The sequence below is a fragment of the Akebia trifoliata genome, chromosome 11 (assembly GCF_017979445.1).
Source record: "Akebia trifoliata isolate Shusen 1 chromosome 11, ASM1797944v1, whole genome shotgun sequence".
In the NCBI taxonomy this organism is placed as follows: Eukaryota; Viridiplantae; Streptophyta; class Magnoliopsida; order Ranunculales; family Lardizabalaceae; genus Akebia; species Akebia trifoliata.
The window spans coordinates 9409669-9481757 of record NC_141385.1 but is presented as its reverse complement, the minus strand read 5'-3'; the positions used below and the strand labels follow the sequence as shown (position 1 = coordinate 9481757).

Sequence of the window (72089 nt, the reverse complement as noted above, 5' to 3'; positions counted from 1 at the left end):
CCATTAGCAAAACCAAATGCACTTAAGATGATCAAAAAGAAACATTGGGTTTATTACCTGTCCACAATTGATGAAAAGGGCAGCAAGTTGTTCTTCAGTAACCTAAAAATAACAACAACAAAAAAAAAGAAACATTAAGTCATGTTTTTCAGTATTATTGGACAAGCAAACAAAACCAAAACACAGAGAAAAATAGAAACTGAGGAAAAAAGTTGTAAATTTTTTACCAAATGATCAATGTCAGAGACATATACAGTTCTCCTAATTATCTCTTCCCTTTGTGCCATACTTGTTCGGCTGTTCATTCTCCTCTTCCCTTGACTATAGTTATTCTTCTTCTAAAAAAAACGAAACCCATAATAAAACTTAAGAATCAAAAAATGTAAAACCCATCAATGGAAATTAAACATAAATGGAAAAAAAATATTAGAAAAATCTGAACGATCGTACCCTTCTACCAGTATTTCCATCAGAAATGCCATTAGCGAAGCTGTTCTGAATCATGAAGTTGTTAGTATAAAATCCACCACTCGATCCATGGTTAGCAAGTGAGGGCGGAACGAATTCTTCGGCCATAGGATTCAACTTCGAGAGAAGTTCTTCCAAATCCCTCATATCTCGTTTGAAACCCTCACTAACATCTCCATTTCTCTGAAAATCGCCACCGTTCGTAAGCTGATGTTGCGGATGTCCGAATCCAGACTTCACAGAAGTAGTAATCTCTCCAGTTTGTATCTTATGAACACCGTTGTTCTTCGATCCTTGATCGAGGTTGAGCTGAAGCTGAGAATGAGTATTGTGGTTCATCGATTGTTGATGTTGTTGATGAAATTGATGAATCTTCATCTGAAATGTCTGATCATGATGAGGATCGATCATCCGAACCCCTAAATGATTCGACTGTGTTTGATCGAGATCGTTTGGAGGATTTGAATCTGGTTCTGCTGTGTGGAAATTTCTAGTTGAAGAACTAACATTAATCCCTAAATCAACACCTGAGTTCTCAACAACCGCCATGAATCGAAATTCAAAAGAAACCACAACAGTTCTCAACGATTCCTCTCTAAAAAAAACTATCTGTAATCGTAAAATTTTCTGTTAAATCGATCAATCGATCATGATCTTCGAATCATCTATATTCGATCGACCTGCAAAATTAGAGAGAGAGAGAGAGAAAGAAAGAAAGAAACGTTCTTTCTTTTATGTATCTGATTTTAGAGAGAGAAAGAGGACGACACACTCTCTTCTTCGTTTCTTCTTGTCCTCCATTTATCACTTATGTAACTTGTTGGACCATCTTCCAAATTACGACTCGCAACCGTTGCCGTCAGCCTTAGAGCGTATGTCATTCTAATTTTTAGACCATTGACTATATTTGTGTTGTAAATATCGAGAATTATAAGATGGTCTTTTAACATAAAGACACTGTACGTAGCTGACAGTATTATCTTCTCAATCCCAAAAATACCCCCCAAAGACACGCCAACGTATGTCATATCATGTCATGTCATCATCCATACCATTATAATGGATCATGTATCATGTCAAACATACATACGTGGCGAATAATGAGTAGGTCCAAAGTACAAACACGGCATGCAAATGTGTGATGATGCACAATATGACACGTGGAACAACTACTAGGCCCCACAGCCCATGAATTTTCGTTCATTTCACGATGAGATTAGATAGATATAAGTGGGGCCAATATAGGGTGACGTGTCATTTTGGGAAATGAGATGGGCTCATTGACAATCAATGACCCGGAAACATGACATCATTGCCCCCACAAAAAAAATGAACAAAAGATAAGATGAACATGGAGATGAGGAGTTTCTCTCTCTCTACCTCTCTGTTCTCCGCATGGAAGGAAAATAGCATAATCTTCTGCCACGTGTACTAAAGTTGCTGTCCTGATCTGTGCAGGACGGACAGTGGATTTTTCATTGAGATGCGTATCATACGATGTAAACGGTAGGTAGGTAGTTAATTAAGTACTTAATTTATAATTTATTTGGTTCTCCTAATACATTTGAACCCACTTCTTTACCAACCATACTATTATATTAACGTGTGCCCTCGGTGCAATAAATACACTTTGGAAATCAGAATTTGAGGGTATTTTGGTATAAAAAAAAAATTAAGAATTTTTTTAATACAAAATCCAATTTTCAAACTGTATTTATTGTACTTTAACGTGTGCCCTTAGGACACTAATTAAGAAGACCCTATGTATGGAAGGTATTTTATTTACTTTACTAATGTTTTATAATGTTTTATTTTTTTAAATTTGAAGGTTAACTACTGAACATGATTGGTTTATATATATGGAATGTATTTTCCTACTTTACTAATGTTTTATAATGTTGTATTTTTCTAAATTTGAAGATTAACTACTAAACATGATTAGTTATTTGTTTTATCCTTTAATCATTTTTCAAAACTATTGATGCCTAAATGGGCCCTACGCAACAACCCCATGTGATCCATCAACTACAAGATCAGAACCATATAAGATTTCTATGGGTGGAATGATTTTTCCTTTTATGGTGAGGAGAGTTATATGAGAATTTCTATTGATACACCATTTTTTTCTAAAATATTGATCATCAAAATCAAATAAGATGTCAAAGATGTAGATGGCAACAATCCAAACCATATTCCCATTTCTTCTATAAGCACACACTCTTAGTATTTTTTTTTTTCCTTTTTCTTTACTTTTCTAGAATAGGCTAGGATGATGAACTTAATTTTATATCACTTAAAAGTAAATAAAATCCCATCTTTTTACATTTGAATTCTCAGTTCTTTTAGTCGAAAATTGAACATTTTTGTTTTGGATATTCCTTCAACTTCTTTTTTCAAATAATATAAGAATTTTTTTTTTTTATCAACTTTAGTCTTTTAAGCCAACTTGGATTTGATTATTTTGGGATGAAAATATTTTTAATGTTCTTTCACATGAAAAACTTTCAAAAATATTTTATTTATATAAAATACAAATCATTTATTGTGACCCTTTTCCAGTTATTCATCGATGTTTCTCAAGCTCGAGGAAAAGAGGAGGGTAAAACGAAGAGAGGAGATAGTGGATCATGTTTTTCTCTTAATTTAAATTTAACCCTAAAATAAAGAGAAATTGGGTGATTTAGTACATTTGTATCAATAATTGATATCTTTTATTTTATTTATTTTTTTTTTTTTTATTATCAACTTTAGTCTTTTAAGCCAACTTGGATTTGATTATTTTGGGATGAAAATATTTTTAATGTTCTTTCACATGAAAAACTTTCAAAAATATTTTATTTATATAAAATACAAATCCTTTATTGTGACCCTTTTCCAGTAATTCATTGATGTTTCTCAAGCTCGAGGAAAAGAGGAGGGTAAAACGAAGAGAGGAGATAGTGGATCATGTTTTTCTCTTAATTTAAATTTAACCCTAAAATAAAGAGAAATTGGGTGATTTAGTACATTTGTATTAATAATTGATATCTTTTATTTTATTTATTTATTTTTTTTTTTTTATTAATTAGGGTTTTTATCTTTACTATTATAACAAGAGAAGTCGGAGTAGAAGTCGTTTGACACTAGAATTTTTATCTCGCAAGTTCCCTCACTTTTGCATTATATAATCAAGTTATTCTGATAAACACCAAGAAAATTGCACTCCCACGAGTCTATGAGCTTGAAATTATATTATTAATTTTTGAAATTACAAAAAAATCTTTTTTTTTTAAACTATGTATTATTCAAAAATCTTTTAATTATTATATTAAATTCAAATAAACCCTCTTGATACATGTGTTTTTGCACATGACACCTTGTAGTGCTATAAAATAAAGCTAGAAGTTCTCTCTAATTACAATAGATAAAATAGGACAATTAAGAAATTTTTACGAGCTTACTTGTTACACCTTTGAATTACAATATGGATAATTATAAAAGCACCCCACGAATTAATAAAGGCAACCCACATCATAATCGATTTTTTTTGTCTTATATGGATTAAAAGTTTCAGAATGAGCGAATTTTCATTGAGGATGATCTCTATGATAAGAAAATTATTCTCACCAAAAATCAGCCCATTCCAAAATTTCTAACCCCATCAAAATTAGTTTACAAAAAAAAAAAAAAATAGACGATTTACGATTCTTAAACTTATTTCGATAGGATTTGAAGTTTTGAAATGGACTGATTTTTTTTATGAGGATAATATCCTCGTCATAGAGATCATCCTTACCAAAAATCAATTCATTCTGAAACTTTTAACTCATATAAGACAAAATAATTTGACTATGATGTGGGTTACCCTTATTAATTAGAGGTGTGCTCTTATAATTAACCTTACAAAATACATAGAAGCATTATTTGCCGTCAGCTCAGGTAGACTAAAAGATGTGGACCTTAGGACCACAGCCCCCCATGCGACTGCGAGTATAATTTCCTTTGCACGTTTTTGGTTGGTTTAACTGAGATAAAGGTTTGAAAATAATAAAAAAACAATGATCCAGTGCTACACGTTTAGAGCAATAATTAACCAACCACTTTCATTTAACGGCTGTGATGATGAAACTGACGCCCCTTGACCCTACAAAAGGAAATGGTGGACCCTAGCAACCACTAAGAACAACTGTGGTTGGACAGTAATGAAAAGGACAACAGTTGACCAATCTATTTGCCGACGAACAATGATAATTCCATAATTAATAGAACATTTAATATGGTCCATTTCATTAATTATATACTTTTATTAATTAAATACAATCTATTTGATACAATATGGTAATTTATTAAGTAAATGAGCCATTTGCACTCACCTAATGCTTGTATTATCCATTTTACTACTTTCACCCACAATCCCCTCTCGATTCTATTCGGCATCCTCCTTCTTCTTCTTCGATTCATTTATACATTTTTCTCGTTTTTATTTGATTATGTTTTGAATTACCGTAAGTTTCAATTAAGGTTTCATGGCACAAGAAGCAATATTCTTAGAGCTTGCAAAATAGATTATCATTGATCATGGAAATCCCAACTCTTAATCTAGTGGTTGTTAAAAAATATCGATAGAAAAAAAAATTAAAATGAAACTCCATTCAGTGGGGCAGGGGTGGACCCAGTATTTTTGGTCAACAGAGGTTGAATGCTAATAATGATTAATCCTAATTTTCTTCAATACCAACATGGACTCGCCAATACAAATGATAAGTAACAAAAGAAGATAAAGTTGTTTTCAAGAGCATTTCATAGAAAAAAAAAAGAAATTAAAGACCCCCAAAACATAAAAGATATACAACAAAAAATTAGTATAGACGTTTCTATGCAACATTTGACTTTTATCATTTACGAAAAAAATATTATAAAAAAAAAAGTCATTCATCAACTCTAATAAAGAAGTTTTTACAGTTGTCGTCGACAAATTTTTATATTTTGGAAGCATTGTATAATTGTCTCATTGTCGATACTATTAAAAATATATTTCTCGATGTATGTAATCAGACAATCATTCATCCATTCATCTCCCATTCGATTGCACAATCGATTATTTCATAAATATATCATTAGATATTAACTAGTATGTGTAATGATATAGGTCTTATTAATTTATACTACAAATAATATTGGGGCACCGTACCATAAAAAACACAAGAAAATTGTCCACTTACAAAATAAAACCTCCTTGTATATTATATATCCTAAAATATTTTAGTTTATATGTATGTGTAATTAATAGATGATCTATTGTATTTATAACATAATGAAATAAATATATCAGATATCATGTTAATTAATATTAAAAGTTGAAAATAAATAACATAATTTACTTGTGGAGTGGAGACAATGTAATAAGAAAACACCACCACGGCGACATGTTGTATTTAAGATATTCTTTCAATCTCGCTAGAGTTAATTTCTAAAACAAAATAAAAAATAAAACTATATTAATCTAAATATAAGCTTTGATAATCTAAGCAGCTATACATCTATGCATACATCTAATAGCATTGCAGTGGAACCATAATATTTGATTAAATCAAACCAAGAGATTACACATTTGCTAAAACAAATATGTAATAAAATATCAGAGCCATCATTCATGGTTGTAATAGTAATTTAGACCATCATTTGGTTTGATAAAAATAGCAAGAATTTCAAATGTTTCACTAACTAATAAAATATTTGCAACATAAGAATTAGACAAGCTACCAGCAAGGACTTTGACTTGCTTAAAGACCATCTTAATGGAAGAAAAACTGAAAAGAGACAAACAAATGGTAGACCAAAAGTGAAAAGTGGAAAGTAAATAGAATTTATGAAAGGTTTGGGATCCGTTGACTCCTAAGATTTATGAGATCCGTTAAACCTCAACCATTGGATTTTGTATTTAAAGGGTTAGGAGTATGTGTTTTCTTTTCACAAGCCATTCTTAGGAATCGAGGGATCCTAACCCTTTATAAAATGCAAATCAAAACAACATTAACCAATATTTTTAAAGAAAAAATTAGATTAAGATTTCAACCCCTAAAAACCTAAAGTTTATTACGACATCAAAAAAATAAAAAAATATAACTAATCATTTAATTAATATTAAGTGATGGGTAACTATAAAAGCAACCCACGAATTAATAAGGGCAACCTACACCATAGTTGTTTTTTTTTTTTTTTCGTCTTATACAGGTTAAAATTTTCGGAATTAGATGATTTCTCTTTGATGAGAAGATTATCCTCACCAAAAATCAATCCATTTTGAAATTTCTACTCCCATCAAAATAAATTTAAGAATTGTAAATCGTCCATTTTTTTGTAAATCAAATTTGATGGAGTTAGAATTTTTAGATTTTTGGTGAAGATGATTTCCTCACCATAGAGATCAACCTCACAAAAAGTCAACTCATTCTACAACTTTTAACTCATATAAGATAAAACAATTCGGCTATGGTGTGGGTTGCCCTTATTAATTCATGGGGTACTTTTATAACGATCCTTAGGCAATTTTTCAAACAACATGTGTTATGTGTGTGCATTTCATGTTTCATGTATAAATCCCTAAAAGAATACAAATTCATTGGAAAAATCACCTTACAATTGTCTAAGGCTTCAATAGAGTTCAAATAGAAAGCTTCAAATCCAAAAAAGGGACGATGGATTGGTTTGAGATAGTGAAGAGAAGAAGATAAGCAAAGATTTGAGATAAAGAGATGGTAATTTCAAGTGTGAATGAGACTTTGAGAGAGAGAATTTGAGTGAGTTAATGGGAATATATATAAGAGCAGGGGTGGAGCCAGGATTTTCTTGTATTGGGGGCAAACTATGGTTAGTTGTATAGTTGAAGAACGTGAAGATGAATGGTTTTAGGAAGAAATTAAGAGGTTTTTTTGTTAGAAGTTGAAAATAATGATATTTAGGTCATTTCCAATTAGTATATGAGAAAGCTCGGTCAAGAGACAATGTCATCAACAAAAAATTGAGTGGGGGAAGGGTGCAAAAAATTGGAGGGAGGGGAGGGTGTGAGGGCAAACGGGGAGAGAGGTGAAGGAGTGGGGATAAATGGGACATATAATTAGTTGAAAATATAGGGGTGTCTTAAAGTTCTAGTGGGGGCAATTGCCCCCACCAAACTCTTACAAGCTTTGCCCCTAGATTAGAGGATTTGAGAGGGAGAGATAGGAATTTGGAGTTGAGAGAGTGGGAGAGAAGATGAAGAGCATAAAGGAGAGTCGTAGCTTCTTTTGAGCCGACTGAAGTATAGAGGACTGCCTCAATGGTCAAAACCATGTCAATCAAAAAGCCCAAGTCTGCTCTCTATCAAATTATTTTTTTTTAAAGTTCAATGGGAGCTATAGCCCCCACTTGACCCAACGTAGGTCCGCCCTCTAGATCAGTAAAGAATTCGTCAACATAGATTCAATAGAAGCCTATTGAATATACTTAAAAGGATCCAATATGTTCCTACAACGTTCTAATCAATAGGTTCCTATTGAGTCATTTCAGATGGATTTGATAAGATCATATCGAGATGTAACATAAACTTTCAATAGCTTCCTACTGAATAAAAAGATTAGCCTTTTTTCAAGTGGGTGTGGCGAGTAACTTCACTATTTATTAGAAAATAACGTTTAGTGGGAAAGACAAGTAAAAAAGTGGGTGCAAAATCCCAGATCATATGAATTTTAGGTTAACTCTTAATTAGACATTATTTGATAATAATCATAGTTATGTCTCATTAACATAATTTAGAACTTAATTCATGTTTCTGGGTTAACAAACAATAAGGATCAATACAGATATCTTAGGGATCAAAATAGATTTTCCAAGGATTTGTTTTTTAACGAAATCCCTAAGAATATCTTTCCATTGTCGCTATTCACTTGATGCTCTACCTCAAACCTCATTTGAGGTGGATATTTTCCTAATTTTAATGGGGGCACTACAAATATAGTAGATTGTTATCTTTAGTTCACTAGGCACTAAATTTTTGTGTTTTAAAATATCAATGTTTTGGGGACAAATTTTCTTCAATTTAAGATTAAATTTTAATGGTTTTATTTTAAAATTATTATTTTTTTGCTTTTATAGTTTGACGAAAAAGTAATTATACATATATATCTTTTTCTCCTTTTTCGTCATTTTCTTTGGGCAATTTTTTATTTTACGACGTGCTAAGTGCTAAACTAGTTTCAGGACCAAAAATCGTACAAGTGAGGTCCAAATATGTGGTCCTCCCAAGATTACAGATAACGTTTAGAATATTCATATCAATTTCAAATTTGATTGGTCCCAAATTTCAAAATCCCCGAGAAGGACAATTTTAACTTTATGCATCAATCAAGGCGAAGGTAAGTATAAGTCCTAATTTTAACTTTGAATTCTTCAAATTTGAACTCTCAAGTTATACGGCAAAGTTTTTCCTTAAATTTCAATGATTATATAATGAAACTCTGATGATTATGTTAATAATTATTTCATGGGAATAATAAAATTAAAATTCTGTGCCCATAATTGACAGGTGACTCCTAAGCATCTTTGCACTTAGGATGACATAAGACATGAGAGCTCCTGAACTCTAGCCTATCAAGGATGGGTGTCACGAGGCCACAGGTAGCTTGATTCATATCTCAAGCATCCATAAAATTTGGATTTGATCAATAGATGTTATGGTGTTTTAATCTTAAATAAAAATTGGGTTCGCCTCGAGCATTCATTTAGATTTTCAATGGATTTGATCCAATGGTTAGGTATATCCCAATAATATAAACACATGCAGCCATAAGAAATTATGTGAGTTCGAAGTACATTGGAAACATTAAAAAAATTCATAAAAAGGTAATCTCATTGTTAGCAAATCGTCATTTGAAACGTGATTTTCCAAAAGACTATTACGATCTTTTCCCCGAAACTGGTACACCAAATTATTTAACTTTTTTGTATAACAACAAATCAAAAATCAGGAAATATGACGACAAATCATGAGAAATATATTTAAAATTAATCATGATAGTTTCAAAACATCTTAAAAAAACATCAAATATTAAAATCATCCGAAGATAGCTTGTGATTTTATATTTCTATTAAAAAAGGAACTTAAATAATTAAATCTCTTTTGTCTTTAGAGATTAAAAAAATGCATATTTCTATAATTACTTTGTTTTTTAAATGTATTTATGTTTGATGACCAACCTTTCACGCTTGAGTGTAGTTTCAGGAAGTCTTTGGTCTGCTAATAAAGCTCTTCTCTTTCTAATTTAAGTTACTAAAGCCACGCTTGTCAGAATCCACACTGTGAGGTTTTATTTGGTACTTTGAGAGCTACAAACTCTCATGCACTGCAAGGCAAAATAGCCTTTAAAAGCAGGTTTTTTTTTCCCCTCTCTTTTTTACTTCTTTATTTGTGTTTCAATCATAAGTAAGCATTAGGAGTACTTGAGAAGTAATTAAGTTGTAGGTTTTAGAACTCATTTTCACGTCTCGTCTGTGAACGAGATCGAGTCGTTTATTTCAATAATAACAAAATAGACTAACTTTTGAGAAACACATCAGGTTTGAGATGACTTGTCAATCCGTCTTGATGGTGGATGATACTGAGATAAATTGGACTAGTCATATGAGTCTTGGACAAGATTTAAAACCATGGTTTGCACAACACCATATCTTGTAAAGTAAATCAAGACCCTGTTTGGATGCAAGGTGGGGGGGAGGGGGGAGTTGAAAGTTGGCCTACTAAAGAAAGAAAGAAAAAAAAAAAAGTGGGCATTGCCACACCAACTTTTATTAGTGTCACACCAATTCCTATATAAATCACTTAAGAATTGCACACAGATGATGTGGCATTAGTAAAAGTTGGTGTGTCAATAGTAACCCTAATTTTGTTTTTGACATATAAATGTAATGGTGAGAAAGAGATGGAATACACATGAGAAGTATGTAAATAGTACTTGAGTCCGGGGTCTACCCACGAAAAGACATTTTTTAATTTATCTATTATTTTTCGGAACACGTTTATCATGCTTGTGGAGCACCTTTTCTGCTAGGGCCACCTGTACAAATCGCTATTAATGAAAAAAATAAAAGAGAAAGTTATTTCATTATAAATCTATTTTTCTATTTCCCAACCCCACATTTCCGGATCATATTTTTCATGTCTCCTTTATTTTTACCAAATGTAAGTTGCCCCCTGAAAATTTGATCAATTAAATGAAAGTAATTCAATCTTGTACCCCCCACCCAAAGAGTTGGATAATTACTTAGAGTTGTGCAGGAATAACATTAAAATGTACGTCATGGGAGACATTTTTGACGGGAATGTGTGTCATAACCATAAATATTTTTATCGAGATACGATGTTACTTCAATATTATCCAATTACTTTACTTGCAGTTCTTTTAAATGTTACATCGAACATTTTTATTGGCTACTGATCTTCAAAGAAATTATCATCATCTTGATTCATTTAACACCTAAAAATATTTATTTATTGGTAGTTTCTAGAATTAGATTTGAGTTTTCTATTTAAAAATTAAAATATATAGATTGACTTTATAAGATAGACATTATGAATATGCCTATGAGGGCATATATGATTTGAGTCGGGCTAAATTGCCCACGACACTAGATTCAACACTGAACTGATTTGATAGTGCACAAATAACCATAGATTTATTTCCTTGAGATACAAGTTAGAAAATTAATGATTTTATATGCATTATCAGACAAGAAAATGCTTGATTCCTACGTTGGACACTGGATTCAATACTGAGCTGACCTGACAGTGCATAGAGAACCGTTGATTTTCTACTTGTATCTCAATCCAATAAATCTATGGTTATGTGTGCACCACCTAGTCAATTCAGTGTTGAACCCAATGTCCAATGTAGGCCGTGTAGCATGACACTATGATCTAAGGGTTTTGTCAACGTGTGAAAATACCTTAAATACGCCTTGGAAATAAGCATTTTAGGTAGAAAAAAATTGAGGGCATTCTTTAAAGGAAATTAAGTTTGGAGGTGTATTTAATCCATCTTAATATGTGCCCTTAGGGCACATGTTCACAAAACCCATGATATAATGATGATAAAAAAAAATTTGACAAGCAAGATGGATTTTATAAATGAGAATAATAGTATAAAAAGGAAAATCCCTCAGTTTACTTATGGAACCTAAAATTAAAATGTTGGTGATCCATCGAATTTTTTGAAATAGTTCTTAGGATCGATGTATAGATGTAAAAATATTGAAAATCTTGTTTCTCCTTTGATTGGATGTAAAGTATATCGCACTATTGTAATAACACATCACCTAAAGATTTAAATACCAAAAAAAAATTGGTTCAAAAAAAGAAAAGAAAAAGAAAGATAAAAGTTGTTAAAAAAAAAAAAAGTAAAACTAATTATAAGGTTGTTTGCTTGATTATTTTCATAATATGTCTCTTTAAAGTTTATTTAGTTTTTCTCATATGAAAGGAACCTAAATCTAGGACATAAACATATACCAATTTAAAAAAAAAAAAAAAAAAAAAATTAGATTCTCCTCTTGAGAATTTTATGCACATTGAGTTTGGCCTCAAAAACTTTTGCCAAATTCCCCCACCCCACTCAAGTTTTTGAATTTATTAGAACCTTTCTACTTAGTTAATATTTGGTAATTGCCCCCACTCTCACTGTTGAGTTTATTCTTTGACTTGAGTCATTTTTTTATAGACTAATTAAAAATGATCTAAATGCCATTTTCTAACCTCTACCTCAAAACCACTCATTTTTATGTTCTTCAATCTTATTTGAAAACTATAGTTTGCCCCTACTACAAAAACAAAATCTTGGCTCCGCCCCTGCCTATGATGAGAGAGAGTTATAATTTCTTATTAAATGAGAGTTAATAATTCGCTCTAAAATTCGATGTCAGAAAATGACCTCTATTAAACAACAAATAATTATATAATAGAAAAATCATACTACATGCCATGGATCTACGTCACTCGATTTTGATGTAAATTGATAATAATAGAGTTGGAATTTTCTAGAACTCAAAATTGAATTCTCATAGACAATAAACATTGGAATCGTAATTCATTCTCAACTTCAACAGTCAAAATGTTGAATTTTAAAAGTGGAGTAAAATTATGTAAATAGTGTGCAAGTTGGGGTGTATTTATCATTTTCGGGACATGTTTATCACACTTTGAGAACAGCTTTCCTTGTAAGGGCTCCTGTACCAAAAAACACCATTAATGAAAATACCACAATTTATTGAAAATAGGAAGGTATCAAATGCATTTTATTAGATTTCATTAAAACCTTTTAGTTTTTATTTTACTTTCAAGACTAGAAATCATAATTTAAATAGTACTTCATTTATTTTGAACAAATTTAAATTTCCTATTTTATAGTTATAGGTCCATTAATGAAAATAATTCAATCTTGTACTCCCAAGAGTTGGATGATACTTTGCACCTGTTTTTAAATTTTAGGAGTAAGATTTAAGCCAATTTTTACATAATAAAAGAATAATGCTGAAGTAACATTGTGGGGGATATCGGCTGATGTGGATGTGTGATAGAACCATAGATGCTTTCATCGAGATCTCACTTGTATCTCAATCAAAGCATCTATGGTTCTATCACACATCCACATCAGCCGATGTCCCCCACAGTATTACTCCAGCACGACTCTAAGAATCAAGTTGCAAAAAAACAAACTAATTGAGAAATAGAGCTAATAAAAATTGACAGGATTCAAGAAAACAAAAATTTTTAAGAAGAATTCTTTTTATGACTCCATTTTTTATTCACTATTTTGAAAATTGGAACTAATAAAATCTACCGGTTTTACATAAGGAACCTAACCATTGACACCCTCAGTGCAAACCATTCTTATAAAAAAAAATGAATAATGATTTTCTAACATACTCCTCTTTTACTTTTCTGACGTAGAATGTGACAGTACCATGGATTTCATTCCTTGAGATACATAATTGTACATGTTTATGAGGATGTACACTTGTGCATCCCAAGGAAAGAAAATCTACGATTCTCTCACATGCCACATCGGGAAAGTAGAGGAGGAGTATGTCATAGGGGGTGAGTCAGGAAATCACAACTCTAAAAGAATAAGTGATTCTAAAATCCAAAAGGAAAATATGAAAAATATTTATAAAAAAATATTGAAAAGCCTTTTTATGATGAGATCATCACCCTTGAACTTTACCAACTAATTTTTCACATGCGAGGAAACTTAAATCCCTAATCTTCTAGGGAGAGGTCAGAGGAGTACATTTATTGAAAACTGCCATTGTTATCTACACCCCAAATGATATATTCAATTTCATTACTTAGCGACTATTTAGTGTGTTGTTCCACCAAACATTAATGATAAGGTGTACTAAATGTTGAGAAGGGACAATTAGCTAACCAGCTCTTAATGTGTACAAGGTCACAAAATTTGTTCTCTTTATGAGTCTTAAGTTTAAAGGTCAAGATGTCGGCAAATAAGAGGAGGAATGATAAAAACATGCTACATGGCACTATTTCAGCCCACTAATGCATTAATTTTATTATCTCCTTTCATTTATGGGCCCAAATTCCTTAGCCTCATTACTAGCCATAGAATTTTAGTACAATGGGTATAAAATTCAAAATTAGAAAAAAATGATGGAATCCAACTCTAACGATCTTAGAACATCTCCATCAGACTCTTTAAAATTTGTTGACTCTTTACTTTAAAAAGTAAAACGTGCAAAAATCGTCTCTAAGAGATTCTTCAAAAGTAAATGTTAAAGGGGACTTCCAGTTTTTACATGTAGAGAGTTCCAAGACTAATTATTTTAATATGAAAAAAAAATGAAAAACACTTCCCTATCTAACATAGTAAGATTTTAAATCTTACCAAGGGCCGTTGGGCCCATATGATTTCTTATATTGGCAATCCAGCATAACATTCTTATAGATTTCATGGAAAAACTCATATCCAAAACAATAATAATAGTAATAATAATAATATTTTGAGCTTGATCCAAGATGTTGAAAATGGACGGCTACCGAACTCCCAAAATTTAAAATTAAAATTTAACGGTGAAAAATTATTTGTTTTTAATTTTTTTTCTCAAAATGCTTAGAATTTCATTATCTATAAGATTATGACATCGGATCATGTTTTTGGAGGCCAAGATATGAGCTCACGACTCTTAATAGAATTTAAGTAGATTTTAACAAATATTTATTTGTAAAATAAAATAATATTAAATATTAAGAATAAAGAAAGAAGTAGCTAAAATAACTTTTATTACTTTTTTTATATTATAAATATTATAAAAGTTGCTCTTTTAAAGAACATTGTTGGAAATGCTTACATATGACACGAAGGATTGAGTCATGCTAGAATAACATTGAAATGTACATCAATTCTCACATTCGGATGTAGTGGTGCACACATAACCATAAATGCTTTTCACTCATATCTTGTTGAAAATCATTTATGGTTACGTGTGCACCACCACATCAGAATGTTCAATCGATGTACATTTTGATGTCACTTCAGTATTATCTAAAGGATTTTGCACCAAGGAAATAAGAATCTTCAAGGGAGATTACATTCAAGAAACTCAATTGATATTAATAGGAGATAATCATAGGCCAACAACACCATTGTAATCGAAAACGAAAGCTCCTTCAAGGGTGGAAATAATCACTATCAATTCATAAAGTAACCAGTAGAAGACTTGTAACTTAACTAAATTATACAATATTTAATGCTCTAACAAGAAAGATAATAATGTATAATAATATCATAGTGACATAATGTATTCTTTTTTGGGCTTGGGCTTCAAGAAGCAGTATCAAAGGAGGCTTTTTCGAAGCGGAGTGGGCTCGGCCCATGCAGGGGTTCGAGGGCGGTGCCCTTTAGGCAATTTTTTGTGTGCATTCTTTGGGAAAGTCATCTAGGGTTTCTAATTGGGATAGAGAAACACGTTTTTCTCTATTCTCGTTTTTGCTAAAGATATCTAGGGTTGGTTACTTGAAATAATATAGTGATTGGATTTTTTTTTATTTGATTCGTGGACGTAGGCACACTGTCCAATCATGTAAATCTTTGTTTTTGTATGCAATTTTTATTTTTGTTGCTTCATTTATTTAATGTGAAATTATATTTGATATAAACTAATACGGTGATTATATATATTTTTATTTTATTTTAAATTTGATCTGTGGAATACGCACATTGCCGAATCACGTAAATCCTTCTGTTTTTGTACGCAAATTTTATTCTCTTCGTTAGTTCATTTTTTCAACATGAAATTGCATTTGAAACAAACCCTAAACACATGGTCGACAAGAAATGTGTACGCTTTAACGACTGAGGTAAGCTAATGATGTTTTATGATGCATGGCACGAACTACATGACACCGTTCTTGGCTAACCTAATACATAATACGTAATATCGTATTAAGATTTGATTATAAATAAAATTCATTTATATTAATGTTAATTTAAAAATATCTGTGGACTCAAAATAGTTAATATTTACAACTAAACCTATATCCTAATTGCTCTAATGTTGAGTTAGAAAAGCGATTTCAAAGAACACAAACTGTTCTCCGCTAAAAAGCAAAATTGCGATCTTGCAAACCAAAAAAGTGCCACGTGGAAGTCTTTTGAACACACTTAACCCTATGAAGGCTTGGCAAAGCAGTTAGGGCTTGTTTATTACAGATTTTTACGACCACTTTTTTATGGATTTTTATGATCACTTTTTTTGGCTTTGAGCTAAAAAAAGGTGGAGAAACATGTTTGTTAGTAATGATTTCTGTTTCACTAACTTTTGCGGGAAGTGTAAAATTGCATTTTTAAGAAGTATAGTTGAGGCTGCTTTTGCGCGTGAGCCACTATTAAAACCTAATACCCAAGAATGTATGAGGATGAAATGACAATTTTACCCCTCGTTCTTTCTTAACTTATCAATTAAACAATAAAATTAATTTGACCTATCTCTACTACTTTTTCATCAGTTTTCTTTTTTTTTTTTTTTTTGAACAAACAAGATTTTCCTGAATACAGCTTCCCCGATTTTGAGTTTCTACTTCTCCTAGACACAGGATCCTAACGTAGAAGTAGAAATCTGTAATAAACGGACCATTAGTGAACCCAAAAAGGAAATCCGCATTGATCATTAGGAGCCATTGGATTCAAACATTTTTAATCTTGAGGCTGCAAGATCAAAGTTTTCTACTTTAAAGTCGCAATAAACATTTGTCACTTGACTTTGGAGGTTAATGGTGTACTTGTTTGGTCAAATCCTTATTTGTTGGCCAACTCTCACACACTTACAAAATTGGAAGGACACATTCTATTCATTTTATCCCCCCGTGGACCAACATATTTTCAACCTTCAAACAATCCTTATTGGTGGCTTTGACTTACAAGAAAAGGGTCAAAATTCAAAGGTCAAAGGTAATACTGAAAAGGAAGAACACAATTCTCTGAGAATCTTTCTCTCTCCTCCCATATCCCATCTTCTGCAAGCCAAACATCAAATTGTGCATCTGTCTTACTCTTCAGAAAGACAAAAATCCCAAATCAGCCAAACACACTTTAAGGAAGATGGGAATGATGACATGCATAAGATTGATCAATGGTCATTGTTGTCTTAAGGTATTTAAATTTAATTAGAATAGGGTATTAAAATTCTATCATTATCCTTAATCATATTTGTTATTATACCTAGTTCGCTCTGTTTGAAATTTGGGTTTGAGGATTGCCACTCTGGGATGAACCCAATTCGTATGTCATTTATTAAGTTAATCTTAGAAAAGATGACCTAGGTCGAGGGGCATGTCACCAGTTTGAAAAACCAAGGATACCTCTTATATAAACCGAAATGGAGAGGGGTTTCTTATTTTCCAAATACCCTGATTGTGTAAGAGAAATAGAGAGAAGAAAAGAGAACATAAAGCTACTTTCTCTCCACCCTGTTTCGATAGATAAGAGAGAAAAGAAGCGAATAATATAATAAGAAGTAATTTGTTCCATTTTCTCATTCTCTCCAAATCTCTACAATTTTCTTTCCTACTTTCTCTTCTCTCATCACTTAACTTCTCAAACATGAGAAATGGAGAGAAAACTAGTTCCTTTCTCTTCGCTCCATTTCTCTCAATCCAAACAGAGTGTAAGTGGTTCATTGTTTTTACGAACCAAACCACGAACCAGCTTATTTTGTATTGTTTGTGGCTCGGAATGGTAGGAACGAATAATGTAACACTGGCAGTAACCAAAGATCGATAAACTTTTATAATTAATAAAATTGGCTCAATGAACTTTGAAGATCTGATCATCTCTCAAATTGTCTCATACCTTCCCTTAATCCTTTATATATATAATACAATCCATTGGAATAATCTCAAATGAAGATAAAAATTCACTAACAATTATGCATGTGTAATCCTTTTGTAACCATAGTTAAAGCTTAAGGGTGCTTTTAATACATTTTCTTCTACTTCAATCCACATCACTTTTGAATTTTGATCTCCATCACCTTAGCTGGTTAAGAGACTAAAGAACATCTCATGAGGGCCTAAACCCTAATGCAATTTCGAGGTAGTGGGCTCAAGTCCAGATCACCCAAAAAAGACAACTTTGTCATGAGTAATTATGCCGATTAACCCAACTCTGCATATTTTTGTGATCTAATAAAACCAGGTCTCAGATGCAACATTTCACTCAGATGCAGTATAAAATTCATGTCAACTCACCAGCTCTCCAGCCCCGCATCAATAATATACAAGAAGATATGAACAATTAAATTGATGAGGCAAATGGATTGGATAAATATGATCATTTTTATTTAATATAAAAATGAATATAAAAAAAGAAGGTTTAGTACATAATTTATACTGGTGTTGGAGAGAGTAGAAACTCTGGTTGCAATCTTTGTAGTAGTATCCCACAAAAGGGACACAATGGTCTTGAGGATTCTTGTAGAGAAGACTCAGTTAAAGACTTGAGTTCTAAAGAAGAATTGGACATTGTAAACAGTCTCTGAGGTGTCAGTTTAGAAGCCCACCTCTTGCAGCAGACACAATACCAAAGAGGAGTGATAGGGCATACCTGCATAGTAACGGCACAGCGTGCTAGCTTATGGCTTTGGCCAACCCTATTGTTGAACGTTACACCATGGCAGAAAGCAACTTCAGGAGATTCAAATGGAACCGAAGCAGAACAAAATCTACATTGCTCTTCCGCAACATATTCACATATTGAGTGGAGCCTGTTGTTTATGGAAAGAGGATTAGTAATTTGAAAGATAAAAACTAGAGTTTGCTTTCCACTTTTAACAAATATTAAAACACACCATTTAAACATTACGAAGGTTTGGCTCAAATTATTATCTCAACATTACAAAACATTATAACACTTGTACTTCAAACAATTTCAATAGTTGTTTACAATTAGATTAGGCTCATAAAATCTTAAACCCAAAAAATAGAAATGTAGCAAAAAACACACACAACACACAAAACAAAACAAAATGAGAACATTTATTATTCTCAACCATTTACTTATTTTCTTTATTTTTAATTGCGGTGTAATAAGTAAAATTTGGGTGCCAATAGTAGCTCTTATTTTCAATGTCTTGAACCACTATACTCCATCCAAACGATCTGGTTTCTAAGACTGGGAAAAAGGGTAACATTCCAGTGTTCTGACTTAGAAGAGGGTCAATAATGTGAATCATGAACAACATCGAGTCAAAGAAATAAATGTAAGATTGTGGCAAGAAGTACCTCATGCCAAGCTTTTTAACTTCTGAGTCGAGGAGTTTAAGTTGATCCGGTACACGTTCATGGTTGATTGCAACCCACTGTTCCATCTGTGCAACTCCAACTGGCAACCAAGTTCTACTTGAAGTATTTGTTGCAGAACAAGATACTTCACTCAAAACAGCTGCAAAACTAATAGCAACAAGCCTCACTCGCAGTTCTCTTGCACTACTAACAAGTAGCTCAATCCATAGATTCAGTTGTTTATCTTCAACACCATCAACTGTTCCCACTTTAAGCTGTTCAATGTCAAGTATATCAGGCTTTACGTCAGGTAGTACTAAACGCCTACAGATAATGTTGATAAGGTGCATCCGACGGGTATGAATCTCAGATAGAAAACGAGAGGCATGGAACAAGATATTTTCGGTGGAAAAGTCTATATTGCGGCCAACAAACCAACTCGAGATCCATTTGTCCAGTATACGTTCTACGAAGTTTGGTATAGAATGCTTGAAAGCTGACAATGCTGCTATGACATCCCAAATAACCAACGGCTTATTTATATGGTCATACTGCCTTAGAGACCACAAAATGTTAGACTCCCAACACACCAATTCTGTCTCGGAGAAACCATGAGAAGTGTCTTTATTGAATTCTAGGTGTCTGACAGATGATTCTAGTTGCTGTCCGCCAATCCAAAAGAACTCAACAGCTGCCTTTTGAGCCCTGAATGTGTTGCATGGATGCAACCACAGTTAAGAAAAATCTAAATGGAAGACTTTCAAATCTTAAATGTGATACACACAAGAAAAATCTAAATGGATTTTGAAAGTGATTCAAACCTGAGAAAATCATGGAAGAATATTATGATGCAACCATAGAAAATAAGACTAAGAAAAAAGCTTCACTAAAGCCACTCAATGATGCAAAATTGGAAAAATTATGTTCTTGCAGGAAAAACTCACCTTGCCTGATACATTGGATTCAGAAGATCAGCATCAAAGCTACGAGTCTGGAAGATAAAATACATATTCGTTAGTTACTGGAATAATGTCTTACAGCGCACTAGTCCACAGAAACTTGTAACAGTACAAGTCCACAGCGAGAGAAGGTAATGGGCATGCTCTCTTAGCATATTCTATGAAAAGAAAAAGAAGAATTTGGTTATCAAGAGAGAGAGAGAGAAGAATTGCTCCAAAATGTTTTGTCGAATTGATATGAAGGAAAGAAATTCAAACTTTTGTATTGAGCTATAAAGATGAAAATATAATGGGCACAAACAGTCATAATACCATGTGATCTGTAGGAGTAGAACTTGACTTTTTCACTATGAACTGTGGTATATATAAAAAACTAGAAAATAAATTAAATTACACATATGCCCTTATGACACATAAAATACCAATATATCTAACATTCCTTAAGCTAGAGAATATATATCATATAATCCCATCTTGTTACACAAAAAAGTAATCCTATCACTTCCCAAAAATTTAGTAAAGAGATCAGCAAGTTGATCTTCAGACTTGACATACGTTGTGCCAATTTCACCACTCAGAAGTTGCTCACGAACAAAGTGACAACCCACTTTGATATGCTTCGTGCGCTCGTGAAAGACAGAATTAGAAGCTATATGCATGACTGCCTAGTTATCACATAAAAGACTCATAAGAGTCTCTACTGTGAAACCAATCTCCTGGAGAAAATGTATCAACCAAATAAATTCACAACAAGTATGAGGCATGGTTCTATATTCAACTTTTGCACTTGACCTGGCCACTACTGTTTGCTTCTTGCTTTTCTATAATACAAGATTATCTCCTATGAAGGTACAATAACCTGTGGTAGACCTCTTGTCTGAGGGAGAACCAGCTTAATCTGCGTCTATATATCCCTCAATCCAAGTATGACCATTAGGCTTGTATAACAAACCACGTCCTAAAGATACCTTTAGGTACCTCATAATACGTTGAACAACTACCTAGTGTGGCATCTTAGGTGCTTCCATAAACTGACTCACAATGCTAGCATGTGAGATGTTTGGTCTTGTGATGGTGAGGTAATTCAACTCTCCAACTAACCTCCTGTATCTGTTAGGATCATCAAACACCTCCCTGTTCAACAATAAGTTTTAACTTCTAGTCCATAGGGGTACTCACTGGTTGGGACCCAAGTAATCGTGTCACTTCTAATAAATCTAGTACATACTTCCTCTGAGAGAGACTAATACCACGACTTAAACGACCTACCTTAATACCAAGAAAATACCTCAATTTTTCCAAGTCCTTGGTATGAAATTGTTGTTGAAGAATTGTTGTTGAAGATAAGACTTCAACCTATGTATCCCATCAACAACACTACTAGTCAAAACAATGTCATCAACATAAATTATTAAGAACACATACCCTTTTTCAATTTTCTGTTGAAAAACTGAACAAAATGTCTGACACCGCATCATCCCAAATGAAAGAACCACATCACTGAACTTACCAAACCATGTCCGTGGAGATCGTTTTAAACCATAAAGTGTTTTCGAAACTTACACACTTTCCCAATCTCCCCTTGAGCAACGAATCCAGGTGGTTGCTCCATACACACTTCCTCATGTAAATCACCATGTAGGAAGGCATTTTAACATCTAACTGATACAAAGGCCAATCAAACATAGCATCTAATACAATCAACACTCGAACCGAAGTAATTTTCGCAACTAAAGAGAGAGTCTCAACATAGTCAACTCCGTAAGTCTGTGTGTATCCCTTACACACTAATCGAGCTTTCAATTTATCAATTGTGCCATTATGATGAAATTTAACAACGTAGACCCACCTAAAACTAACAACATGCTTCCCAAGAGGAAGAGAAACTAGAAACCAAATATCATTATGATGTAAAGCATTCTTTTTATTAACCATAGCTGTCCTCCATCCCGGGTGAGATAAGGCATTTCGGAGATTCTTAGGAATAGAAACATAAGAGACAGTGGAGATAAAAGAAGACATTGAAGAAAACAACGAAGCATAAGAAACAAAATTAGAGATAGGATGTCTAGTAACACAAGAACGGGTACCTTTGCGAATAGTGATAGGTAATTCACTAGAAGATGAAGCAACATCCATTACCTGAACGGAAGGAGGTACTGGTACAGGAGGTTGAGATGGATCTCCAGATGACAAAAAAGTTGGTGTTGGCAGTGCAATAGTGGTCCTCCTATGATAAACTAGAAGTTGTGAAGAAGAGTTGGGTTCAGAAATAGGTAAAGGAATACTCTCTAATGTAGCATCAACAGATGAACCAGTAGAGAAGTATGGTGTAGACTCGAAAAATGTAACACAACACAAAGTATTTGCGAAATGTGGACTATAGCACCAGCAACCCTTTTGGGTACGAGAGTACCCAGGAAACACATTCCAAACTTTTGGGATCTGACTTGTCATGACCAGGACCCAAATAATGAACAAAACAGACACTCAAAAACACGAGGAAGATGAAAAATAGGATGATCAGGAAATAAGATTTGATGTGGAGAAGTACCATCAAGGACAACAGTAGGCATACGATTGATGAGATGACAAGCAGTAAGCACAACCTCACTCTAATAATATTTGGGAACCTTCATCTGAAGCATTAAGGCACAAGCAACTTTAAGAAGATGGTGGTTTTTAGGTTCAACTACCCCATTTTGTTGAGGAGTATAAACACAAGATGATTGATGAATAATACCGTGAGAGATGGCAGTTTTTAGGTTCAACTACCCCATTTTGTTGAGGAGTATAAACACAAGATGATTGATGAATAATACCGTGAGAGATGGCAGTTTTTAGGTTCAACTACCCCATTTTGTTGAGGAGTATAAACACAAGATGATTGATGAATAATATCGTGAGACTACAAATAAGTAGTATAACGACCAAAAAAAATTCTTTTGCATTATCAGAATGTAAAATGCATAAAAAAATACCAAATTGGGTTCAAATTTCCATATGAAACTGTTGAAATATATTAAACAACTCAGAACAATCCTACATTAAAAATCACCGAGTCATCCTTGAATGGTCACCCACAAAAATAACAAAATATTTAAAATTTAAATAAGAAGTAGTGGGGGAAGGACCATATGTTAGAATACACTAAATGAAAATGACTGGACTTTCTACGACTCACACTAAGTGGAAAAGACATTCGATGGTGTTTGCTAAACTAGCGCACTTCACAATTAAGTGTGAAATTTTTATTTAAAGCAGGAACTAGACTCCGTAAAACACAAGAAAAAGGATGACCAAGTTGGCAATGTCACTGAAAGGCATTAGAAGATGAATGAAGACCTGCTGGAATTAGAGCACTGTCGAGAAGATACAGACCATTTACTTCACATCCGCTACCAATCATTTTCTTTGTCTTTAAATCCTGAAATACACAATGAGAAGGAAAAAATGTCATTGAACAATCAAATTTCTTTGTAAGTTGGCTCGTAGAAAGAAGACTAAATGGAAATTTAAGACCATAAAATCCTGAAGATAAGGAAAGACTAGGATTGGGTGGTGTAGTTCCTAACCCAACAACTTTAAAAAATGACCCATCGACTAATTTAATGTTTTGACAAGAAGATAGAGAAATAGATGATAACAGGTGAGAATTACTTTTCATATGATTCGACGTACCATAATCAATGATCTAGAGTCTCGTAAATGATAATAAACAAGTGGATACCTAACCTGTATGGGCTAAAGAAGTAGTAGTAGATGAGTTGGAAACTAATTTGTCATACTCTTCTCTAGAAAGGATAATGGATTCTTTCTCTATACTCCGGTTTGATGAAATAGTAGGCTGAACAACATCCTGAGTTGAAGATAATGAGGTCTGATGGACAATTGGTCTCCTATGAAGATCCCAAAAAAATTCAATGGTGTGCCCATCCTTACTACAATGGGTACACTTTTGAGTTCCACGACCTCCACGATCTCCCCCTAAATCACCTCTACCTCCACGACTACCTTTGTGACCACGACTACCATGATATCCAATAGTAGCTAAAACAAATATATCACTCGTAGGTTGACCATTGTCTAGTAGAGTGGCCCTCTTTAGCCTTGAGAAAACATCTGTCAAGGAAGGAAGATCATGACTTCCTAAAATTTGAAATTTGACTGCATCACACTCTGATCGGAGGGATGAAAGAAGACAAATAACATTTATATCTTCTATTTGCTTCCGCATTTGAATGATATCACTAGAAATGGGTTGGTATTGATTCAGCTCTTCAAGCATACGCATCAATGAAGCGAAGGTCTGATCCAAAGTTTTATCATCCAGCTGTAAAGAGAAATAATGTTGAGTGATCTCATAAATTCGGGTAATATTATTAGATCCCGAATACATATGCCTCCCTCATTCCCAAATCTCCTTCGCAGTATCCAAAAACATAAAGTTAGCACTGATCTGCGGCTCCATACTGTTCCATAACCAAGTAATAATTTGAACATCTTCTTATTCCCATTCCTCAATGGCTTTTCATCAAGAGAATTAGACTTTGCTTTGGTTAGATGAGATTTCTGACCCTTGGCCTTCAAAAAGATCTCCACAACTTTCGACCATTGTATGTAGTTACTTTCATTTAAGCGAATAGAAGTTATTTGAGGTCCAATCAAATCAATAGATAGTTTTCTGCTCCATGATGAAACAACTGATTGTCCAAAAACCAACAAAATTACTCTACAATTTTTGGCGCTTCTCCCTACAAAATTAATTTTTTGGATATTTTCGTGAACGATTTTCTATTGGTAGAAAATCTCCTCCACATGAATTCTTTATAGTCAAGATCTGCGAAAAACGTAAGGAAAAAAAAAAAAAAAAAAAAAAATAGAAAAATATATTCCAGTGAAGTCACAGAGGTCTAAAACTCCTCCAGATAAAATCGTGAGGCTCCAAAATCCTTTCAAGATGAAGTCGTAGGGTACCTTGAAGACCAGAAACTCAATCTAAAACCTAACCACCACACCACAACCAACCACTAATAACTAACGAAAATCCCTTGATCTATGATCACATTAAGGATATTTTCCAACTACAAAGACAAAATCCTCCAAACAAAGGATTTTAACCATCATGAGGATATAATAGGTACAAATCAGATCGAAAAAAAAAAATTGATTTATACCAAGAGAAAAAATAAGTAGAAGAAAAATGCGGAAGAAGAGAACCAAAATCTGATCATTAGAGATTCTCTTATACCATGTAGAAGATCAAATTAGGGTTTAGAGTAGAAAAAATGGAGAAAGTGGAAGGAGTCGAACTTGACTCTCTTACTATGAATTGTGGTATATATATAAAACTAGAAAACAAATAAAATTACACATATGCCCTTCTGACACATATATAAAACATCGATATATCTAACATAACACAAATACATGGGTAGTACAGAAGATAGATTTATACGAGGCATTTTGATAAATAAATGTACCATTCCCAAGTACAATTCCAGATAATGTACAAGCATGTCCATAAATTGTTCTATAAACTAAGAAAGTGTGGAGAAGCAAAAAAAGATGTTAGATGTTTGAATTACCAAAACAACTAGGCATGTTAGGCTCATAGTTGCCTGGCTCTACTAAATTGCCCGAAGCAAAATTATCTAACAATTTGCGACAAAAATAGAATCTTTCAATTTCACATTTGCAAGGGAAAATATCGAGAAATTCCATTTCTTATACAATATCTATATATATTAAATCAATCAATTTCAAAGTAAATTTCAAAGTAAAATGCCTCATTGAAATGGCTTCAGAAGGTTCTTAAAGAACTGCTACCAACCCAATAAATGAAAACCTTTCAACTAGTTTGTTCCCCTAAATATAAGGACATAGCCTTCCACACAGATGTTGAATTTAGTAGACAAGAAAATGCTATCACATTCTGAAATGTGTTCTGTTGGCTTCAATCAACTAAAATATCTCTAGGAGTACCGAATTGTAGTTCAAAAAGGAACAAGAGTGAGGAAGATGGAAAATAGCAATGTTTAGCTATTGGTAGGTTATAATAGTGTCTTTGGCTTTGATCACTTAAGTAGGGCTATGTTGGTCATTATGCCTCAATTTATAGTTGCTAAATAAGGCAGTAGTAGAAGCAGCTGTGCGATACCACCAAGAACCCTATGTCTCCTTTTACTTCTTTTTTTCCCATCTCCTCTTTTCTATCCTCATTTTTTTAGTCATATTTTCTATAAAACCAGAGATCCATAGCAAAACATAGGAACTTGGAAAAAATCAGGATGTTAATTGTGTGCATCAAACATGTCAATGTACACATTCTTTTTTCAATAAATAGGTCAATTATTTCGAACAAAATCTGGTTTGAGAATCACAAATGTATGAGGTGATCAAATAATACCGTAACCACAAAAGGACTGCTTCTCAGTAGTAAACTTATCCATGATCACCACGTGTGAGATATTTATTAGGTAAAAGAACAAAGATAGCACATCAAATTATCAACAATTCACAAAAAGTTTAAGAAACATTTCAGGATATAAGATTTCTTACCACTGCAACCACCAAGTTTCCAGGGGATATTGCTAGACCAAAGCATGAATCAAATACATGTGGAAGCTGAAAATAAAAAATAAAAACTCATTTTACCAAAGAAGAGAAAGAAGTGTTTGAGAAACAGGAGACAAAGAAGCATTAAATCATACATCAGTGGAATTCCAAAGGCCAAGAGGATTTGAAGGGACAGGGACTTCTTTGAGGGAGTACCCTTGTAAAATCCAGCTACGCATGGAATTGTCCTGTCATCATCAAATATTCAATTGAAACAGACTGCTAATTATTCATGATGATAAAAAAATAATATATTTTGGAAGATTCAAATAAGGCAATTTAGGTGCTAAGCATAATAAAAGATACTATGGATATCCAGATACGGAAAGGACACAAAACCAATTGCATTTATATAAGACAATGGAAAATTTAACAGACTGCCTATTACTCATGTAAAAGAACTTTTCTATCATTTCCAGTTCTCTGTTTGCCAAAGTTACCCAGATACAGAAAAGACAAGACCAATGTGTGGATATGATAATCATTTTGAAGCATCTGAGAAACATAACTGTTTGATGATCTATGAAAAAAGACAGATTTGATGATTTATGATAAAAGACACATCGCATTTTCCACAAAGGAATTTATAGAAGAACAACCAAGTACTTTTTTTTTTTGGGGGGGTGGGGGGGGATGATGTAGCTCCAGATGACATATATCCCTAAATCCCCCATCACACCGAAAAAAGGTTAAGAAGAAAATTGGAAAATAAGGAGAGCAGGGGGTCGTAGCAGCAGTTGCCAGCTCTGGATGACATCATCACAAAGTTATGGTTCAAGTTACTAAAAATTAGAATTGCAAGTACAGCTCCATAATTTGCTATTTTTCACTCTTTATTTAGGCATAGACCAAGGCCCTTTGTTGTTCATAGTGAAGTGATGATGATTTTCATTTTTCTTTTTTTGATAATTGAAATGATGATTTTACGATTTAACTGTACTGGCCACATGATGCTTATTTTTAAATATGATATTTTTTTCTTTATAAATAATTGCATAAAATGCAGCAGTATCAGTTATTGCATATTCTTACCATGTTCCAAAATTTTCCTGTTATTTTGTTACATAACTTAAAGGGAATTTTAGCTAATAATTCCACAACTATTAAAGTTTATAAATAATGACACTTTTAAACTTAATAGCAAATAGGTCCATTTCTTACTATTCCTATTTCTTTTGGACAAAAATGCCCCTCTTATATCTTCCATATTTTCTAGACTAAATAATCGAATCTCTCCTAGTCGAATGAGTTTTCTGAACTTCATCTCTTTCTCTCTCACCTCTTCTCAATCGATGAACCATCTCACTTGCGACGGAAATCAACCTTCACCTACGAACTGAACTAAATCGCGGCATCTCCATCATCGTTCTATCGTCTTCTTCATCACACAAGACGTTAGCTTAATTCCTTTGGGTAGTACAAAAGCATCATCTGGATGTTAGCTTAATTCATTTGGGTAGTATAAACCCTTTAACTCTTTTTATTAACAACATGGCTTCCCATTTAATCCTTTTAGTTCAAATCGATTTGAAGTACAAATTTTTGACTTTAGTGTTAGACATTTAAACTTGAAAAATGACGAGCACTTTTAGGCTTTGCTAGCAATCTATATTATCAACATCCTCCTCATATAGCAGCTTCATTGTAAAATCCACCTTTCTGACCTTGTTACATGGGTTAGGGCATGTGGTTGGGATATTTGAATACCTTGTACATCCAATATATTTGTTCTGATTTGGGTCCAACATTAGGCTTGAGTTAGTAATAAGGTTGGCTGATTAAGAGTGTGTCATTAAGCAACAAACAACCATTGGAGACTTAATCCGACTCTTTTTCATGGATTGCCGCTTGAAGGGTTTGGGTGTTGGTGTTTGTTGTTTATGTCTTTGCATCCACTCAAGCTGAATCAGTTATTGGATTCCAAATTCTCCTCCTTTAGAGCTTCATTCAAGTTGGCTTTTCCATCAGCAGTAGTTTGATAAAAGAAAAAAAAAATCTGATTTTGTTTGCTACAACTTTCAGCTTCTATTGTTCTTTTTTAGCCCCGAAGACCCATAGAAAAATTTGAAATTTGGAAACGCTACAGTTTGTTCTAAGATGTACCCTCCACAATGTGGCTCTTAAATGATTTTTTTGGAGGAATCAACCCATGCACATTTGTGGTCCATGTTCCGGGTCTTAAATGAGGTTATGTTGGCTTCAATAGCTTTGGGTAGTTTGGGGTCTTAGCTGCAGCTAAAGTCTGGGGAAATGACCTTTTGGGCCTGAATAACAACCTATAACAAGCCAAAAGTATTAGTGTTTTGAATTAACCACTTGTGACGAGGAAGACAATAGAACAATGATGGAGATGCCACGATTTAGTTTGGTCATAGGTGAAGTTCAATTTCCGTCGCAAGTGAGATGGTTTGTCGATTGAGAAGAGGTGAGAACAAAGAATAGGTGACAGAGAAAGAGGTGAAGTTCAGAAACTGAACTGAACTCAAGTAAGAGAGGTGTGATTTGTAATTGTAAAGGAGATGGGCATTTTTGTCCAAATAGTAAGAAATGAACCTATTTGGTATTAAGTTTAAAAGTGTCATTGTTTTATAAACTTTAATAATTGTGGAATTATTAGCTAAAATTCCCTTACTTAAATTATCCATATTACTTCATGAGATAAGAGAAGAATTTAAGGATGAAGTCAAGTCTAAATCTGAGCTCTTGGCAGGAATTTATAATAATAAAAAGAGTAAAAAAACAAAACTGCACTTACATAGAGGAAATAAATAAAAAAGCTCTTACTAGAAAACAACTAGAACTAAAATAACAACTAGATTATTTCCAATACTCCCCCTAAAGCTGGAGCAAATATATCAACTAAACCCAACTTGACAATGTGAGAATTAGTGATAGAAGGACTAACAGACTTCGTAAGCATGTCAGCAAGCTGATCTGAAGAAGATACGAAGATTGTCCGAAGATCACCAGATCGAACTTTTTCCTTGAGAAAGTGAATATCAACCTCAATATGCTTGATTTTTTTGTGAAGAACTGAATCAAAAGCAAACATGATAGCAGACTTGTTGTCACAGAATAGAGTAGAAGAGTCAGAAACAAGAAACCCCAACTTTGTCGGCAAAGATCGAAGCCAAAGTAGCTCATATGTGTTAAGGGCCATAGCACGATACTCAACTTATGTAGAAAAACGAGAAACCACATTCTATTTTTTACTCTTTCATGAGATAAGGTTATCATCAGAAAAAATATAGAAACCAAAGTCTGTTTTTTACTCTTTCATGAGATAAGGTTATCATCAGAAAAAGTATAGAAACCAGAGGTAGATCTCCTATCTGTGAGAACCATCATAATCGGCATTTATAAAACAAGACAAATGCGTCTGAGCAGTGGAAGAATAGAAAAGCCCAAGACCAGGACGCGACTTTAAGTAGCGAAGAATATAATAAACGACATCAAGATGAAAAGTAAGCGGAGTATGCATGAACTGACTGATCACATTAACTGCAAAGGGCAAGTCCGGCCTGGTGTTAGTCAAAAAAATCAGATGACCTACAAGTCTCTAATAAAAAGAACGATCCGATAAAAGATCACCAGAGTTAGCCTAAAGAAGATGATTTTGATCCACAGGGGATGAAGCAGGACGACAACCAAGCATCCCAATGTCCTAAAGAAGATCCAATGTGTATTTACGCTGAGATAGTGAAATACCATGGCGAGAGTAGGCCACTTCTATCCCCAATAAGTATTTGAGTGGACCCAACTCCTTAACTTAAAAAACACGACCCAACAACATCTTAACTCTGCCAATCCACTGTGCATCATCACCAGTCACAATAATATCATCCACATAAACCAAGACAATGGTACAATGACCATCCACTCCTCGACGAATAAAGCAAGTATGATCTGAGTGGCATTTAGAAAACTCTATAGATAAAATAACCTCAGAAAAACGTTGAAACCAAGATCGCGGGGAATGCTTTAGGCCATACAGAGAGTTAAGAAGACGGCATACCTTCCCAGAATACTCTCCCTAAAGACGAAACCTAGGAGGGGAGGTCCATATAAATAACTTTAGTCAAATCACCATTCAGAAAGGCATTCTTCACATCAAGTTGGTGAAGTGGCCAGGAGTGACAACAAGACGTGTCTTATACCGAACAACAGTCCCATCGGCAAGATATCTCACAATGAAGACTCATTTACAACCAATAGTCCACTTCCCAGATGGAAGGGTGACAAGCTCCCAAGTATTATTTTTTTGCAAAGCATTCATCTCAACAGTCATAACTCCAGTCTACTGAGGGTTTCGCAAAGCCCCTGATATGAATCGAAGAACACAGATAGAATCAATGGTTGCAAGATAGGCTTGATAAGTGGAAGAAAGACCCTAATAGGAAACAAACTAGGCAATAGGGTGATTAGTCACACAATTCCGTTTACCTTTGTGAATGGCAATAGACAAGTAAGAGTCAGAAATAGAAGGGGTAAGGACAAGTATATGTGTAGAAGTAGGAGAGGATATACTTGATTCCAAAGAGGACGTTGGCAAAGGTGGAAGAGCGCGAATGCAACGGATGTAGACCTTGAGCATCGGCAATGATGGAGAAAAGACTGGAGAGGACAACACTTCAGGACACGGGTCCTGCAAGGTAAAAGAGTCCTGCAAAGTTTATGTGGCACGAAAATATGGAGCATTTTCAAAGAAAGTAACATCAAGAAAGTGTATAACATAGTGAGAAATTGGATCATAACATCGATACCCTTTTGACATAAAGGAGTAACCCAAGAAAACACACCGAATAACTTTGTCATCCAATTTCATGCAATTAGGGGGTTTGTACTGAACAAAACACGTGCACCCAAAAACTCGAAGTGTAATGGGGAAAAGTATACCATCAGTTTGAAAGACATAGAGAGGCACTTGTCCCTCTAAGGTGCGACTTGGGACGTGGTTAATAAGAAAAGTCGCAGTGAGGATTGTCACATTCCAATATGCCTTAGGAAGATGCATCTCTCGAAGAAGACATTCAACAATATTCATGAGATGGCAGTTCTTACGTTCTGCCATCTCGTCCTGCTCAGGAGTATAAGGACAAGTCAACTGATGAAGCATACCATGCTCATGAAGATGGGAGCAAATACCATCAGATATATATTCCTTCCCATTATCAGACCTAAGAGATTTAACGGTAATATTGTACCGAGTTTGTATCATTTTAAGAAAATTGACAAAGATATGAAGCACCTCAGAGCGAAAATGCATCAAATAAACCCAAGTACAGCGAGAATAGTCATCAATAAACGTAATATAATATTTATGACCATTAAAAGCAGTAACGGAGGAAGGCCCCCAAACATCAGAATGAACTAAATCAAACATTACATTAAATCGATGCATACGAGGAATATAGTACATGTATGTTTAGAAAGTTCACACACAGCACTGAAATTTATGACCACTACAAGCAAAAAACAAAGAAGTCCTAAGTGAGCATGCCATAAGTCTAGAGTCTGAGATGAATACGTGCGACTCTTAGAGGAAGGAAGCACAGAAGCCGGAGTAGCAGTAGATTGAAATCCAAACAAGTACAACACATCCCTCTCACACCCCTTGCCAAAAATCCTCTTCGAAGTCAGATCGTGAAAAATACAATGAGTAGGTAAAAAAGTAACTGAGTAATTTAGAGATTTAGTAATACCACTTACAGACAAAAGATTGAGAAATAGGTGAGGGACATGAAGTACAAAATCTAGTGAAATCTCAGAGGATAAGGGAATGATACCCTTGTTATGGATATGTGTAAAGGATCTATTAGCAAAGCGAACTTCCTTATGAGTGGTAGGAAAAATAGAAAAAGTACAATAGCTAGACTCACCGATTATGTGATCAGAGGCACCATAATTAATAACTCATGTCAAAGAAGCAGAACCAGATTGAGTGACATGGAAAGTAGAGGATGTACCTGGAGGCGTAGTAACAGAGGCCACAATCGAAGAGGAGTGAGTGTGAGCATGAATATGATCCAAAATAATAGTGGCAATCTGAGTCTGTAGTTGTTGTAAGTCAATCGTTCCAAATGAAGAAAGAGGATAAGTGAGAGGAATAAATGATGACTCCATTATAGCGGCACGAGGAGCAGTCTGTCCCAAAGACAAAATGGAGGAAGATTGTGGCATCAGAAGAGGATAAAACTGAAAGCAGTGGGCCTTTTCATGGCCAGTCTTCCCACAATGACTGCAAGTAAGGCTACTCATTTTACCACAACCACGATTCCTTGATCCAGGGGTACGAGAGTTAGAAAAATTCAAGTTGGTAGTTAAGGCCATCTGATCTGTAGTTGGAGCAGAAAGAATGTCAGGGACCTAAGTCTAAGAAGAATCAATATGGTAACGACGCTCATCACTATCAATGGTCACAAATATCTCAAATAAAGAAGGTAAAGGAGTGGTGTTGAGGATCTATGTTCAAAGTGCCTCAAACTCTGTATGTAGACCCATAAGAAACTGGTAGGTCTGATGTCGAGCAATCCTCTTAACCACATATAACCGACTACCTCTGAAGACAACTCATCCATAGACTCATTATGAGGAAGTTCCTCCTAACGTGACTAAAGGAATCCAAAGTAATCCGTTACACTCTGAGTCCTTTGGGTAGCTTGGGCAATGTCTAGATAAAGCTCATAAATCCTCGAGTCATTCCTGGCATATGCGTATGTCTGAGTAAGTACTGACCAAAAAGATGGGACAGTCTCATGGTATAGATGCGCTACTCCATGGAATTAAATAGCCACCCAAGGATAGTGCATTTGTCGATCTCCCATGATTCAAATTTAGGATCAGTAAGTGGTGGTTTAGTAACAGTCCCAGAGAGCCATCCAGATTTCGCTCTATTATATAGATAGAGTCGCACAGATCGGGACCATGACTGAAAGTTCTGACTATCGAGAAGAGCAGTGGTGATACGTTGGGCTGAAGAGTTGGACCCAAGGATTATAGCGGAAGTCGTAATTCCTTATTCCAAAGACATTGCTTTGGTTTGAAGGGAGGTCTGAAGAAGGAATTTGGAGGGCCGAAGAAGAAAAAAACTTAACGGGCACCCTAGGTGCAATAGCAAGTCTCCCAAGGCTGTGAAGATGTTGTCATAGGTCTTCCCAACACTTCAAATAACTGTAGCAGGCTAGGGCTGTCGCAGGGCTGCTGATCATCCCAACAACACTCCGAGTGCTGCCGCAAGGCAAAAAACTGCTAGGCGTGGTTTTTGCAGGGCTGTAAAGCTCCCAATACATCTGTTGCAAGGCCACTGATATTCCCAACAGCACTCCCAGTGCTGCCTCAGGGCTGTAAAGTTCCTAGTAGGGGCTGTAGTAGGTAACAAATCTCCCCAACAGCACTCCTAGTGTTGTCGCAAGGCAGGATTGAAGGAGAGGTTGTTATCACAGCACTGAAAAAACAGTTACTGTTGTGGCCTAGTTGCAGTGCTGTCGCAAGGCAGTATTCAAGAAGATTGTTGTCGCAGCACCAAAAAATAGCCACTGTTGTGGCCTAGTTGCTATCGCACACCTCAAAAATAACAACTGTTGTTATTATCCTAGAAAGAAAAATTAAGTCGAATGAACAAACCCTAACATAGGGTAGAAACACAGCGCAGAAAGGTTATGACAGCATGTGATAAAAGAAAAAGAAGATTAAAAGACCCCCGAAGAGAAGAAGATCGAATGAGGCTGCTCCAAGCTAGGGTTAGAAAATAAAGAGAAGAAAAGGAACCAAGGAGGGTGGGGAAGAAATTCCTTGGTTCTGATACCAAGAAGAATTTGGGAAGAATGAAGTCAAGTCTCAATCTGAGATCTTGGCATGAATTTATAATTTATAATAATAAAAGGAGTAAAAAGACAAAACTACCCTTACATATAAGAAATAAATAAAAAAGCTATTACTAGAAAGCAACTAGAACTAAAATAACAACTAGATTATTTCCAATAATAAGAATGATCCCAATTCAATTAGTTTGAATTGGCAGATTAACCACAATAATCTAGAAATACAAGTACTAAAGTTCCAACTCCTAAGTCCAGCCTACTTGCTAATTGTTAAAATAAGTCTATATGTGTCCTTTTCTGGTCTTTTCCCCTTCTTAGATTATGTAATACATTTAAAGTCTAATTATGGCTAATTAATAAGATTAATATTATTCTCTCAATTTCTAACTTGGTATTAGAGCTTTTCTCTCAACCTCCATCGAACTCCTGCTTCTGCGACAAACTCCATCGATTTACTTCGTTAAAAACAACCCTAAACTTCTCGTCTTCCATTCATATCACCCCTACGGGGGTTCTCCATCAGGGTACACCCTAATCGCATCATGCGATAGGGAGTTAACATCGATTCAGAGCTTGCGATTAGATTGTATTCACAGCAGTGATGCTGTTTAGGAATTGCGACACCCAAAGTGGCTTTGTATGAGCCCTGTGACACCCAAAAATTGTTGTTTCAACTCCTGCTATCACAGTAGACGACAGGGTCTTAGCAGGCAACACTAGTAGGTGGTTGCTCTGCCTCGTACGAAGCTAATAAGTAGTTGTTAGATCCCTGCAATCACAGCAGGTGCTTGATTTTGAGCAGGCGACACCTTTAGGTGGTTGAACTGCCTTGTGCGACACTAGTGGGTGGCTTTCTGGGTTGTTTTTTATCACAGCAAGTGATTCTCTGCCCTCTGCTACAGTAGTGGGTGACTGTCTGTTAACTTTTAGTAGGGAACACCAGTAAATGACTACCATACCCTGTACAACACAGCAGATTGCTATTAGAAGTCTTGGAAATCACAGCAGGGTGCTGCGGTCACTTTATCCTCGGGAGCCGTGTCCTCATCTTAATTGAACTCTCTTCCAACCAAAGTACTCGGATTATTTGATGACCTCTGAGATATCTTCCTCCTCGATCACTGGTAATAGTAATGGATCGTCCTATTGCCACTCGTAAGGGTAAGCACACTTGTACTTATCCTATTTCTAATTATGTTTCTGATTCTGCACTCTCACCCTCCTATCGGAGTTTTCTTGCCATTGTTTCCGTTGTTTCTCTTCCTACTACTGTTGCAGATGTTATTGCCCATCCTGAGTGGCGAGCAGCTATGATTGATGAGTTGAATGAACTTGAAAAGATTTAGACTTGGGAACTTGTTCATCTCCTGCCTGGAAGGAAAACTGTGGGATGTCGCTGGATTTTCACACTTAAGCATAATCCGGATGGTTCTATTGCTCGTTATAAGGCCCGTCTGGTGGCCAAAAGGTATGCTCAGACTTATGGGATTGATTATCAGGAGACATTCGCTCCGGTTGTCAAAATGACCACCATTCGCGTTCTTCTTTCTGTTGCCGTTATAAGAGGCTGGCCTCTCTATCAGTTAGATGTCAAGAATGCGTTTCTCAATGGTGATCTCCAGGAAGAGGTTTTAAATGGTCCCACCTCCTGGATTTCTTACATCTGCTTCTCCTACACATGTTTGTTGACTTCGCCGTTCTCTTTATGGCTTGAAGTAGTCTCCTCGCACATGGTCTGAGCGCTTTACTAAGGTGCTATTTGTTAAACTGAAAAAAATAAGTGCTGAATAGTATTAAGCGCTGAAACTTATAAGCGCTGAATTTAAGTGCTGAAAAAGTTGTTTGTTTAGATGCTGAATCATGTTTGTTACACATTGCTGAAACTGGTAAATTGTCTTTGTTACCCTTACAATCATATTATACATTGTTTGCATGTTTCAAATGCTTATTTATTATCAAACACAATAAAATATATTATTTCTTATAAAATTAAAATACAATTTATTTTTAAATAATAAATAATACTCAAATCTTCAATTTATAAATAATGATTTCTATTTATAAAAGCCCACAAATTTCAAATTAAAAATAATAATGTCATACAAGTCACCAAAATTTGAAATCAACTTTAAAAGAACTTAATTTTGGATGAATAATTTTTGATGGAAATGAAGGATGTGTAATTATAAAAGCACCCTATGAATTAATAAGGGCAACCCACATTATTGCCATTTTTTGTTTTGTTTTATATGGGTTAAAGTTTTTGGAATGAGCAAATTTTTAGTGAGGATGGTTTATATGGTCTAGAGATCATCCTCATCAAAAATCAGTCTATTTTGAAACTTCTAACTCGTCAAAAATAGTTTTCAAAAAAAAAAAAAGGGACAATTTACGGTTCTTGAACTTGTTTTGATAGGGTTAGAAGTTTCAAGATGTGCTGATTTTTTTGTGAGGATGATCTCCTCATTGTAGAGATCATCCTCACCAAAAATCAACTCATTCCAAAACTTTTAACCCATATAAGACAAAATAATTTAGCTATGGTGTGGATTTATTAATTTGTGGGGTGTTTATATACTTATCCATGGGATATAAGAGGTAATATCCTTTTAAAAATAAGGGCATACTTGTCCGTGTTGAAAAAAATGAAGTGCTTACCGCTTCAGCACTTTTTTTCAGCATCAACATAGTGCTGAATTTTTTTCACTTATTTTCAGTAATAAGCGCTGAAAATATAGAGTAAACAAACGCGCTATTTTGACAAAAGTGCTGAATTTAATTTTTTTCAGCAATAAGCGTTGAAAAATAGCGCAAACAAACACCGCCTAAGGCTATGCATCAGTTTGACTTCCATCAGAGCTCTGCTAATCACATCATTTTCTTGCGTCACTCCCAGGGTAAAATTGTTGCTTTAATTGTTTATGTTGGTGATATTGTTCTTACTGAAGATGATGTTGATGGTATTTCTGAGGTAAAAACTTACTTAGGCCGTCAATTTGAGATTAAGGACCTTGGGCATCTTCACTATTTTCTGGGTATTGAGGTTGCGCGGTCCCAGTCTGGTATATTTATTTCTCAGCGAAAGTATGTCCTTGATTTACTTAGTGACTCAGGTCAGCTTGGTTCTCATCCCGCTGATACTCCTATTGAGCAGAATCACAGGTTGGCTGATTCTGAGGGGGAGTGTGTGTCAGATATTGGTCAGTATCAGCGACTTGTGGGGAAATTGATCTATTTGTCTATGACTTGTCCAGACATTGCTTATACAGTTAGCATTATAAGTCAGTTTATGCACTCACCTCGAACATCTCATCTTATTGCAGTCTATCGTATTCTTAGATATCTTAAGGGATGTCCTGGTCGAAGTATTTTGTTCAGTAATCATGGTCATTTTCGGGTTAAGGCATGGACAGATGCAGATTATGCTGGTTCAGTGACTGATAGACGTTCTACTTCTGAGTACTGTACTAAAGTTAGTGGTAACTTGGTAACTTGGCGCAGTAAGAAGCAAGATGTGGTTTCTCGTCGAGTGCTGAATCAGAATACAGAGCTATGGCACTTGGAGTATGTGAGTTGTTATGGCTCAAGATTTTATTAGCTGACCTGTGTCTTCCTGTGCCAGTCCCATTCTTACTATATTGGGATAATAAATCAGCTATTAACATAGCGGCAAATCCGGTTCAGCATGACAGAACTAAGCATATCGAAGTTGATTGTCATTTTATTAGAGAAAAGACTTTTTCTGGACAGATTTGTACTCCCTTTATTCTTACATCTCAACAACTTGCTGATGTTCTTACTAAAAGAGTTAGTAAAATCACCTTTGAAGGTGTCCTGTCCAAGTTGGGTGTTGTTGATATCCACGCACCAACTTGAGGGGGAGTGTTAAAATAAGTCTATATGTGTCCTTTTCTAGTCTTTTCCCCTTCTTAGATTATGTAATACATTTAAAGCCTAATTAGAGCTAATTAATAAGATTAATATTATTCTCTCAATTTCTAACTCTAATATTTCTTCACCAAAAGAAAAATGTTAATTATTTCACATCTTATCATCATCAAATCCTTATCCCAAAGATTTGGGGTAGGGTTGGCTTATTTCACATCAAGTTTTTGCTCACCAACTCTACCTTTATCCATCCACTTGTGTAATTTAAGTAGGAACATATAAGTCCTCACAAACAGATCCCTATGCTACAATAGAACAAGAAGCATTTGTGATACCTAAATGCTATCATGAAAATTCGGATGATGAAGTTGCCTGGAATACCAGTTGTAGCAGACCATTGGGGATCATTGTTGTTAAAATCAAGACCCTCTTGGCTTTGATTATTTATTTCTACATTTTTTTTAATAAATGTTGTAAATGGATAACATGATAAGATGAACTCTTATCAATTGGTACTAGATTTCCAATGTACAGAAGCCAGAAGGAAGTCAGGACTGCGCCAACTTCTAAATTAAACGTGCAGAATCAGATTCATTCGGGTTCGTGGTTCGCCACTCAAGAATGAACCCGATTCGTAAGGGTAGACAGAGATGAGGGCATTTGAAGGTTGAAGTAATGTGTAGGATAAAAAAGAGATTGAAGATAGCAGATTTTGGGAAGAAAAAATCAAGCTTTTTTTATTTATATGTTGAACATGAGGGCATTTGGTCTTTTTTCATTAGTCTATTAATAAAGACCAAGTTCAAAAGGGCATGTTTATTAGTTTGAAACTTTAGGATCGATATCTCAAATATTATCAACATGTGGTGAGGGATTTAAAAAAATTAAAGTAAAATGGAGTTCGTTAGGTTCACTACATTTCATGAACCCACTGTGAACCGTACCACGAACCAGTTCGGTACCTTTCTAACGAATTGGGTAACCCTGCTCCAGACAAAGTGGTAGAAGATAATGAAAAATTAGAGCACAAAAACAGCATCACACAAGCACAATGTATATAAAAGATATTGAGAAAGAAGAAAGAGGGAAATAAAACTAAAATGGTGATAAATAAACTTCAGAATAGCAATTGAAATGTGTATTTTTATACCTGGCTGCAGCTGAACAAACAACGTCCATCAAAAGCCCAAGCAAGACCAGTAACCTAATATAAGTTCATGAGCATGTCAAATATCATCAATGTGTGTCCGAGGATAGTTCCACACTACTGAGAACTTACAACTTGGTCATGTGCATCATATGAGCCAGCAGTTTTGAATTCACAACTAGATATGGCACCGATCCATACTTCTAATGATCCAGATCCCTTCCCAATAGCTAAGAGCATTTTGTCAAGAGATTCTTCAGGTACAGACAAAGTAAGTACCGAGACTGGGACAGAAGTAACGGTTATCACCTATTCAGAAATTAAAAAGGACATGTAGATGTATCAATTAGCTTATAATATTATTTTAATGAAACTGATACATATACATTGAGAATTACCCTACCTCCTTCAGTAAGGAAAAGGAAGCATTATTAACTTCTGATGAATTTACCAAACCTTCAGTATCTCCCAGCCAGATCTTAACACTGAAAATTGATAGAGAAAAAGAAGTCATGCACACTCCAGAAGATCATATTGCATTTTATTTCTACTTTTATTTGCATTATAGAGTTCTATCTTATCCTCTTGGGCCAGTAGAGGAATTGAATTTTTATTTCATATCAAGACAAAGGGGGAACTTGGTTTACAAAATCAGCACAGCACTCAGTACTTGAGAGTTGGCAATCTCACAAGGCATCGTGGGGATGTTAGCATCCTCCACAACCTTGGGTTTTCTAAAATGCCCCATCAAAAGTGCTCTAATTGTCTTTTACTTAGAAAAAAAAACAAGGATTTTGTTGTAACTAAAAATTGGTAATTTTGTAAATATCACAAATTATTTAGTACCAATCTTGCCTTTTCGAAAATGCCCCTACAAAGTATTCATTGTTTAGTATTTTAGTCCAAAATGAAAGGATTTATCAATTTTATAAATATATACATAGGGGGAGCGTTCGGAGGCCTCTAAAAAGAGCCAAACACTGTGCCAAACATTTTTCAACATATGGGTTAGAAGTTTCGGAATGGGCTGATTTTTTGTGAGGATGATCTCTATAGTGAGGAGATCATCCTCACTAAAAATCAGCCCATTCTGAAACTTCTAGCCCCAGTTTACAAGCTGAAGAATCATGGACCGTCAATTATTTGTAAACCACTTTTGATGGGGTCAGAAGTTTCAAAATATGTTAGGAGTTTAGGGGAGTGTTCTTTGAGGACTTCTTAGGAAACTAGGATAGGGTTTGTTGTATTAATTTCAGTTAATGTCTTTGTAATGGTTGCGCTCGGTTGGTCACCTCGCCTGACCTTGATTTTTTAATAAACTGTTCTGCTTATCAAAAAAATATATATGTATTGCTAGATACGCCAAAAATCTCAACCGCAAGATTTGGTGTTCACACAATCAAGCTCTTGTGTCATTCCTTGAGTCAACAGAACCTGACCCATATATCTCTATACATATATAGGATCAGGATCCGTGTACACACATATCTACTCATATATCTACAATGTGTTATGTCCTATGTGGGCTAAAAGTTTTGGATTGAACTGATTTTTGGTGAGGATGATCTCTATGACAAGAATATCATCTTCACCAAAAATTAGCTTACCAAAAATCAGCTAATTCTAAAACTTCTAACCCCATATTTATGAGTTGAAGAATCGTGGACCGTCCATTTTTTGTAAATTACTTTTGACGTGGTTAAATTTTTTGGATTGAGCTGATTTTTGGTGAGGATGATCTCCTCATCATAGAGATCATCCTCACCACAAATCAGCTCAATCCAAAACTTTTAGCCACATAGGACAAAACATGTTGTAGATATATGAGTAGATATAGTGTACATGGAACCCGACCCATATATATATAGATATATATATATATATATATATATATATATATATAGAAGCCTAATGGACGGCAAGGCGTTGATTCTATAAAAAATTAAATCTACTGACCACATTCATTTAGGAAAGAAGAGAAACACTCTTTTAGAACAGACTAAAGGACAATATAGTATAACACTGATAGGGGGGGGAGAAGAAGAAGAAGTTAATGAGAATTATGTCACATTAAACAGTATGTATGCGAGCTAATTTTCCACTCTTGATCACCACACATCACTACCTTGAGATCCATGGCCAAGAGTTGCCTCAGGATTCATGATTAAGAAATGTCTTGAGACTTGTGCAATTACATTTAATCTAGAACTAGAATTCCCCCATTGAGTCCCCTAGCCCCCAAAAGTAGAGGGCTCGGCCAAGCCGTCCAAGTCGCCTAGCCCAAGGATAGAGGGTTCATCCAAGCCCAGCAAAATCCCTTGTCCACAAGTGTAGATGGCTCAACCAAGATGCACCCAACCAAGCACTCTACAACCCAAATGTAGAGAACTTGGCCAAGATCCAATTAAAAACTCTACCCCCAAAGGAAAAGACCTTGACCAGAAAATTAAACTGAGCATTCCAAAGGCAGACCACTAGATCAAGTTTCTACTTCTTTAAGTGAACTCAGCAGAAATTATGGAACCACGCTGACATGTAGCGCAAGACCTGAGAAGTGAGTAAAAAGTTGAAGGCATGATTTGGGCAGCTACAAAATTAAGGGTGATATGGAGACAGTTACAAAATAATAAGGAAAATTTGGGGGGAGGGGGTGTAGTTACGAATCAAGGCATAATGGCCCAGAATCATAACTGCAACAATGGTGCTATAAAATGAGACAACACTCTCTCAAGGGGACTGAACACTGATGACTCACCTTTCAAAACCCTCTCTTATTCTCTACAACTTGGACCCTCACTAACTTGACCATTGGAGTCCCTTTGGCAGGCACCACAATGATTTCCCAACAGATATCATAAACTGAAGAAGTAAACTAGACCTTGAAGACTTCGACAAAGAAGACCAAAGCTTGAAAACTTCGTCGGATAAGAAGACTAAAGCTTGACGATTTTACGGAAGAAGACACTGGACAGGAAAAAGGATAAATATATAGCACATAACAGTAGTAGTAGCATGCTTGAATGAGAGATAGGGTGAGAGGGAACGTATGAAAAAATTGTTTCTTTGCAATGGTGTTGGAGATCTTGCTGGAGAAAAGCGATCTCCTGACAAACCGTAACTCGAGGAGCATGTGACCCCTTTACCAGATCCCTAAAAAAACAATACAAGCCAAACTCCAGGCTCAATAGACTTCTCAGGTACTCAAACAATAAAGTTGCAGTTTTATGTATATATTCTTTCTTTTATGCCCTAGAAAATCATGTCAGTATCGGTTCCACAAACCCAATGATAAAGCACAATAAATTGACTTAATAATTAATCCATTGGCTTGAACTTGGCATACACTAATGGGTGTAGACGGACCTTCTTTCCAACCAAGAAGGCTCCATAACAGCAGGAAGGTAGGTGCTGCTACCCAAATCTTGAATTCTTCTAGCTGGGATGGGAACTTCTCTACTGTACATAGATAGGATTGACAGGACTAGAATGACATTTTATGTTGAATCCACCAAGGACATAGACACGGAAATAATTAAAAATCTTGATCTCATTCAATGTCTACATAATCTGATATTACACCAGACTATTTTAATACGCAATTCATCAACATGAAGTAAGACTATTTTAGGTCGTTGTCAATGTTTAATTAATTAAACTAATTTTCTTGTATAGAATGATAATATCCATATGTATTTTATATCGACAGATGTCTATGTCAAAATAATAAGATGGGATAATACAATATCAAAAGAACCATTTCACTCAATATTATTGATGATTTTTAGATTTTCAAATTTTCAATTACTCATTGCATGATTAAGCAACCCGAGTGATTAATAGATATTAAGTATACAAAATCTTTGTAGTATAGTATCCCCTAACAAATTTATCAAAAAACATCCATTCAGTGGAGAAATGAGAACTTCCAGTTGGACTAACCACCAAAGCATACAATAATCATGCACTATAAACACTATTGAAACTAGAAAGAGGAAACTTCCAGAATAAATGAGCTTCAATATTGAATAAAGGTCACAGCATGGATTACTATATGCCATCATACGTAACTCACCTCCCATCAGAACTTCCAGTAGCTAGTATAACCTGAGACTTTGAAGCATCAGAAGCAAATATTCCCCAGCTGATTGCGGTGATCCATGTATTATGAGCCTGAAGGAGTCCAACGAGCGACACATCAACAGAAACCCTTCCGCGCTCAACGGAGTAATAGTGTGGTTCGTGGATTCTCCATAAAGAAACTTTACCAGACTTTCCTCCAACAGCCAGTAGAGAACAATTTTCGGACGAGCTATTTAGAGAACTGGAATCACCTTTAGATGACAACTGCAACACTGGTGACCAAACAACAACAAGAGATGACAACATTGCACTCCGAGACGCATATTGCCCTGCAGTTATCAGTGGGCAACGGGCACCTTCCCTCATTTTCTTCAGAGGCTTACTTTGAGCCAGATTGTTTTCTGTGAACTTTTTAGATTTTAGTTCAACTACCTGTAGAGTAAAAATGATTAGAAACAAAATTTTCCGTGGAACTAAAGAAACATAGATAAAAAACTTAATATAATCCCACCCATGCAATTAGAAATGACATAAGATTTTCTTGAGAAGGGAAGACATACCTCAGGCAACTCCTTATCATCTAATTCAATCTTGAGAAGAGTAACCTGCCATGATTTTAGCTCACTATTCCATAAGGGTGCCAATCTAACAGACTTAGCATCCAATGAGACACAGTTATTGTCACCTGTGATTCATAAGTAACCAATCAACATAAAGTAACATCATGGATCTCATAATAAAGCACCATCATGGATCTGATGGCATAGTGAGAAGCATGCACTGAAATTTGATCAACAATCAGGAGGTATTTACAGCTAAAATCGATGACAAGACACTCCAAGAAAATGCAATAAACAAGATAAAAGCATAGACACAAGACAAAAGATAGTTAAAAGTGCCAGGCACACTAGGCGATGAGAGGATTCAGGAAAAAATGGTGTTTAAAAAAAAAACAATCGACGCATATTCAAATATTTTTGGGTGTTTTGATCTTCAAAATGGGTTGTATTAGATTTTATTTGATGTATTTAGGTAAATTAAGTAACCCTAGGGGTTTCACCTTTAAAATAATAATAAAAAGTAAGACCAAGACGCCCTCTATAAGGGCATTTAGGTTTCGTTTTGAGGCCTCGCCTAAGGGGTTGCCCAGGGTAAGCAAGGCGGAGGCAAGATGGCATCGCATAGCCTAGCACCTAGGAGAGTGCCTTTCTCACCTTCAATAACACAGATGAGATATTCAGTCTAGCGTATAGCCCAAAGACAGACGAGATATTCACTCTAGCATATAGCAAAAGAATGATAAAGGATGCACTCCCTGTAACTAGCACTACTATAATGTTGTAATTTTGTAATTTTGTAATTTTGTAATTTTGTAATTTTGTAATGTTGCACTGTTGTATTGGAGATTTTACTCGATGCACATTTTTTTTCTGAACCATTGTTTCTTTAACTGCATTAGTGTTCAATGCATAAGAAGGGTACATTGGAAATGTTGTCAGTGTTAATAGTAACTTCATTTTCATTCACCCCACTTGCATGCAAGGGTCAGAGACTCACTCCTCTTGGCCAAGACGTCTCATTCCAGAAAGCTACCTAGACAATGAATTACGGATAAGTTTGGTCTCACACTAGAACCTAACATAAGTAATTTAAACCTTGTTTTCAAAGAATATGTAACATTCAGTCAAGACATCTGAGACCATCGGCTTACCAAGATGGATTGTAAACCTTGCTTCTTTTGTACACCCATGGCTAGTTGATATAAATATTTGATTGTGCAGAACAATCAAATAGTAGGGAAAGACTCCATGGATCAGTAGGATCCAAGAGTGTGCCATGTGGTGCACCAAGAAGGCACATAGAAGTATAGATGAGCCACAATAATGACCTACCAACTCCTAAAGGAGCGTTGGAGTCATAAATATGATGCACCAAGCACATGAACCAAGATAACCCGATGGGACATGCAATTAAGCCTCTTCTTGGAGCTTCTACACAGGCATTGCAGCCCCATACATAAATGTGCAAGACCTGAAAGAAGGCTTTATCCAAAGCTAAACACCTAACCCAAATACTTTTGCCCCTGGCCAGGCTTTTAGCCATGTTAATTCAGCAAAGCTGCACTCGAGCTTTTGCTTGATGCTCTTTAGTTGTAAAAAAGGGCCTAGCCCATGTGACCTCCATAATGTTACTAATAAATAGTTCTTAAATGACAAACTCAAAAGACATCTAAAAGAACTGAGAAATGCATGCAATAAATGAACAATGTGCAGAAAATCACATCCAAGGTCAGTAACTTAGTTGTTGTGAAACAGTGCTGAATGCTATCTAGTTACAGGCTGTGCATGTCCTATACAAAGTCACAAAAATTCATCGAATTTTCATGAAAATTCGGAAAAGATCACCAAAAGGGGGTCCGCCGAATAAATCGAAGATTAATCAGCATATTCCAAAAAGATCAGCCTTTTCTGGAGACGGAAAAAAGGCTGATTATTCAGAAAAAGTGGGATTTAATCAGTGATTTTTTTTTCAAAAACTTGGCCATTAATAACACTATCCCGTCCACTTGATATATATATATATATATATTTGACCTATCCCTCCACCTAAAATTTTCCCCATTTTGCCCAAAACAATCCTGAAGTTATCCAAACTGACTCCTCGCCAAGTCAGACCTTCACTACTATGGTCCCCTAACGTCTTTCATGCATCTTTTTTTTCTTAAGTTTTTCTCTTTGCATATCAAAGCTAAAAATAATCTAGAGGGAAAATATAGAGCACTTGTTAATTCTACAAATAACCACAACAGAACAATTAGGATCAAAACTTACCAGAAAGTTTCACAAACAAATTATGTCCATCGAAACCCATATATAAGCCTTCCACCCATCTGCACATTCATGTATCATCAATATCTTGTAAATGAATAAAGTCGCTCAGAAGAAAACATCAAAATGAGAAACGCATTGCAAAAGCTAATAACCAAAAAAATACAAAATAATCCACTAAAAACTCAAAGCAAATAGAAACAATGGCCAACATCAAGCAACAAAACCTCTGTCATTAAATATTCTGAAAAGATAGACAGGATGCAACTAACATTGAAAAGTATATGGAAATTTTTTACCTATAAAGGATAGAAAATGAACATCCAAAATAATTTGAGATAGCATTTGAGAAGATCAAATAAATGTCAGAAAAATGACAAGACTAAGAATTTGTACATGACCTAATTCATCCAAGGATTAACACCCACCAAGCTGCCACCCACCTATATTCTGAAAATTTGTAACTCAACCTGTTTCAGTATACAAGTTCTCTTCAATGTAATCTTTAGTCCTTATATATATATATATATATGGGTAGAGTTCAGAGGCCCTAAAGAGAGCCAAACATTTTTCAAAATAGGGGTTACAAGTTTCGGAATGGGCTGATTTTTTGTGAGGATGATCTCTATGGTGAGGAGATCATCCTCCCCAAAAGTCAGCTCATTTCGAAACTTCTAACCTTAGTTTACATGTTGAAGAATCGTGGACCGTCCGATTTTTGTAAACCACTTTTGATGGGGTTAAAAGTTTCGGAATGGGCTGATTTTTGGTGAGGATGATCTCCTCATCATAGAGATCATCATCCTCACCAAAAATCAGCCCATTCTGAAACTTCTAACCCATACATTGAAAAAATGTTTGGCACAATGTTTGGCTATCTTTAGGGCCTCTGAACCCGATATATAAGGTCAGGTATGCCTGCCAAATTCCCGCACAAAGATCCATACAAACTGTTATAACTGTTGGATCTCCACAGATCCAACGGCGAAGCTTTAAAAAGAACACATGGTCAATTGTTTCACTTAATACTTTTCAAATATTGCAAGTACCTCCCCTCATATATCCAACCCCAAATCAAAAACACAAAAACAGATTGTGTCTTCTTCACTCTCCACCCCAACCCTAAGTAGAACCCGTCATCAGCCTCAAGCGATTTCACTGGTTCAGGTGACAACAACGACGACGCATATACCAAACCCCAAAAATAGAACTCGTATTCCTCTCCACCTTAACCATAAATAGAACTCATAATCTCCGGCGAACAATACACTTTCTGGCGATCAAAACACCTTCGTCTAAGTCGTCATGCATTAAAGGGAGTGGCTGCGATGGAGAGGGTTAGGGGAAGAATACGACGAAGATAGATGTGGGGTTTTAGGTTGCCACAACTGTCATCGTAGCTTGAGTTCTTGTCATTACTGGGACGGAGACTCCGGTGAGTGGAGCTACAAATCGCAGGTTAGGGTTAGTGAGGAAGACGAGTTCTGTTAAGAGAAGAGTGAAGAAGATGAGCTGGGTTGTACGCTTATGATTTGGGATATTTAAGACGTGGGGAGGTAATTGCAAATATCGAAAAGTTATTAGTGAAATAATTCCTCATGTGTTTTTTAACAGATCTCTACTGTTGGATATGTGGAGATCCGACGGACACAATCATTTATCTGGATCTTTGTCCCTCGAACCCGACCCATATATATACACTTTTTCTTTCTTGTTGGGTGGGGAGGGAGTTCAAAGGCCAAATTACTATTTTTCTTTGCTAAGAAATTTCAACATGCTTATTTTTAAGGAGTCCTAAAAAATAAACAAAGCGAACGAAAGACAAAAAATTACTCCCTAATTACATTTTCCCATCTAAACATAAAATCTTCAAAGAAAAAAACTTTAAACTCCTTGAGCTGTTTACACCAAAAGAATAACAAACCCACGATATTGAACTATTTACACCAAAAGAATAACAATCTTGTAAGTTACTTTCCTTGCCATCGAACGTACACGAATTCCTTTTTGTCCATAAACCCCAACAAATTGCAAAGGGCGTTAACCTCCAAAGAATCTTCAACCTACCAGAAAAGGAAATAAATTTCCAACCGAAAAGAAGAGAAACAAGATTGGGTTAACACCACGGAACCTAGAATAAAGAAAGGAAATGGGACCAAACATGAGAAGCCACCTGACAATGAATTAAACGATGCTCCACCGACTCACCACTAACTTTACACATGAACCAATAATCAACCAAGATGAGACCTTACGTTTTAGAAGATCGATCATTAGAACTTTTTTCAAGGTTGTCAACCATAAAAAGAAAGATACCTTGGAGGGAACCATTGACCCCAAATAAAAGAATAAGGAAAACTCGAGTCTTGAGTACCTTCGATTAAGGAATGGAAAGATTTGACTGAAAAACGACCACCACCACTTCCATCCCAAATCCAACGATCCACCCTATCCAGTGACATACCAATTGTGGCTCGCAAGTCGACTAGAGAAATTGCATCTTCAACCTCCCAATCATTCAGTCTTCTCTTTAGACCAAGATCCTAAGACACGCCCCTCTCATTAGGAACCAAGAAGGCAGAGACCGGCATTCCTTTTATCATGGAAAGCAAATACAAACCGAAAAACAGAATCTGCAGAGGAGTATCGCTACACCAACAGTCCTCCCAAAAACCCACACTATCACCCCTTCCCACTTCATAAAGAATATGCTAACTCATAGAGGCTCCCAACTTATAAATATTTTTCCAAACTTCACACCCGAAAGGAAACCTACTATGTGACTACAATCCCAACCGAAATGATCCTCTCCAAACTTAGCCGCCATCAAGATTCTCCAAAGTTCGTCTTTTTCATTACCAAAGTGCCACAACCACTTCCCTAGCAACACTTTATTCATATCCCTAAACCTCCTAAACCCAAGACCACTTAGTTTCCTAGGACGACAAATTAGCTTCCAATTAACCAAATGAAACTTCTAATTGCCACTTCTATCATTCCAAAGAAAATCCCTCACCAACTTTTCCAAATGCAACTCAACAATGCTAGGCATGATAACCAACAAGACAAAATGAGTTGGAATGCTAGAAAATGTACTCCTAATCAACGTCTTCTCCCCCCTCCCCCCCTTTGAAAGATACTTAGCTTTCCATGAACCAAGTCTCTTTCTAGCCCTCTCCAAATCCTTAAGCCATTCTCAAAGGGGAGGGGGGCAAGTAAAACGTGGGTAAGAATCAACCTAACAACCCAAGAAATCTGCCCAAGACTCAATATCAGGGACATCTCCAATTCCATAGATCTTGTTTTCCTTAAATTTATCAGGAAATCGGAGCCCACTTCAAACTAATAAACAAGACACCTGAGGAAACACATCTGACTAGGGCCTACATCCAGAAAAACTAGTGTGTCATCAGCAAATTGAAGATGAGTTACTTTAGGCCCAGACTTTGAGACTCCAAAACCAGTCAAAGCACCTGCTGAAGTGGCTCATAAAAACATCCTCCTCAAGGCTTCAACCACAATATCAAAAAGGAAAGGGGATAACGGATCGTCTTATCTTAAACCTCTTAAGCTATTAAAAAAACAGGTCGGGCTACCATTCACCAACATAGAAAAAGAGGCAAAAGAAACACATTTACTCATCCAATTAATCCACTTCACACCAAACCCCATACGATGCAAAAGATAGAAAAAAAAGTTCCAATTGACATGTCATAAGCCTTTTCAGTATCTACCCTGCACACTAAGCCCGTCTTCCCCGATTTTCTCCTAGAATCGATACACTCATTAGCCTCTAAAACACCATCCAGCATTTGCCTCCCTTTAATGAAGGCCCCTTGCTCCTTACCAATGATCTTGAGAATTACCAATTTAAGTCTTTCTATCTTTGGGATTAATGTTATAAACGTAGCATTTGACTTGGACCTTAATGTCATGACCTTCACAATAAGTTAATAAAACACAACATGAACACAGACTTTTGGCTATGGGAATACATGGTAGACTACGCAAAAGCAAGAGAAACAAAGTAATACAATAACCAATTACATTAAGATACTAAAACTATTAACTCCTGCAGGAAGCTTGCAGGCAGATTCATATTCCCAATTATCCAATCAGAACCAATTGAAGAAACACTTATCTACAAATGCGTGCACACACACACAAAGAATTACCTGTTATCAACCCAAGCTTCTACCACTTGTCCAATACATAGAATTTCTTCCACGCCATGACATTCAGTCAGAAAATTTTGTTCTGGAAGGTTACCCACATCCATAGAAGGGCGAACGTTGGGCAAAGAAGTATCTGTATGAGGTGTAATTTCATTGATGACACTTGAGTCTTTTATACTATCAGAATATGGGTCAATTTCAACCCACTCATCTTGTTTTCCTGAAAAATATAACTCAAAGGAATTAAAATACTGACGGACATCATCATTCTGGAAGCTTAACTCAAATAAACAGCGCAATTGTACCATTGGTGTCTGTTTCTGGAAACAGAACAAGAGCTTTTGCTCCATCCACACACTCTAATATGCCACTAACCCAGACACGTTGATTTCCATTCTGTTTAAGAACCTATGAAACACATATGTATCAAAAATATAGAAGCAGTACAGAACAGTGTGCAGTAAAATTTCACTCCCAAAGGCACTAAGAACATGGCAAACCTCTACAGAAGAACCCTTCTTGAAAATTGAGCATGGGAAAGTGGTTACTTCTGTGCGTGCAGTTACTGTTTTTTTATTAGGTGAAGCACAGCCACCACTTCTATTTTCCTTGTTCTCACCATAGGATGATTGATCTCCCAAAGTTCTTGTGTCAATACTGCACCATGTTTGTCAAAAAGGACTAGTTAAAATTCAAAGTGAGCATAAAGAAACAAATTTTCAGAGTAACTGAATAAGTACTACATTCTATTAAGACACTTACTGTTAGCAGAATAAGTTGTTATTAGAAGGGGAAGTATCACCTTTTCTTCCTTTTGTTATTTGGTTATGATATATAATAGATTGTGCGGCTAGGGTTGGAGTCAATTTCGATTCCTCCCACATTTCTCCAATCTCTTCTACTATTCTTCTTCTCAAACTCTTAATCTACATGGTATCAGAGAACATCATACAAGTTTGAATCCTTTTTTTTCTTTATCATTTTACTGTTTCTCAATTGATTCATAAGAAAATCAGATTCTTCTAGATCTTATTGAAGTTTAACAAAGAATTCGTATTTAATCCTCCATGTGGAGATACGATTGTGGCTGTCTGAGCATGCACATATGTCTGAGTGAGGGTTGACCACAATGAAAAGATTGTCTCATGATACATGAACATGGTGTAGATACATTGCTCCATGAAGTAAAAGATCCATCCAAGGATAGTGCAGTTGTCAATTTCCCATTGTTCAATTTTTGGATCGGTAAGAGGTGGCTTATTAATGGTGCCCATAAACCATCCAGATTTTCGTCTACTCCCCAAATAAAGTCTAACCGACCGAGACCATGACTGGAAGTTACGACCATCTAGTAGGGTACTAGTAATGCGTTGGACTGAGAGGTTTGTTTCAAGACTGATGTTGGAGTCCTTGGTTTCTTGATGCGATGTCATTGTTGTTGTGGGATGTTGTTTTGGGTTAGAAAAAAATCTACTGCTGTCGTAGGTCACAAAAAAACAAAATTTGTTGTTGTTACTGCTATCATAGGGCACCCACACAGCACTTCTGTTGTTATTGCAGGTCCAGAGAATCAAGTTATTGTTGTTCAAGTCCAGAAACAGCAACCTGCTATTGTCGCAGATCCAAAACAATAACTTCTTGGTGTTGCAGGTCAAAAAAACAGCAACCTGCTGTTGTCGTTGTTGTCACAAATCCAAAAACAACAACTTGCTGTTGTCACAGGTCCAAAAACAGCAACTTCTTGTTGTCGATGTTGTTGCAAGTTCAAAAACAGCAACATGCGGCTGTTGTAGGTCCCCACAAAAGTTATGTAGGACAGCAAGGGTAGAACAAAAGGACCCTATCAAAGGGCAGAAAAATACAAAGCGCAGAATTGCAGCATGTGAAGAAAACAAGAAAATAATCCTATTGCAACATGCGATAAAAGAAGCCTCTGAAGGGGGAGACATTTTAACAAAGCTTCGACTAGGTTATTAGGTCTCAAAATCCGTAGATGTTGGGAATGAAGGAGAAAAAGGAAGAGGAGAAGAGAATGGATTCAAGGTCTCAGAAGGAATCGAAGAGAAGAACCCAAAGAGAGTTTGGGATATCTTCTATGGCTCTGATACCAAAAAGAATTTTAGAAAAGTAATTCTCAAGTCTCATTAATAAGAGCTTGATAGATATATATATAAAACCTAAAAGGTAAATAGACACAAATGCCCTTATATGGTATGAATAGACATAAATGGCTTTACATAGAATTAAAATAAGCTAACTACATTATTTCCAATAGGTAAGACTACACATAGACAAAAGGTTAAGAGGTAGGTGAGGAATATGAAGCACAGAATCAAGAGAAAGACCAAATGATAATGGGGATGGTACCCTTGCTATGATAGGTGTACGGAACCCATCAACAAGGCAAACCTCCCAATGAGTATCAAGAAAAATAGATGAAGTGAAATGGCTAGACTCACCGATCATGTGCTCAAAGGCACTAGAATTAATAACCCATGTCAGGGGAGCTGGACTAGACTGGTTGACATGAAATGCAAAAGATATACCTGAGGCCACATTCTAAGATGAGCAAGTACAGATCTGATCATGAACAGAAGTAGCAATCTGGGTCTGAAGCTGCTGTAAATAAATAGCGCCAGAAGAGACAGTAGTAGGAATAAGTAAGGAATCCACAATGGCAACACGGGAAGTAGAATGCCCTAACAAAGGAGTGGCAGTACAACTCAACAAATGAGGATAAAGCAGAAAGCGTTGGATCTTCTCATGGACTGTCTTCCCACAAAGACGGCAAATAAAACTAACAGTACCCAAATTTGCCTCTACTTCTCAAATAGAGTCTCACGAACCGAGACCAAGATTGATACGACATTATAACTCTCAATGACAAATTGATAAAAGGAAGACCAATAATCAACACTGCCAATCCATAAACAGCACAACTCCTAGTCCACAAACACGGTTGCAGATCACCAAAAAAGGTTGTGATGTTGTGCAGACCACCAAACAACCACCAAGAAGTGTCGTAGGCAACCAAAAAGGATCCTGCTACTATCACAAGTCACCCAGCAACAATTTATGACTATCACAAGCCCCCAAATTAGGGTCTCAGACCACACAACAGCCAATAACACAGTCGCAAACCACCAAGCAATCACCAAAAAACTAATCACAGGCAACCAAATTTCCAAATCTAATCACAGATCACCATAAACAGCCACCAAAAATAATCGCAGTTAACCAAAGCTAATCGTAGGTCACCAAGAAGGATCCTGCTGCTATCACAGGTCCCCCAAATAGTCACCAGCGCAGTTGCAAGTCACCAAATCTGATACTATTGTTGTCGTAAGTCCCCTAAACAATCCTTTCTTGCCGTTGTAGGTCACAGAACAGCAATCTATTGTTGTCATTGGCCACCAAGAAGCCACCAGCTACTGTCGCAGGTCCCCAAACAGTTACCAACGCAGTCACAGGTCACCAAATCTAATCTTGCTGCTCTTGCAAGTCCCTAAACAATCCTTTCTTGTTGTCACAAGTCACACAACAACAATCTATTGTTGTAGCAGGCCACACAATAGTTTAACAAACTCTGGAAAAAACACCCAACTACTAACGCAGGCTAGGGATAAATTAAAAAAGCTTATCATGAGGCAGAAAGCCCTATCGTAGGGTATAAACACAGCACAGAAAATCGCAGCATGTGAACAAAGTCACAATCCTTATGACAACATGCGATCATGGTATCATGAATCAGAAGAAAAAAAAAGGTTTGGAAGGAAGAAGTGTAAAGAGAAGAGAAGATTCAAGATTCTAAGAATCGAAGAGGAGAAAAACCCAAGGAGAGGAGGTCAATGGGTCCTCTAGGGCTTTGATACCAAGAAGAATTATAAAAAGTAACTGTCAAGTCTCAATCTGAGAACTTGGCAGGAATTTATAATAATAAAAGAGTCAAAAAACAAAACTGCCCTTACATATAAGAAATAAATAAAAGTTATTATTAGAAAACAACTATGACTAAAATAATAACTAGATTATTTCCAATAAAGAATGCATTTTTTTCATAGTGATTTTCCAAGAAGATGTGTATATGGAACAACCACCTGGATTTATTGCTCAGAGGGAGGTTAGTAAAGTATGTAAGGTCAAAAAGGCACTTTATGGTTTGAAACAATCCCCACGAGCATGGTTTGAAAAATTCAACAATGTGTTTCTTGAGTTTGGGATGTCAAGGTGTCAGACAGACCACTATATGTGGATGATATTATATTGACAGGCAATGATGTTGTTGGGATTGAGATGTTTAAGTCATTTTTACAGCACAAGTATCATACTAAAGATTTGGGAAAGCTGAGATACTTTCTTGATATTGAGGTTGCACATTCACCAGATGATATTAGTCTCTCACAGAGAAAGTATAACTTACATAGATTAGATGAGACTAGTTTACTTGGGTCTAAACCTGTGAATTCTCCTATGGATCCAAAATAGGAGTTGACTATCGATCAGGAAGATCTTTTTGATGATCTTGGTGGGTATAGGAGACTTGTTGGGAAGTTGAATTACATCACCATTACTAGGCTGGACATTTCATTTGATGTGACTATTGTTAATCAACTTATGAAAGCTCCTAAAGTACCCCATTGGGTAGCATTGTTGCGTAGTGTGAGGTACTTGAAGGGTTTCTCAGGACGTGGTTTGTTGTACAAGTCAAATGGTCATACTCGTATAGAAGGGTATACTGATGCAAACTAGGTAGGTTCTCCTTTAGATAGGAGATCCACCATAGGGTATTGTACATTCTTGGGTGGTAATCTTAAAACACGGAAAAACAAGAAATAAACAGTTGTTGCCAGATCTAGTGCTAAGGTTGAATACAGAACTATGTCAAATACGTCTTGTGAGTTAACACTTTCTTCAAGAGATAGGTTTTATAGTAGAAATACCTATGAGTCTCTTTTGTGATAACCAGACAGCCATACACATAGTTTCTAATCTTGTGTATCATGAGAAGACAAAGCATATTGAAGTTGATTGTCATTTTGTTCGTGACAAACTCCTAAATAGTGAAATTGCTACTCTTTAGTCCTTATGTGAAGTCTAAAGACCAACTTGTTGATTTGTTTACCAAGTCATTGGATTGTAGTAGGGTGGATTACATTTGTAACAAGTTGGGATTATATGATATATATTTGCTAGCTTGAGGGGGAGTGTTAGGTGTAATAAGTTATTATTAGTAGGGGTAGTATTGTCTTTTTCTTCCTTTTGTTATTTGGTTATGATATATAATAGATTTTGCGGCAAGGTTGGAGTCAATTCCGACTCCTCCCACGTTTCTCCAATCTCTTCTTCTATTCTTTTTCTCAAACTCTTAATCTACACTTACTACATATCTGGAAAACGCACAATCAATATTTAAATGACTTTGTTAACTATTATTCAAAGAAGTAGTGAAAGCAAAAAAACAGTATGTTGGTAGGTAGTGAAATCAACAGAAGAAAACAAATGTGAAAGAAAGTGCTAATCAAACATTTAAGTGAAAGAAAAAGAAAGGGCAAAATTCAATGGATTACCTTTTGCCCGATGTGTTTCCCATTCTTCGCTTACTTCTCTTACTTGAGACAATGTTTTGTAAATCAATGGCACATCCAGGCTCTGAGTAGTGTTCTGCTGCTTGTTCCTTGAAAAAGACCAACAATATGGAAGTTATGGATGACTGGGTAACAATTAAAAAGTATATCTTAAAAGACATCTTAATTAGGATATTAGATCATGAAATAGTATACTACATAATTGAAGGAACATACAGAAATAGGGAAGAACTTACACAAAAAGGCCTTGTGGAAGGCATATCAACCTCTCCAAAATTGATACTTACAAGATAATCAAATAGCAAGTCAGAAATATCTGTAACCTACAAAGGGTTAGGAAACCATAAATCATACTGCTTGATAGAAGTGTGCATATTATGGTGAGAAAAATTTCAAGCTTTGACATAGTACAAAGCCTTCAGGTAAGTACTTCAAACATGCTTGGAGAGGGGAAAAACTTTTCTAGCGCATAATTTCAAATTAACCATATAAATTACATGAAAAATAAGAAAACAGACAGATGCATCCATCCTATATTCCATGGAAAAAGGAATAATAATTAACCCAAGCTCATAAACTTCTAGGAGACAGCTCGCTTATTCAAAGATGCCATTTCTTGATGGACAATTTATGAGACCGCTAAATGCCAGGCTCTATCCCGAGGTAGGATACCTACTAGGGATATTTAAATAGACTTGCAGAATTATAAATTACTAAAACAGGATTAGTAGCACATTGGAGAAAAGAGAGGTAACTTGCTTTTCCTGTTATAAATGTATCCCTAGAGAACAAGGACACAAGCCCTCCCTATCCTTATAACTTGGATGTAGAGCAATTGAAGGAGAAAGGATGTTGGGTTGAAACAAAGCTGGAGAGGACCCATTTTTATTTCTTATAAAAATCAAAATCAAAATTAAATGGAAAATCCTAGGAAGATAGGAAATTGAAGATCAAGATTCCAACAATTACTGAGGAAAATCCTGTGGGCTATGCTCCCCGCGGCTATCGCTTGGGGGGTCTGGACGGAGAGAAACAACAGAGTGTTCAAGAATAAGAGAAGCAGCTCTCATGCAGGTTATTTGGAGATCTTGGGTTTGTTATACCTTTGGTCAAAGCAGAATATTGAGTTCACAGGGACTACATTTGATGATTTTGTTTTTAGATGGCACTCCTTATGTAATTATTGACGTGGTTCTTTCTTTTTTGTTGTTTTCTTGAGGCTCTCTCGGCCTCTTTGTTTCTTGTTTTTCTTCTCTGATCAATATATTATACTTTTCAAAAAAAAAAAACAATTACTGAGGTCAATAAATAAGAATCTACATGCATCCTTATGAGTACTATGCACTTTTAGAAACTGAATTCTTGGCTTTTAGAGTTGAAGACTTAAAAATGTTGAATGAATGATATAATGCATGTTTTGGTCTAAACATGACTGATCTGATCCAGTGATATTAGATTGACACATGTTATTTTGTTAGAGTTGAATGCACATTATCTATCATTGCTAGTTTAATGCCCACACATGGAAACGTAATTTCTGTGTCTCAAGAGTAAGATAGAGAAAGCCACAAGATGAATATGAGTTCTATATTAGGCTAGAAGGCAAACGAAAAGGAAACGAAAGATGAAACATAAATCATGGAATAACTAAGCTCTCTTGGGGCCTTGTTTAAGAATAAGAAAGCGGAATCTCATGGCAATACCATGGAATAAGGTGTGATCCTAATCATGGGGATTCCGTGAAATGCATGCACATTTTCAAGGGAAATTGGCAAAGTTTTATAAATTGTCATGAGCACTGTTAAAACTTAAGACTATTTTTCATCTTAGATGTATAAAATTGACAGAACGCAAGCATTAAGCCAGCAAGTGTATCATAAGAACATATCATAAACTACAGCACTCAAGATAACAAATTTTAATAGGCTACTCAATGATAACCAATTAACAGAAAGTTCTTACAAGCATCATTAGAGATTCCCTACTGCTTACCTCAATCCACTCAGGGGAAAACTCACAAAATGGTGGACCATAAAGCTTTAAACGTCCTTCTGTGGTGCAAACGGCAATCAAGCATCTGTGAACCAAGTTCAATTACATGGTTTTAGGCCAGTTAGTGTATAAAAATCCATACATTTAAGATCACTTAAATGCATAATGTTGCAGTTTAGTGTGAACAAAGCCAAAACCATAAAGAGGGAGTGCACTTTCCATACCCAGAATTAGGGGCCAACCCTAGGTGAGACCATGAAATAGATCGAATACAAGGTCGGGTGTCGCGTGATAAACAGGTGGGTAATAAACAACCAGTACGTAGATCTGCAAATAATCCAATATATAATATGTGAAGGAAATTTGTCACCATCAACAAAGTTAACGCTACTGTAACAAAAGGAGTAAAAGAGTATCCTCAGATCTTCTATCATTCATGTCATGTGTCACCTCAAAATTCCTCAAATCCCAAGTCTCGACTCCCTAGATGAGAAACGAATCTAAGATCTTTCTATTGGGCCAAGCAGTCCTTAAAGCGAAGATCTGACTCCCTAGTTGGATAATAACTAAGTGAAAGTGATATATCCAAACCATGGTGGAAAGGGACCACATTAAATCCCAAAAATCATAGAAAACATCGCAAATGAATTGAATTAGAATGCAGTCCAAGGACAAGGCATGATTCCCAGAAGCAATCAACTGAGATTAAATTAAGAACATTATAAATAGAGGTGGACAAAAAGAAAAAGGTCAGAAAGCTTGTTAGATTCTTAATGTACCACTTAATATTGTTCTAATTACTAACTTAAGAGTTGGAATGTATTCGACAAGACCCCTTCCCGGTGAGATAATCAAGGCAAAAGTAGAGAATGGGATCTCAACCATTCATGAACCAAAGTTTGAGGCATAAGAGGCAATTTTCCCGGCAGTAACAAAAAATCACAACTCACCCTCGATGAACTAGATTTGAATTTCCACATCTAAAAAATGTCAATGATAAGAACAAATGTATAACCATGACAGATGGTTTTGTGCCTATTACCAATTCTTCCTCCTGAATTGAGACCGATCATTCAGATAGATGGGAGTAAACTATTGAGTTCGGAAGAGAATGTTTTTGCCCCATCCCCGTCACACATGCAATCTTTAGATCAAGAAATCCCGACACCAGACCTAAAATGCAGGACAAGTATTTCCTGAGTAAGAGGTTGGGACAGTTTCTGAAAAACCTCTAATGGATACATTAGACCAACATGTGAATAAAATTACAAAAGAAGATGGAAAGAAAAATAAATCAACTTCATTGGATCATGGAAACTATTGTGATTAAGAAAATTTTGAGGAAATCTCAAGAACTAAAGAAAGAATCTCAAAAATGTTCAACTGAGATTTAATACCACAAAGTCTATAAATAAGGGAAAGAAGAGAGAGTGAGAGATACACAAAGTGAGCAAAAACGAACGCTCACACTGACTAAGAGTATTAATAACTTGAGCTTTGTAATGAGTCGACAAGCACTACACCGACATGAACATCAAGTTGAAAGGACGAATCTCAACAAGAAGTTGGCCAAATCTCAAGGTGTAAGAAAATCAAAATATTCCCCCACAAAATTCAAAGAAAGTAACTATGAAAGAAAATGGCGCAAAGGAAACTAAATTTGAAGTATTGTGCCAAAGGCTTACCTAAAAATGAATACAAAAAAAAAAGTAGGAGGGAAAGGGATCAAAGAATGTCAACAAACGAAAAAAAATAAATAAATAAATAAATAAACAAAAGTAAAATGCATATATATGTAAAGGGGCCAACATGTAAGTTGGTAGTCTGTAAGCGGTGACAACACATACATGGGATCAATATCTTCCTTCACTTATATATATACAATTCAAGCTTCAACAGCATACACCCATATTGTAATGGATAATTCCCTACACCATACGCCCAGTTGTAAGAGGAGAAATTCCCAACGGGATCTAGAGGATCTATGACTATAATTAACAAATATATAGAAATTGATCTTACACAAGTCAATGATACCCCAACATGAGTATCTTGATTCAAAGGCTATAGTAGGGGCAAAAGCTATTAGAACACTTAGGTCAGCCTTATTTCTCGACTGGAGGAGCTAAATGATTTGTTTCCGTTAAAAAAGGTGGAGCTCCAACTATTGAAGTATGGCTCAAAACAATTAGGCTCAGTCCAAGTATGTGTGTTTTTTAGTCGGTCCAAGGTACTTTGGGTTGGGTTTGTAACTTATGTAAGTGTCCCACTTTGAGGTACTTCTAAAAAGTGGTTTTTTGTTTAAGTCTAACTCCAAGTAAGTCTTTCCTAGAGAAGAGAGTAAAGAAAGAAAGAAAGAAAGAAAACCTAGAGAGGAGAGGTTGAGAGGTTTGGGAAGATTGACATCTAGAAGAAGATAAAACTAAGTGATAGAGGTGTTTCCTTGTATCAATTTACCCCGTTTTCTTTACAGTGTAATTAAGCTTCAATGCTTGTACCTCTATGGGCGTAGCCTTTGGGTGAACCACGTAAAATCTCGTGTTATGGATATTGTGTTCTTATTCCTTCTTTGTGTGATAGTTTATCTTCTTTGCATTTGTTACTATTAGTTAAGTTATCCTTTACTGTCATTATCAAACAAGGTCTTGGAAGGTGTGGCATATAAGGTGTTTGGTGAAATACCCAATAGGTGTTTGATCCAATTACTAAGTGAGCTTCACAAAGGTGTTCACATACACAACACCAACCTCTAAATCTACTTTATTGAGAACACATCACACCACATCAATAGTCATCTCATAAATAGTGACCATGTAAGTGAGCTTCCATGAACACTAATCTGGAGAATACATGGAACATACACGATTGCCACATTTAATTCTAAGGTGGAATCTTGACAATACAGCTCACAGAACAAAGCCTAATTACGGTGTGCGCCGTATTAAATAATTATCGATTCATTAATGGAATAATAAGCTAGTCTTTTAAATAAAATATAATCAAGTAAACAATGATCATTTCTAGTAGATAACGATGAAGGTGAAATAAACAAAATTAAACACCATACATACCTTCTTTCTTTACCACTCCAATTGGAAAAGGCTTAGAGGGTGGAATCGTAATCAATCCTCGAGGTCCAAATAGTGATGACGGATTCTAAAAAAACAAAAATTTTAAACACAATTTCACAAACAATTCAACTTCATGGCATTCTCGGATCCTTCAAACGTACCAATATGGTGACGAGGTGTCCCGAAGCAACAGCCACCAAGTTCTCATCCGACCATGCCACCGAATTAGGATACGATGGAGAAGCAACAAGGGCTGCTGCTTGGAAATGCGAAACCATTGTTTTCGATCGCTAATCTCAGAAAATAGAGAGAGATAGAGAGAGAGTTGAAGATGATAGATCGAAGATGAATAGCTCTTGTGAAATTCATAGAGAAGCAGATCAATAGAAGCCATGAAAAATGTGAGTTGCAGAGCTTGAAAAACAAGGTTATGTTTAAAAGAAGAAAAATTGGCGCGAAACGATACCTGTCGAAAGAGAGACTGTGAAGGAGAGATCCAAGGATCAAAACTGCTCGACCGCTAGCTCTGAGAATGGAGACGCGTTTTGTTTTTTAAGATAAATAAGTTATAGTTCTAGGGTTCGAGTCCCCTCGCTTTATCAACAGAGACTAATTATTTATATATATAATATAAAAAATAGAGCAATTTTTATACTACAAACAACGGTCGAATACCACTGTCCAACGAACGGCTCGATGGGACGAGGATTACAAATTTATACTACAAACAATTTTTATTTTTGTTTTTGTAGTTGATGAAAAAGATAGGGATGCACATTGGATCGGGCCAAACCAAACCTAATCAAGGTAATTCAGATTGGTTTGATTCAGTTTTATGTTCAATCAGTTCGGTTCTGAGTGCTCAATTTTAAAAATCGATTAATCCGATTTGATTTTCCCTTAAGGGGAATCTTAGAATCGAACTAAACCGAGAACCGAACTAAATTTCATTAAAAAATATAATTATTACGATCTCTTCAAGTGGAGGAGGTTCTTTCAAGTCCATTGGTTCCTTTGTTTCCTTCTCCCTTAGTTTCTTCACTTCTTCAAATTTCTTCGATCGTTCTTTTGATTTTTTCTCCTCTGATTTCAGCTTTTGTTGCAATAATCCATCAAAATCAAAACAAATCCAAATCAACAAAAAAATAAAATTTTCTTACCCAAAAAAAATTAATCTTGGAAGAAATCCAAACAAATTAGGGTTTATTACCTCCCCCATTTTTTATTTTTGTAGTTACAAAAACAACAAACATAAATAGGGCTTCAACTGAGGTCCGTAGCATATATAAGAACTATAAAACTAATCGAAGAGGCTTCAGTCTCTCTCTCTCTCTCTCTCCAATTTTGTGTTTCTCTCTCTAGTGTCTATTCTTCTTGGTTATTGGCCATTTGATACAAATCCTTTCTCATCACATCATTACAATGACGTACAACTTAGATCGAAAGTTGTGTCAAGTGCAAGGGAGGAGGGCGCATGGTCCAACTACAATTAAGAAAAATCTTGCAATAGTTTTAAGGATTTTGGGCCTTGATCAATTATGATTTTATAGATTGTGATCATTGACCAAGTAGACTAATCAAGTGATCAAGGTGTATTCGGATCAAGACTTGATCTGAGAAGACAGAGAGAGAGAGAGAGAGAGTGGAGAGGTTGATAGCCGTGTTTGTAGGACGCTCTTTCCATCGTGGATGTCTGTAAAACCATCGTATACCTTTGGATTTCTATTTCTTTTGATCACATTGTCTCTCGACGGGGCCTTCTCATAGACTGATTGAAAATGACCTAAATATCATTTTCTTCAATTTCAAACTAAAAACATCTGAATTTTTTCTTAAAATCATTCATCTTTAAGTTCTTCAACTATATAACTAACTATAATTTGCCCCCACTACAAGAAAATATTGGCTCCGCCCTTGGTGTTAAATCATGGTTTTTGTAAAGATAAAGATCTCATTCAGACCTTGAGTGCTGCATGTTGCTTAAGGAGTAAAGAAAGTATATTAGATATTTCAATACTTGGATAACCCATTTGAACCATTTTCTATGATCAAGGATGATGAGTATATCGTACCTTATAGACTAATGAAAGATCAAGAGGGATTAACTAGGCTTGAGATAATTCACCGAGATCGAAGTAAGGAAAAGTAAGTTCTTTCTTTTCCTTTGGACCCATAGTTAGTCCATTCCATTACGAATCGACTAGAACTTCACTAGTATATTTTGTGGTACCTTGGCACTTGATTGCTTGTCTGTATGTAGGTGTGTGTGTTGTAAAATAAGTTTGACAATGTTCGAATTGCTTTCTATTTACATATTTATTTTTTTCTGGTACATTTTCATTTTAACCACATTGATTATTTTATGACCTTAGACACACATCTATTTCTTTAATCTACAAGATACTCGGGCAGGTGGGTATGTCTCAAGGAGAAGGAAAATTCCTAATTTAGATGTCAAGAACCACATTCTTATACGAACCATATTGAACTAACTAAAAAATAAAAAGATACTCAAATACACGTACTGATGTGGCCACGTGCACGAAATCATATATATATTTTTTCCGTGAGATACACAAGGAAAAATATCAATGCCACGTTAGTGAGTGTCTTTTTTTGAGTGAATGTAGTATTATTCTTTTTATAAGTAACGCTGAACAATCTTGACGTTTCTAAGGATTAACCTAAGTGTTTATATATAACAATAACCATTTGATATGTAAAACAACTGTTTTAGAATAGAGATAGACGTAAGAACTGATCGATCGACGATTTGCTTGGAAAAAGTAGAAGATTTCTTTTTCTTATGATTTTCAGGTAAATCGTTGATTCGATTAGTGGTTGACATTGCTTAAAGATCCTTAGTTTATTACAAAATGAAGTTCTTGTATGTTCACTTATTTATAATTTTAATATCTATCGTATAAATTGGAAGGAGGTTTCTAATCTTTGTCTAGCTTGAAAGGATTAGATGGGCAATAAATATGCTTTTCATCAAAAAGAACAATTTTTTTTGTTCATATTTTCTATGTTGTATTCATAAAAAATTATTATATTTTAAAAGTAATTTTCATTAGACAATTATGTAACTGTTCATCCATTTCACGGACTATTGCAAGTAATCGTGTATATCATATTCGATAAAAACAAATTTGTATTGGTAAATATTAGTTGATCTAATAAGATCTTTTAAGGACAACTACCCTTTCTAGAGAAAAAATGGTGTTAGTTTGCCAAATTATTCCCGACCCACTAAATTCGAGAGAAAAAATTGTTATTTTCGTGACAAGTGTATTTTGTGTCCATTTAATCCTTTCAAGCTAGACAAAAATTAGAAGCCACATTCCTATTTTTATGATAGATATAAAAATAATTAATAAATTATAAATAAACAAACATACAAGAACATCTATAAATGAATCTTTATACTCCATCTTGTAAATAATCTTATGATCATTTAGTAGAGGCGACTACATTCGGATCAATGATTTACCCAAAAATCATACGAATAAAGAAATTTTTTACTTTTTCCAAGCAAATTGTCGACGGACCATTTCTTACCTCTATCTGTACTCCACAATGATAAATTTACACACCAAATGGTTATTTCTATTTATAATACTTAGATTAACCCTTAGAAACATTTAGGTCATTCATTGTTACATAGAAAAATGTGGTTTTTGCCAACTAAATAAGGAAGCTAACTTACTTGCGATGTCAAAAGCATGCGTAAATTTGTTGGCCAGGCTAGTAGGCCTAGACTCATCTTCTCCTTCCTCAGTTCTCATGCCACATGATGGGGTTCAAGTTGCCTAAAACCCACCAATTTAAGCATCTGGCTAGCCGCACAAAGAGCAACTCCAACTAATAAGCCTCCTTTGCCCCCTTGTTCCTTAGAACTCAACTACTTCATCTCCTCTGTCTGTTGTACCCAATGCCAGGGCAACAAACCTAGATCGTTATCCTAATGTTTCTGTTCCAAAGCAATCTTCTCTTTATCGTTCTCGTACTCCCATCCATGGACCCAAAAACTAGCTATTTCTCTTCTTTCATCCACCCAGACCCTTTGCCTAGTAATTTATGTGCCAAGAAGAAGAATTGTCCTTGAAATACCCACTCATCAAATCTTTTATAAACGTACAAAAAGTAAAATGATATAGATGCAATAAATGACAATTAATGTGGATAATTAATTATATTTAATATGAGATTTTTTTGTAATGGAAAATGTTGCACTGACTTCCTTGGACACTGCGCTGATGTGACAGTGTGTAGAAAACCATATATTTCTTTCCTTGTATCTCGAGGAAATAGATCTATGATTTTTGTGCACCACCACGTCAGCATAGTGTTAAACACAATATCTAAGGAAGTCAATTTAGAACAACTTTTTTTAGATTGAACTTTCCTTTTTTAAATTGTGTGGGCACCGAAATTTTAAAGGGGACTACAACTTTCCAAATTATCAAGAAAGTCGATAAAAAATCAAAGTTTGGCTTACATAAATTTGAGCCATCAATAAGGGTAGGCCTATCATGGTTTGGGTTTGGGTTTTGGCTTTCGCAGATAAAGCCTATAATCTAAATAAAATCAAGTGATCCACATATTAAGTATTGGGTCATAGCTTCAAATAAATGAGTTTGACCCACCAACAACCCATAAAATCCTTAAATTTTGATTTGAACGAATTTAGCCTTTAGATGAACTAATCAAAGCTTTCAAAGTCGGAGAATAATTGAAAAGTTAAATTATCTTAAGTCTATAAATATCAAAACCTCCTTCATTTAAGGGTATCCAAGATCACTCTCTTTCAGAAGTCAGAAGCTCTCCCTCTAGAAAAGAAAAAACTTTCAAGCCCTCCTTCATAGATGAAACAAAGTTCTTCAAGAGACTTGGACTTCGATTAATGAGAAAATCAAGCCTAAAACTCTTTTTTGGAATCCAAGGAATCCTTCTTATTCGATAAAGGTGAAGCCCGAAGAAAAAAAAATCTATAGAAACTGTTACAAAGATTAAGCATAACAAAGTTACCATCAAAACAATCTTCTTAACCAATCAGACGCGAAGTCTATAGAGAAAAAAGCTACACACACGTCACTATCTTTACTTTTGTACTTAACTGTCAATCAAGGAATAACACTGAGATATGTGGCTCTTGCACATAGATTTATTTCCTTATATCTTGAGAAAAGAGATCTATGATTTTTGTGCACCATCACGTCAGCACAGTATTAACACACAATATCTAAGGAAGTCAATTTAAAACGACTCTTTCGGATTGAACTTTCCTTTTTAAATTGTTTGGGCATCGAAATTTTAAAGTGGTCTATAACTTTCCAAGTGATCCACATATAAATTTTAAAGTTGGGCATACATAAATTTGAGCCATTGATTAGGGTAGGCCTATCATGGTTTGGGTTTAGACTTTCGTAGATAAAGCTTATGATTTAAATAAAATCAAATAATTCACATATTAAGTATTGGGCCATAGTCCCAAATAAATGAGTTTGGTCCACTAACAATCTATATAATCTTTAAAATTAGATTTGAACGAATTTAACCTTTAAATGAATCATTCAAAGCTCTTAAAGTGGGGGCATAATTGAAAAGTTAAATTATCTTAAGTCTATAAATACCAAAACCTCCCTCATTTGGGATGGGCTTGGGATCACTCTTTTTCAAAAGTCAGAAACTCTCCTTCTAAATAAGAAGAAACTCTCAAACCCCCCTTCAAAGATGAAGTAAAGTTTTTCAAAAGACTCGAATTTCAATATGAGAGAAGATCAAGCCTAAAACCTTTTTCCAAAAGTCAAGAAATTCTTCTTAATTGATAAAACACGAAACCCGGTGAAAAGAAAATCTATAGAAACTCATACGAAGATCAAGCATAACAAAGTTGCCGTCAAAACAACATTCTCAGTCAATCATATGCGAAGTCCGAAGCAAAGAAAGTTATACACACGTCACCATCTTTACTTTTGTACTTGACTGTTAATCAAAGAATAACATTGAGATATGTATATCTTTTTCATCAAAATCAATAAAATCATTTATGATCTTATTTCATGAATCTCGAGGGAGATTTGTGAAATTTGTTGTAGACAAATAGATTATAGATTTAAAATGATATTTCATTATTTTCATTTTATGTGCACCAGATCAAAACCAAAGCAAATGGACTATTGCACGTGCGCTCTAATGATCAATGGAGCCCAATCAGTTTGATTCGATTTGAGGTCAAATTGGAATTGAATCAACATAGGTCGGTTCCACTAAATAAGGACCAGAATTGAACCAAATTTCATTCGAACCAAACTAACCCAAACCGAACTAAAGTCTGTTTGGTTCGGGTCAGTTCTACGGATTGTCAATATTCCATAAATTGCAAGTAATATTTTTAATATAAAAATAAACATAAAATTTCATAAAATAAATCACTAATTTGTCCATAAAAAATCATTAGTGTATCCATAAAAGATGACTAATATGTGTCCTAACTCCTAAAATAATTCATAAAAATTATTGTATACATATATATTTATTTATTGCATAGGGGATTAGTTCTCAATTTGGTTCGATTCTATACAAGCTTGATCCGAGAACCGAATCAAATTGATCGGTTCTTCATTTTCGTAACCCGAAACCGAACCGCAACTTGTTCCAAACCGAATCAAACCACTCCAAAGCCATCGGTTTGGTTCGATTCTTGGTTTGAACCAGATCACGTTGCACCCCTACTATATGACACCACCCCTGGGATGACGCTTTCGAACGACCCAGTGGGAAATGAGTGATTTGGGCTGCCCTGGTCGGGGCACATGTAAGCTGTTAAAATATCTGACGTGGAGGAGAGGCCTAAGAGCTTCAGAAGTCTACCAATACCCTCGGGGTAAGGCAAAGAGGGGAGCTGAGAAAAGTCAAAGAGACCTTATTCGTGTAATGATAATTATTGTATTCTGACCTATCAAATAAAAATGAAAAAATACCTGAAAACCAAAGAGAATCCACCAAGAAACTAAACTTGTGGAGGTTGTCAGAGATTCTCGTGGTTCACTTGAAACATTTCTCTTATAACCAATACCTGAAAACCAAACTTGATACCTTTGTCGACCTCCCAATTCACAATCTTGATTTAAACAAATATGTGAAGAGCAACGGTGTTGTTCCTCAATCTCATGTATATGAACTCTGTGCCATCAGCAACCATTATGGTTCCCAGTACTCTGCATATGCCAAGGTAAGAAATTGGCTGCCAATCTTTTACAAAGCTTATTGTGACTTGGCATACCAGTTCAAGAACTTACTACTTCACGTTGGTATTCTCATAACTAGTATGGCTTGTCCCTGTACTCATTGGATACACCATAATGTAATTGAAAGTTGGATTTTTTTTGTTGGGGGGGGGGGGGAGACAGTTGGTGCCACTTGGACAACATTCTTGTTTCTCCTGTTAGTGAAGATGAGATCTGAACATTAGCAGCCTTTGTGTTGTTTTATCGAATAGTTGAATTTGAACCTAAGAAGGTTTTGGAAGAACAATCTCAGGTTCATTCTCCTAATAGTAGAATGCACTGTCGCGGGGGTATTCTGACGTGTAGTTCTAATGCTGAGCAACTCCAACGCAAATAGGCATATCTACTACGTATTTTATTGTGGAGTGATTTTTCTTATTCAAGGGGTGTTCAATCCAACCCTAGGAGCCAAAACGACTATCCACAAATTCAACTACAGCAAAATGTTTCACAACTGCCTCATTTTTTTACCGCCAACAGTTAGAGAGAATAATTGCCTCATCAAAGACTTTGAACTCTCAAATTTAAAATTTAACTTCGACAATGAAAATTTTGTTCTTATTAAAAATAAATAAATAAATCAGAGTATTTAAAATTTTGTGCTCTTCATCTATGTAGCACAAAGCATGCATTCTAGTGTTATAGGGACATGTGGTCGACATAGATATGTGGTCATTTGATCCATGCATCCAACTCTCGAGAAAAACTAGAGCTATCAAAGCTTGACCCAATCCCGCCCATCCAACCAAGGACCAAGTTTGTGTCGTGTTGTTAAGTCAATTTACTATCGGGTTGGACCAGCAAGGCCCACTTACTTCTCTATATAAAATGTTGACGCAAAAGTTCTGGATTGGCTCGATTTTTTGTGACGATGAGCACTATAGTGAGGAAATCATCCGCACAAAAAATCAGCCCATTCTAAAATTTCTAACCCTAATTTTTAAGTTGAAGAATCGTGGACTATCAACTTTTTACCATTAGTTTGTAACCACTTTTCATGGGGTCAGAAGTTTTAGAATGAGCTGATTTTCTGTGAGGATGATCTCCTCACCATAAAGATCAGCCTCACAAAAAATCAGCCCATTCTGAAACTTGTTAGTCATATAAGACCAAACTTTATCTAGAACATTGTCTATAATTTTGTCCAACGAACGCTACCCATTAAGTAATATTTTTTAGATGTTAAAATTACCCTTGAATTATATTATTTACTATAATGAGAGAAAGGTATATGATGTTAACCCAATTAACAAAAAAATTTATTCGAATCGATGCAGTTCTAATTGTTTGATTATTCGGTTTCATTATGTCTACATTGAAAAAATATTTTGTTTGATTTTCTGAATCAATTCTTCCTTGCTCTGACACTAAAGAAGGCCTTTCAAATTCGGCATTGGTTCCCCAATTACCGATCCCACTGAATCAAATTTCATCTATGAATCTAAGAAATAGTGAGAATTCTTGATCTCTCTCAATTTGAAGATCTACGATTTGAATTGATGTTGTGTCATTGATTCGTCCTAAGGATGTCATTGACCCAATTAACAATAAAATTATTTGAATCGATTCAGTTCTAATTATTTAATTATTTGGATCAATTATAACTACATTGAAGAAATATTTTTGTTTGATTTTCTGAATCAATTCTTCCTTGCTCTGACACTAAAGAAAGGCCTTTCAAATTTGGCATTGGTTCCCCAATTAAAGATTCTGTTGAATTGAATTTGATCCATGAATCTAAGAAATAGTGATAATTCTTGATCTCTCTCAATTCGAAGATCAACGATGTGGACACGGGATTTTCGATATTTTAAAACATCCCTCCACTTTGGGGTGTTTTGGAGTCGCCACCATTCAAATTGGTAAAGGGGTGTGAATGGTCACCCGGATTTGTATTTTTGAAAAATCATGTCATTTTGCCATTTTTTGTTGACTCTCGTAAGATAAGGTGTATGGTCCAACCTTGATTCAAGGTAAGGGGGTCCATTTATGGAGTAGGGAAGGTGTTAGGCACCCTACTCCATCCACGTAATGTGGTAACCTCGGATTCGATTTTTTGAAATAGAGAAAATGAAATTAAAAAAAAACATTTGATATGTGCCCTCAAGTGTGAGGGGCTTTCGATATAGGTTCAAATCATTGAGGGCACCCTTATGAAGAAGGGGTCCTTTGGTGATTTAGACCATAGTGGTGTGTGCAAATGTGTAGAGAAAGGGAGAGTAGAAGAGGGAAGTTGGGGGTGTCCTTTTGTCAAACCCACCTTGACCCTTCCTTGACTTCTTTTTCCTTGCTTGATTTGTTTGAGAGAAGTTGGAGAGTTGAGAGTTATGAGATGTAAGGTGAGTTGAGGGTTAAGAGAGAAAGGTTGAGAGAGTGATTTTTTTTTTATCTTTTGGAGGGTTGGATGTAGGATTTTTCATTAGGACTTGAGAGTTGAGAGTGATGGGATTTTTATAGAGGTTGTGGGTTATTTTGAGGGGGTAGAGTTGGGTGAATAATGAGAAGTGGTAAAATGGTGTGTGGGGTTAAGAGAAGGGTATGTGTAAATTGATGGGGGGTTGAGGGGTATTTATGTAAGAAGGTTAAATGGGTGAGTTATGACCCAAATGGTTTGGATCCAACCCAACCCATTTGGGTTGAGTGTTTGGTGAGTGAGTTTAAGGTAGTAGTTGTGATTTAAATGATGTTTGATTAAGAGAATGAGTGATTTAATGAGGTGTTGATGATATTTTGGGAGGGTGCGGAGATGATGACATGTGTCAAAGTGGGTGGAAATGAAAGGTTGAGATGATTGATATGAAAGGATGGGTTGTTTGATTTGAGAGGATGGGTATAGGTGTAGATTGTAGAGATAGGTTTTGTAGGAAATGATGGGAGTAGATTAGGGGAGGGTGATAGGTTATAAGTGTTTGATTTGAGAGAATGGATAAGATAGTTTAGGGTAGGGTTAGGGTGAATTAATTTTTGGAGAAAAGTAATGGAGTTGGTGTTGTTGATTAGATGAGGGAGGTGAGATGGGGTGATGACATGTGTCACCTTGATGATTGTGGTGATTGGTTGTGATGTTGGATTGGGTTTGAGTTGGATTTGGGTAATGAATTGGGCTTTGGGTAATGAATTGGACTTTGGGTTTTGGGCTTTGGTAATGGATTGAGTTAAGTTGGGTTTAGAAGGATGGGAAGAGATTTGGTCCGTGGGCCACGTGAGAGGCCTTGGGCCGTTTATTGAAAATAAGATGACAAAATACGTTGTATTTTTTGTAGGTTTGGGCCTCGGAGTCCATTCCAATTTTTGTTATTTTTGGGGCACTTTACGTCGAGGGCCCGGTCAAATTTGGGTGTCTACACACGATTTGAATTGATGT

At 35.5% G+C, this 72089-nt stretch overlaps 2 protein-coding genes across 4 annotated transcripts in view; both read right to left on the bottom strand.

The window, feature by feature from the left end:
- Positions 1-1251, bottom strand: part of LOC147390815 (polyadenylate-binding protein-interacting protein 12-like) — a 16891-nt gene extending 15640 nt beyond the window's left edge. Inside the window, exons 1-3 of the mRNA XM_086457419.1 lie at positions 451-1251; positions 228-338; positions 58-102 (exon numbers count right to left, since the gene is read on the bottom strand). Of these exons, the coding sequence (XP_086313545.1) occupies positions 58-102; positions 228-338; positions 451-1017 (723 nt within the window). The 5' untranslated portion in view covers positions 1018-1251. The remainder of the gene's footprint in view (positions 1-57; positions 103-227; positions 339-450) is intronic.
- Positions 1252-17812: 16561 nt separating this feature from the next.
- LOC147390814 (Transducin/WD40 repeat-like superfamily protein) lies at positions 17813-62042 on the bottom strand. Of its 3 annotated transcripts, none has more exons than XM_086457639.1 (21): positions 61900-62042; positions 61595-61788; positions 61434-61518; positions 58587-58689; positions 58363-58447; positions 56607-56693; positions 56353-56459; positions 51286-51442; positions 51091-51181; positions 50786-51005; positions 46614-46672; positions 44343-44467; positions 43775-44214; positions 40106-40187; positions 39835-40011; positions 39706-39759; positions 26943-27035; positions 26791-26856; positions 20215-20261; positions 19271-19975; positions 17813-18753 (listed from the first exon to the last, which is right to left on the bottom strand). In XM_086457639.1, the coding sequence occupies exons 2-21, from the start codon at positions 61709-61711 to the stop codon at positions 18375-18377; spliced, it is 3279 nt and encodes a 1092-aa protein (XP_086313765.1). In that variant the 5' UTR covers positions 61712-61788; positions 61900-62042; the 3' UTR covers positions 17813-18374. The 3 variants fall into 3 exon arrangements, with proteins under 3 accessions (XP_086313765.1, XP_086313764.1, XP_086313766.1); XM_086457638.1 differs by having other exon boundaries at positions 17814-18753; positions 51091-51193; XM_086457640.1 differs by lacking the exons at positions 61595-61788; positions 61900-62042 and adding an exon at positions 59405-59535 and having other exon boundaries at positions 17814-18753; positions 51091-51193; positions 61434-61499.
- Between the last annotated feature and the right edge of the window lie 10047 nt (positions 62043-72089).

Bases quoted from the DNA above. Each gene is read 5' to 3' on its own strand.
- LOC147390814 (XM_086457638.1), bottom strand. From the start codon at position 61,711: ATGGTTTCGCATTTCCAAGCAGCAGCCCTTGTTGCTTCTCCATCGTAT. The intron at 39,760-39,834 runs GTAAGTTCTCAG...AACTTATATTAG, and splicing joins ATGATGCACATGACCAAGTT to GTTACTGGTCTTGCTTGGGC. The intron at 19,976-20,214 runs GTGAGTTTTTCC...CAACACATTCAG, and splicing joins AATCCAATGTATCAGGCAAG to GGCTCAAAAGGCAGCTGTTG.